We start from the raw sequence: 68,319 nt of genomic DNA, 5'->3' as shown, positions 1-68,319 counted from the left end.
AAAACACAACCCCATCCTTCCACAGCTTGACCCTGCTGGTGCACCAAGAGGGATGGAGGGGACTCTGGAGCCTATTGTCCCCATGTTACCCAAAAGCAGCAGTGGGAGGAGCTGCAGGGGGCCTTGGAAGGCAAATTCCCTCCGTTATCTTTGGGCTGGTGTGCTGCCAAAGGGGTGTGTTGGGACAACAACCCCCAATTGGTGTCGAGGCGAGTCGGATGGATTTGTCACTTTCCTACTGGGAAAGGTGCCTGCTTCACTCCCCTGCTAGCACTCACTTTCCACCCAGAGCCAGCACATCAGCACGGCAGCCCCTGGGCTGGATTCTGGCTGCAGGCAAGCCCTTAGCTAAGCAAACCTCATCAGCCCCACTGCTGCTTTCCCAGAGCGTGCTGCAGCACCCGGCACAGGCCACTGTCACCAGGCAGGTGAGGGACAGCCCCCACATCCCCGCCTTGCAGCCACCCCAAATGTCAATCTGAGGGGCTGAGGGCACAAGTCCCGGGTCATTTTTTCCTGTTTCTTGGGGTTTTTTGCCAGCATATTTCTTGTGGCCTTTTCCCACCAACTTTTTAGTGATCTGCTGGACTCCTGTCAACAGGCAACACTGCACAGAAGTTTTCAGCAGTCACTGGAGGGGGAAAAATCAAAGCTGAGAGACAGGAAAAGCCAGTTAGTACATCTCCCTTGCTAGAAAGGACGATTTCTCTATTTTTTTCCTAAGGCAGCCTGCAGCTCTTGAGCATTTTCACTTTGAAGTTGAGCACCACTGCGGTGCATTGTACTGTAATCACTGCTTTTACCTTGTGGGCCTGAGACACAGTGTTCAGAGACATAACAGTTCAGCAGTGCCAGACACGATGTTATTGGGACAACTACAGAGAGGCAGACCCACGCATCAGAGAACAGACAAACCCGGCGTGTTTGAGTCACCAGGAGCTGTGCTGCAAGAATAATCCAGCTTTGGTTCCCACCGGAGGAGACTGCATCCTCTCTCTCACCATCCCTCCCCTGTTACAGCTAGATATTTTCCCCTTGCAGCAGCAGACCAAGAATCAATAGGGTACTCAAAGACACATGCTTAAAACACTGGGCTGAGGTACAGCAGTTGGGTTATGCCTTCAAGAGAAGGAGGGATCCCCCGGAGATCAGCCCGCAGATCTCAGGCTCATCCTTCTCCTGTGCCAGCCCACATTCAGTTTCCTCAGCGATAAATATTTCACAGGTATAGCTACTTCCAAATCTATTCATCCTTTCCAAAATACAGGTAGAACGTGCTGCCCTGCATACGAGTACTGATGAGCTGTGGAGCTGCTTTTACTGCTCTTAAGTAAGAAGGGGAAAAAAAAAAAAAAAAGGCTATTTTCTTTTCCTATTAAGAAAGAAAGAGACCTAGCGAGGTTAAACAAATTCAGACGGACACACTGCATGAAACAACGAAAATAAAACGCTGAAAAGCTGCAAGGCTGCCGTGCGCTGCAGTTTGGGTGTAGCAGCCTGCCGGCAACACCCGCATTGCCCCGGCGGGCGATGCCCCGTCCCCGCAAGCCCTCGCCCCGCTCCGCTCCCACCTGCCGCTGCCAAGGGCCAGCCCCTCCCGGCACAGCAGCCAGGAGGTCGTTCTGCCGCTGTGAGTCAGCATTTGCTGCAGAATCCCCGCTCCTGCTACCCTAAAGTTGGGCAGAGAAGGACACCCCCGTGCACGACCGACACCACTGCGGGCGGCGGGGGTGGGAATTAAAGAATTGCATCGCCCCCGAGGTGCCTTGCGGGGCCGGTGCGGGTGAAGGGGAACGGGGGAAGCGCTGACTACAGGAGCCACAGGAACGATTCTGGAGGGGAGGGAGATGCCGCCTCTGCCCCGGCCGAGCTGAGGCCACCCTTGCTCCGCGGAGCCCCCGGCTCTGCCCGCTGCCACAGAGGGACACGAGGTCCCGGCCGGAAAGAAGGAGCGAGTACATCCCGCACCCACCCCGCACCCCCCTCCACGTGTCCGCGGGGCTCCGTCCGCCGCCCGTGCAGAGGCCTCGGCGGCCACGCTCCTTCCACCGGATCACCCTTCCCGGGCAGCCAGCGAGCCCGCCCGGCTCCATCCGCAGCCGCGGCCCGGGCTCCAGGCGCAGCCCCGGCGCCGCCAGCCCCGAGCCCCGGCCCGGCCGCGGAGCAGCGCACGTGGCGGGGCGGCCGCTCGGACCCGCCGCGCTGCCATGTGGCCGCCGGCCCGGCCTGGGGGGGCCGCCCCGCGGAGCTCCCCCGCCGACCCCCGCACCTTGCCGCTAGCCGTGCCGCCGCTGACCCCGATGAGGAAGGGCTCCCCGCCGCTGGGCTGCCCCTGCTCCTCCAGCCGCTGCTCGCTGTCCCCCGCCATCCTCCCCGGCTCACCGCCGCGCCTCCTCCGCCTTCGCTCAGCCGTGCGGGGCTGGATTTATCTGATGAGTCAAGGGCCTTTCTCCCCGCCTGGTTCACATCCCCGGCGCTGCGGCTCCTTGCCAGGTGCTGCCGCAGCTGCACATGCTCCGGCCCAGCCCGCCGGCGGGCGGCACTGCGGCCACATGGGCCCGCACCGCGCCGCCGCCCTCCGCCCGCCCGCCCGCCCGCGGACAAAGGCGCCGGGCCCCGCGCTGCCCCCGCACCCCGCGCTGCCCCCGCCGGCTCCCTTCGTCTCTCCGGCAACTCCGCTTCATCCCACACCACGGTGGCCCCCGGCAGAAGCTCCATTGTTTGTCCCCCACGCTGGCCAAGCAGGCCAAGGGCATCCTGGCTTGGATCAGCAATAGTGTGGCCAGCGGGAGCAGGGCAGTGACCGTCCCCGTGTGCTGGGCACTGGTGAGGTCGCACCTCGAAAATTGGATTCAGTTTTGGGCCCCTCACGACTAGAAAGACATTGAGGGGCTGGAGCTTGTGCAGAGAAGGGAACAGAGCTGGGAAAGGGTCTGGAGCACAAGGCGGGGGAGGCGGCCCAGCCTGGAGAAAAGGAGGCCCAGCAGGAGTTTTATTACTCTACACCTGAGAGGAGGTTGTGGCCAGGTGAGGGTCAGCCTTTTTCCCCCCAGACAGGGCAAGAGGAAATACCCTAAACCTTTTCCTAGGCTTGGGTAGGTAGGTTCGATATTAGGAAAAACTTCTTCATCAGAAGGATGGTCAGGCATTGGAACAGAGTACCCAGAGAAATGGTGGAATAATCACCATTCCTGGAAATGTTCAAGAACCACGCAGATGTGGCACTTGGGGACACTGTTTCATGGTGAACAGTGCTGGGTCAGTGGTTGGACTTGGTGATCTTGGAGGTCTTTCCCAACTGTAATGACCCTGTGATTCTCCCAGCCCACCCGGGCCCTGGTCCTGCAAAGCACTCATAAATTATTGTTATTAACGACCCAAATCCAGGAATAAAAGTTATGCTTATGTCTTTGGCAAATGGGACCTGTCTGGGAAGAGCCGTGAGCGCTCTGGAGTCCAGGATTCAAAGTCAAAATGACCTCAACAAAATGGAAAAAGGATTGGCAATACGTAGGGTGCAAGTCCACGCAGACAAATGTGATGTGATCCATGACAATGTGAGATAGGAGCCTGCTGGCTAAGCAGGCCTTTTACAGATAAAGATCTGGTGTAGAGTGGATCAAAGAATCAATTGGTGATGCCTCTGTGAAGAAGGCAAACATCCCGTTGGGGCATATAAACATCCAGAGGTGTGTGCTTTGAGAAAGGTGAGGCTTGGTGGAGAGACTCCAGTGGGGACTCAGGAACAGCCCAGGGTCTGGCTTTGTAGGACTGCAGGACCCATCTGTATTTAGTCTGGGGAAGGTCTCTGCTGGGCTGTAAGTCTGTGTGGACACGATAACCATTTCCAAATACATAAAAGGCTGCCACAAACAGAAAGGGAATACGTTTCTTTTACTCTTAGGGGCTAAAACAAAATGTTGCCAGCTGAACACTGTTACAAGGATAATTCAGGGACATTTTCTAGGGTTGAAAACGGTTAAATCATAGAAAAGGTTGTTTAAGAAGAGTAAGGACTTTTTAATCTGAGGATTAAAAAAGAAAAAAAAATTTAAAACCCAGTAGACATGCTCCTGTATGGAAAGTGTTCAATAGTGCTGATCCTGTTTTGGAGCAGGAGCCAGCCCAAGCAATGCCCCAAGGTTCCTCCCAGCCCTGTTCAGAGAGGATCAGCACTCTCACTTAGGTTTCTAACTTCCAACTTCAACACAGCGAAGCAGGTGTGGAGATGTTTGCCAGACTGGTGCCATGTGCCCATCACACAGGATGTGAGAGGATCTCCTCGGCAGCCCTGACGCCCCTGCCCACTGCTCCCAATTCCTCTCCAGCAGTGCCAGGGGAGAATGGCACTGCATGCAGCCCCTGCCAGGGAAGGAAGTGCTATATATGGATGAGAACTTCCTGCAGGGATGAGTTCCCGTGGATTCCCATGGCCCCGTGCCAGTTTCCAAGCACTGGCCATGGGCAGAGCTCCTGCACACCCCACTGGGGCCCAGGAGCTATTCACAGCTCTTCTTTCTAACTCCAATGCTGCCACAGCTCTATGTGGATGGCAAAACCCCCTCAGGAGAGAGAGAACTCCAGGTTCTTGGGTTCTCCTCCTGCCTGCCATCACTGCTGTCCTCCCTGGGGACAGTCCAGACCCTCTGCTGTGCTGTTCCAGACTGTGCTGCCCATCTCCAGCTTCTCTGGAGGATGCCCATCATGGCATTTCACCTCCAGGGCCCCTTGTGGCTGGACATGTGGCAGGAGCTGACACACCTGCAGGGGAAGGAGAGGGGGTTGAGCTAAGGATACCCAAGGCTTATTTATACAGAACAGAAGGAGAACTTGCAAAGGTCAGGTTTCAAAACCAGGCCAGGGCTGTGACCTAGAAGTGAACCAGATGCAAGTCCCAGTTGGTTACAGATGGCACCTTTCCTCAAAACTGAGAATTTTACACACCCTTTTACTGGCTGCTGGTCACTAGCACACTGTGCAGAGTAACTGAGCCTTTTGTTCAGTTTAAGCTTGGAGACTTCAGTATGTGAAACCTACTGGGATTATGTGTCTCTCTAATCTGGTTTCAAGGTTGCCTCCATAAATATTACCACTTCTATATCTAGAATGTTTGTGGACTACACCAGCCCCTGACTCATGAAACCAGAGCGATGTATTATGCAAATGCCTTCCTTTTTCTCCTATCCCAGGCTGGTAGATCAAACCAGACTGCACCCAACTCTCATCTGTCCTTTACACGTTGATCAAAGCACAAGAATTTTCCTGTTTTGAAAAGGAAATGCCATTGAGGGTAATGTGCTGTGTGTTGTCTGTAAAAAGGATCTGTGATAAGGATCCCCGTGTGATTCAAAGTGACAGGATGAAATTACAAAGAGCCTGTTGTCACCTCTACCTCCAGTTCAAAGCATGGACCCTGCAGAGGAAAGAGGTTCATGGTTCACTGACCATCTCCTCCTGGACTGCATCTGCCATTCAGTATCAATAAGTGATACCATGTGAATAATTTCCCACAGCAGCATCTGAGAAACTATTTCAAAATACTGCTTTGAGAGATGCTGATACATCTCCCAGCCAGGAAAGTCAGGGAGCTCTAAAGAGAGGGACAGAGGGCGTTCAGCACAGGGAACTGCATGAGGTGGCACAAAATAATAGAGAATCACAGAATGCACTGGGTTGGAAGGGGCCTTACAGCTCATCTGTAAGGACAGCTTCCACTAGCCCAGATTGCTCCAAGCCCTGTCCAGCCTGGCCTTGGCATTTCCAGGGATGGGGCAGCCTCAGCTTCTCTGGGCAACCCGTGCCAGGGCCTGCCCACCCTCACAGGGAAGAATTTTTTTCTGTATATGACAAATCTTTCTCCATTACCAGCTGTCAGCATCTTCCTGCTGCTCACCCCAAACGGAAACATCCACCCTCAGTTCCATCCCTGATGGCTCTGAGTCCCGTTTTGCCGACATCCAGGTCTCAGTTTTGCCCTGCTGTCGCGGGAAGTTCCCTGGACACGGTGCTGGGACTTTTCCCACCTCCCAGTGATGTCTGACACAGCCACCTGCACACACGTGGCTCTCTGCTTTCCATGTCTGCCTGTCCCCAGGCTCTGTGAGGTTGTTTGCTGTCTGACCTCGCACCTCACTCGCTGTCTTCTCCGAGCTACAGCTCCTCACCCTCTTTCTGAGTGGTATGTTGAATTTAAGGGCGGTAGGTTTTTTTCCTCTCCCTGTTTTTCACTCAGCTCTGCCCCTCTGATCCCACAGAGCACTTCTGTCACCAGCAGCAAACTCCTCTGTTACGTAAGGACAGGCACAAACCTGCCCTTCCCTGCCTGCCCTGTTTCCTTTTCTGTATTTCTGCTTTCTAGGTCTCCTCACCCCATCACGACCCACAGGTTTGGTCTAGTTCTGCTGCTCCAGCTGTAATTGCCGGAGCCTCAATAAAAGTCAATTTGTCTGCCAAATCCTTGCTGTTATTGCGCTGGCCTCATTAATGCACTTCATAGTCCCGTCCCTTCCATGAATAATTTACACACAGGAGCAATGGGAGATTTGATTCCCTGTGAATCACAGGATGCTGCGCTCCACTGCTGGCTGGACAAGGTGTGTGTGGGACAGCAACAGCCCCTGGTAAAGGGCAGGCAGCAATATTCCTGAATATTTGATCCCAGAAAGCGCCTCCTGGGGAGATGCACTAACAGGCTGGTCACAGAATCACAGAATCCTACAATGGTTTGGGTTGAAAGCGTGAAAAATGCGTATTTTATCACTGGCTTCTCGCAAATATTAAAATGAATATTGTATGTGTTATGTTAGAAAGTTATGCTGGATTCATTTTCTTAAGTAGTGTGTTACAGTTTTAGGTTATAACATCATGTTAAAATAGAAACTATGCTATGCTTTTTTTAAAGAGAGGACTCTCACTGAGATAGCAGCCACAGGACACCTCAGTCTTTCAGAGAAAGAGAATTTATTGCTCCATTATCAGAAGAAATGAACTTCTTCCCACCTCGCTCAGCCCTGACCACACCATTAGGATTCAGAGGAAGAAGCTGACACTGCCCAGACAGAATCCTGTGTGTGAATGGAATTGATGCATCATGGATGAGGTGTATGAATATGCAACAGGCTGTTGCTTTTAAGGGTTAATCCTCTGTTAACGTGGGTCCTTTTTTGGGCTTGTGTTGCCCAGAAAGAGGTACCTGGACCTTTGTTTTTATTGTCTCATATTGTCCTAATCCAAATTGTCCAAATTTTCATTACACAAATTATATTGCTATTTTTATAACCACTTTATTACTATTAAACTTTTAAAATTTTAAAAACCAATTGATTGGCGCTTTCCACAGCGGCGGAGTTCTTTTCCCACCGAACCGATTCTGTGAGCCTGAATGGGGGCCCGGTGTGCGGGTCTGGGCCGGGCCGCGGCAGGAGCCGGCTCCGGAGCCCGCCATGACACCGACCCTCCCTCAGCCCCGCTGGGGGCGGGGCCCCCGCCGCCACCGACAGATTGACAGCCGCCTCGCCCAATCAGAGCAGCGCCCGCCGCGCATTCCCCGCCCCTCGCCCTTTCCCGCGGCTTCTCGCGCAGCCGGCGGCGCCAGCCGGAAGTGCAGGTGGTCGCTTCCGGGCGTTGCTAGGCAACGGGGGTAGGCAGCTTCCGGGTGGCGGGTGCACTTCCGGGTGCCCCGCGGTGTTACCGGGTCGGGGGCGGCGGCAGCACCATGAGCACCATGTTCGCTGACACCCTCCTCATCGTGTTCATCTCCGTCTGCACCGCGCTGCTGGCCGAGGGTGAGCCGGGCGGGGCGCGGCCGGCAGCTCCCGGCTGCGGGGGAAGGGGAGGGAGGCTGTGGAACGGGGCTCGGGGTGGGCTGAGGCTCCTGACGGAGAGGACGGCGGGGAATGGCCCCGGTCAGCGCTGAGCTGCGGTGCGGAGCGCTGGGAGCTGCTCCCTGCAGGAAGGAGGGAGGGAGGGAGGCTGTTGGAGGGTGAAAGGGACGGAGGGGTTTCCCCCATCCATAGCTGTTGTGGGAAGGATGTGAGGGGGTCGCCGCCTGGCCTTGCAGTAATGGTGGTTTCAGCTGCTGGAAAAGGTGTTTTATATGTCCGTGGTTGAAACAGGGGCAGCTTTTTAGGGAAGTGCTGCATAGGTGCCTGTTGGGGTAGCCACGAGTCCCAGGTGCCATTTCTGGTGCTGTGCTGTATCCCTAAATGCCTTTTATAACCCCTGTCCCCAAATCTTCATCCCACACCCGCAAAACAGCTAAAAACCTGCTTCAGTTTGACACCTATAGCTCAATTCATGGTTTATTTTCCAGTTCCATTTTACATGGAAGCTGGAATGGGGGTTTGAGGGGAAGGGATGGTGCAGTTTGCTGGTGCTCTGTGCTCCCTTGGCTGGGTTCTAACAGAACAGGGGTTTTGTAGGCATAAAGTTGAATTGCTGCAGGGGGATTTTCCTTGCCTGGCTCCTGGCTGAGTGTTTGTTTCAGGTATAACCTGGGTGCTGGTCTATCGCACAGACAAATACAAGAGGTTAAAGGCTGAAGTGGAAAAGCAGAGCAAGAAGTGTAAGTACTCACCAGGAGCTTATTTCTGCCCTTAATTCTGGTTTTTCTTTTGCTGGAAAAAGCTCAGCCAAAAATGTTTTGCCTTGTGTAAATTGCCTCTCTTGTCAGTGGAGGACAGGAGGGAGCAAGAGATTGGTCCTGGCATCATTTTTTAATTCACATCAGCAGCCAGTGTCTGAAGTAATTGTCTGAAATACATTCAAAATGTCTGGAGTACATGCTCAAAGATGCAATTTCTGCCTTTCAGGGGCGAAGAGGAGAATTTGAGGTCTGTAGAAAGGAAGAGTTAGGGTTGAATGATGAGTGCCACGAGGAATAACTATTTTATGTAAAGGTTAAAAGTGGTGATTGATGGTGGGGGGTGAGTAAGGACAAAGCCATCATAGAAAGGTCTGAGCAATCAGCTGATGTAAAACCAAATTATCCTAATGTAAACTGGAAGCAAATAGTTGGGAAATGTTAGGAAATAAGTTCATTCCACAGAGAGGAGGTCTGGGAGGGGTTAAACAAAGTATGAGGGGAGAAGGGAAAAGGGAGCTGAGGGTGAGCAGTCAGATCTGCATCAAATATTGAGAGAAATGGTGAACAGGAGCATGGAGTGTTTAAATGGACCTGCCTGTATCAGAAGCAAAGTTTCAGCTCAGAAATTCTGACCTTTTAACCTCAGCTGTGTCCACCCTGCCCAAGTTACAGCAGTGAGAGACAGCACTCGGCAGCTGGAGCCAAAACAGAGCTGGTTTTACCTTACAGACCTCTCATTATGGTGTCAGTGCTCTTCAATGCTGGGAGAACAATATTATCACACATTGCTCTTGGCAGCCCAGCTCATTCCACCTTCCCCCGGGCAGTTTGAAGCACAGTCATGTTTGTGTCACAGCCCCCACATTCTTTTGGGGCTTTTGTCACCCCAGCAGGAGCAGATGTGGGTTACATCCCTGCCTGCCTCGCTTGAATCCCACTGCTCCTGTGTGGGGGATGGAATTGGCCCCAGAAGAGCCACTTAGAGAAGGAGGTGAAACCCAGCTGCAGATTTAGTGTCCTCTTGTGTTTGTGCTGCTCAGTTGCAAAAGCAGTTAGCAGGGCTCAATCCCTAGGGTTTAGTGATTGCTGAAAGAGTTGGATGCTGTTTGCTTTCCTAGCTCTCCTGGTGTCTAGGCTGTCATCTGTGAAGGGAGTGATGAAGGGTTCATGTGTCTCAATTAGTTTCTGAGCTCCTTGTTTGATTCCCCACCCCCAAGAACCACAACATAAAAAGCGAAGCTGAATAAGGAGTCGGTAAAAATTCAGCTTTGCTTTTCCCCTTCCCCTCTTGTGCTGAGGACAGCTGGCTGACCTGAGGGCTTGCAACTTGCCAAGTGGACCACTTGAGCCACACCTTTCAACTGTTATCTAACACATCTGAAACAGGAAAAAACACATTTGAGACCTTTAAGCTCTCCCGTGAGAGCCCTAGCAGATCCTTAGGATTTGCAAAAACAAAGGGGCTGGGGAGTGTGCTTGAGCAGACATTGTTACTCCTTAATTTCATCTCTTCCTGTCCTCTCCTTCCTCGGGAGGGGCTCAGCCGTGCCTGTGGCTGCTGCAGGGATTGCTCTGGGTGAATGTGGGGCTAAGTGGACAAGGCTGAAAGCTGTCCCTGGAATTTCTGATTTGTTCATGTGCATGTTCCCACGGGCAGTCCTGAGGGAATTGGGGCTGGGAGCTCCTGGGGCTTGGCACAGTCTTAACAGCACTGCCTAGAGTTTAGAGCTGGGGCTGTGGGGTGATATGCACCAGGGCAGGAAGGGCTGATGGGGTTTCCCAGCTGGATTTGGCACAGGGAAGGTTATGGAGACAGCATTCTGTGAGCCCTGGGTGCATTGTGGCATCTGGCACCTCTCTCTAGTATCCCCTGGGGACTGAAGCTCCCTGTTTTCCTCCCTGCCCACCAGAGATCCTCTTGTTCCTTGGGAATAGCAATTGTTTCTCGCTCTGTTGCCATGGAGGGATGATGTTGAGGTGACTTGTCTGAGCTGATGTGATTTTCTGAGCAGTTGTGACTGACTCACAGGCATTTCTAAGGCAGCTCTACAGATCCTGGTGTGGCTTGGAAGGTTGGCTGGCTTCATTTCCCCTGGGCTGTGAAACCAGGGCAGTGCTGAGCTGGCACTCCACGAGGGAGGGCAGCCTCAGCGCTCAGGTATCTGTGAGCTGACAGTGAGCCCAGGCTCTTTGTTGGTAAAGTGGATATGGTACATGCACTTTGCATAAATACAGAGAGTTTAAAGTAAAAAAGATTGTTAGACTATGGTCATGCTTCATCATCCTTGCTTTCTGGAGTACTCTTGTTATAGGTCTTGAATGAAGGTGTCTTGTTCTTGGAAAAGCCCTTTTTGCTGTCCCAGAACCTCCTTTGCAGCTGAGCAGCACATTTGCTGTGTTCCCATGTCCCTGTGCTGGCTCTGCTGGCCTGCTTTGCTGCAGTGGTGGTTGGTGGCAGGTGCTCAGTGCGTGTCTGATGTGGGGTTTTAGTACCTTTGACCTTAGGCTTCTGCTTTAAAATATTGGAAATGCTTCAGTGCTAATGAGTTGAAGAATGGAGAGGCTGTGGCTGCCTGCTTGGGCAGCATTTCCCCTGAGAATGCCTGCCTGTGAAGAAGGGATGTAGGAGAACACAGACTTTCCTGTATTCTGCTTCCCACTGCAGATAATCAGGAGCAGAGCTTGCCACAAAGCTCTTTTCATTCCACTTGCTGAATCAAAAGTACTGTCTGATACTAATGACAAATCAGCAAGGGTAGCTTGAGCCAAAATTGTCCCCAGACTGCTCAGTCCACAGCGCCATGGGCTCTTGACAGAGTTCAAAATTAACCCTTTAAATATGTTTGTATCTTATCCAGGGTTTTGATTTTTTTTTTTAATTATAGTTTTAAAGTGTTTGGTGTAGGTAGTTGATAACTTACTGATTCTGAACATGTTCTTAGCCCTACTTAGCTGCTTTTTGTGCCTCTGCTCTGCAGAGGGCTAAAATGTTCTGTTTGGTGTGTGGAAAAGGTGTGGTGATATCACTGTGCAGAAATGATGGAGTATCTTTTCATTTTGCAGTGGAAAAGAAGAAGGAAACCATAACTGAATCAGCAGGCCGACAGCAGAAGAAGAAGATAGGTAAGACTGGCACCTCAGGAATGGTGGAGAATTGAGAAACTGATAGAAGTGATTATCCTTTCTTTCCTTTCAAGGCTATTTCTTCCTTTGCCTTGCTCTTCCAAGGCAGGAGACACCCAGCCTCCTGATGGTTTTGCTCAGATGGGTGGATCACTGGGAGGAGCAGCACCTCTTGCTGAGCTCCCTGACTTTTTCTCCCATTTTAGCCTTGGTATCTATGGCTGTTACTAACTTCAGCTGTCAAAGCTCTTTGCTGCAGTGCATGGCACCTTTCTGTAGCTGTAGGACTCAAATTGTGATTTTTTTTTTCCCCCTTAATTTGAACACTTCAGAGCTGAAGATGTTCACGTTCACTGTAAGCATGCTTAGATTAACTTCAATCTTGATAAATCAGTTTTACTCAATTTTAGGCAGTGATTTATTTTTCTATTCTTTTTCATTGTCAGTAAGCTGAATTCTTTCTGGCTTAGGATAACTCTTTAAGTACTGAACTAAGCAAGAACAGGGTAAAGAGATGTTTAAAGGTTTTAGGAGGATCTGCCATCCGCAGGACTCGCAACGTGCAGCAAAGCTCAGTTAAGTTATTACAGAGATCGTGGCAGGAACACTTTTGAGAGCTCCTGGGAGTTGGTTTCCTCATTCCTCTGTAACACCAGGTAGCTGGATTAGTCATTTGATCTGTACAAAGCTTGGGAATTATAAACACATCTTCAAACAGCTCTTCCTAGGTAGAAAACCTGTTGTCGTTAGATTCCTGAAGGGACAGGAGCCAAAATGCTTCCTCTTGTGCATTTCAGTTCTTAATCTTGACTAATCCCTGCGTGGGATGAACACTGCTTGGTGGATAAGGCAACTTTGAAAGTGACCATATGCAGCAACTGCAGATAACATTAAATAAAGAAAGTGTGACAATGACTTTTTTGCAGGGCACCATCCAAGCCTAGTGTTCCTAGCAGACAATATTTGACTTGTGCTTTGACTAAACCAATAAACAGTAGACTCTGAGGACTTCAGATGCTCCACCAGTTTTATACACTGAAATAATCTTGTTTTGCAGATGGAAAACAAAGCACAAAGGGACAAAGATCAGAACTTAGGAAACGACCACTGATTTTGTTTGCTGTGATGCTTGCTGGCCAAGCCTAAGATTCTGACACTGATTTCTTTTTTCTTTTTTTTTTAACAAGTGCTTCATAACTTCAGTATTTCATTTGTGTTCAGGCAAAGATGAATCCTTTGTGTTCCTGAAAAATCAGACCCTAAATGTCACACTGGACTTCCAGAAAATGACTCACAGCTGTTAAGCTGAAATCTCTGATCTCAGTAGCTAACTGGATGTCAAATCATTCTGCAAGATGGGGCATTGTTGTCACAGCAAATCTACTTGTGCTGGAGTTCTTCCAATTTCTACCATTTTAGTTAACAAAAAGTAAATATTGAGCTGAGGCTTTATGGATAAGTAGCAGCTGTGGTACAGACCTGCCTCAGTTGCCATCTGTTCTGCACACAGAATAAGACAGGAGGTGTGTGGATGATACTACTTGGTTTCATAAGGGATGAATCATGCCTGTGCACAAGGAGACAGGGGGAAAGTAGCTTGGGAAGGCTTAATTTGGTGTTTCCTGCTTAAAAACCTTTATTTTTTACTGTAAAATGAACAGATTGTCACATTGTGTCTAAATCACCTTGGGCACTGCTGGAACAGGACCCCTTTAGCGCTGGTGTAGCCTTCTGTCATTTCAGTTTAAAGGGATGATTTGTTAGCTTAAACCTTGCTACTGTTTTCTGTGTCCATGTGCTTCTGGAAGAAAAGACAGTGACATTCCCAGGAGTGCACACGAGTGCTGGATGGACAGCAAAACTAAAACAAAATGAAAACCCCCAGTCCTGGCAAATCTCTATCCCTGTAACCTCATGGTTTGTGTTCCAATGAGCAGAGTAAGATGATTTTGGACTCCAGGGAGCTGCTTGTTAACCCAGTCCTCTTTCTCTGTGCCTTTACCCAACTGTAAACTACCCAGCAAAGTGCTTAACAGGCTGTTGATGTGTGATTTGGGGAGGAATAGACCATTGATATAAGTTGGTAGATCACCCACAACGTGTTCATTTTGAATCTGTAGAAATAGGTGAGAGACAGGTCAGGTATGTGGGGCAGTCAGAGCTGTGTTCTTTCCTCCCTGTAACCTTTAGCCCACCTAAATAGATGGTTAATTATGCAGCAGAAGGGAAAAAACAAGTATTTGTGCCAAATGTGATTCCTGAAGAGCTGGACTGTGGTTGCTGAAATGTCCCAGGACACAACTTTCTACCTTGCTCAGGAAACAGGTGTCTGAAAGGTTCCTGCCAGAGGGGATGGTTTGTAGTTAGGAGCAAGTGGAAATAGCAAAGAGGCTTCTAAGGAGTTGGGTAGGGGTGTTGCTGTTGCTTTTCATAACACTGGCTGTGAGTCCCTGTGCTTGGCAGGGGCTTGGGAGAGAATTTTGGAGTTTCTCAGCTGTGGGCCTCTAGTACTGAAACTTCAGTGGGGATCCTTCAAAATTCCCATGCTGGATAGGCCTTGGCAGTCCTTCTGCATCCTCCCCTTTTCATTCATGCTGTTCTTTGGATATTCCTTCATTGTCCACATCCTTACTTCAGCTGGCTGTTGCTTCCCAGCCCTGGCTGCCCCTCTGGATCTATCCAAGGCATGATGGGGACGTGGGACAGGAAAGGTGACAGATACTGGATAATGCTGAAGGCCAGAGCAGCCCTCCAGTGAGGGACATGGAAAATGCCCTCTTGAAAATCTGAGTGTTTTTGAAGTCTGTGGTGATTTAAGGACAGACTAAATTTTCATAATATTTCCTGCAAAGCACAGTAATACACTCATTACTGAATTTCATGTAGGAAACCTCTTTCCTCTTTGGACAATCTCCTAGGTGTGAGAAGAGGAGAAGAGTTCAAAATTCATGACTAAGACCAGCAGGATTTTGGCATTGCTGAGGTGCAGCTCTCAGCTCTGTGCATGGTTTTCCCTTTGGAGACCTCCAGAAGGAAATCCTTACTTATTCAACATATTTATGATGGCGTGCAGCAAATTGATCACTGCTCCCTTTGGGAACTGTGCTAGAGGGGCACTACTTTTGTTTCCTGGCAGCAGTGCTCACGCTCCTGTGTGAGTTGGTTGAGTTAGCAAATCTGACATTGGGTGCATTTCTTTCAAAAGTGCTGAATGTGTGATTCCAGCCGCCTCCTCTCTTTGTGCCTGACTTGCTGCATGTTGCTGTGGTGGAGAAGCTGTTGGCCATGTGCAGTTTTTCACTTTCTACTGTCTGGCAAAGAGAGTTGGAGTTGATTTTGGAAGTGTTTTTTGTTTGGAGAGCCAAAGAGGTTAAGTTTTCCTGGAAATGAAAACACTCTGGTTTCTAGGTTGACATAACTGATTATAACTGTTGGTTTTGTCTTTCCAGAGAGACAAGAAGAGAAACTGAAGAACAACAACAGGGACTTGTCAATGGTATGAAAATTTAAAGCCAGTTCCCAACTGCTGAAGATTTCAGTCAGTTTCCCAACAGAAAGACTTTGTTCAATTGGCAGACAAAGCTGCTTTTCCTCTGGAAAGGTCCTTCTGGATTTTCTCTAATAACTAGAGATATTAGTTTGAGCCACAGAGTTTCTGCCTCATCTCATGCCAAACCTTTGCTATTTTCATCTTTATCAGTTTCCATGATGTTTTTCAATGTAGAATTAATTTTTGTGGCTTCCTATAACATTGGTCACTGTAATGATCCCCTGCTGGGAGTCCCCTGGGAATCCCCCTGGTGGGTTTTACAGGCTTAAGGAAAAAATAAAACCAGCCTGTGCAAGGTGACAGGAAAATTCTTGAGCACATTTTGGTTTTGTCTCCCTGCAGCAGCACTTCCCATCAGCGGCTGCCTTTGTACCCAGTCTCCTGGGGACTTTTCCAGTCATTTTCACAACCCCTCTGTGTCCTGGGCCATCCTTTTTCCCTGTTGATTTCAGTGATCTGTACAAAGCCTGCTTTTAAGGGTGTGAGATCATAATAACCTCAGTGTGGGCCTGTTGTTTTAAATCTCTCTGACCTATCTGCTTGCAGGTTCGGATGAAATCCATGTTTGCCATCGGCTTCTGCTTCACTGCCTTGATGGGAATGTTCAACTCCATGTAAGTATCAGCTTCCTGCATTGTTTTCTGAAATTTTTATGGTGAACATATTTTCCACCTTCCCTTCATCATTCAAAGTGTTAAGAATGACATTATCCAGCTAAGAACCACAAATAAATAAATAAATGAATGGATCCATATTTCATCTGAAGATGTGGTGGTTTGGTCCTCACATACACATTCTGCTCAAGAGGGAACACTGAGTACTGAGCACAACTAAACTGAACAAATTGCATTCAGTCTAGACACAGCTTTAATATCTTTTCTGCATGGGAACATCCTGATTAGGGCAAGTTTGGTGCATGTCAGGAAAACATCTTCAGTCTTCAGCTGCTTTGGCTTTGCTGTAATGGTGTGTCCAAAGAGTGCTCTTGCAAACAAAACTGGGTCAGCTCCCTTGCCCTCAGAAATGAGCTGTAATTGCAGAGTTTGTTGTTGCCCTACTTGAGAAAATCAGAGTCCAGATATAAACAGGTCCAGGCATGGGCTCCAAGCATCACTTGTTTTAAAAGGGACCTGGGATGGGTGTAGTTTAAAAAAACAAACAGACAAGAAACCCCAAACTGGTTTGTATGGTTCTAGACAGCTTTGTTTCAAATATGCAAATCTGAAAGGCTGTGCTTGGCTTTTAAAACTCGATTTACTTGTAATATGAACTGTTGGCTGTTAAATCTGAAGGTGACATGAATATTGTTAGGATAACCTTTAGGAGGCTGCTTGATATCTGGGCAGTATCCTTGCCCTGCAAACAGGAATTTACATTCCTGGGCACCAAAGCCTTTGGCTTCTGTGTTGGCAGTCCCCAGGATACAGTCAATTGTTATTTTACTGGACATCTGTGGGTGGATAAATTGCAAACATGGGGTAACATAATAACAGAAGTGCCACTGTGTGGATCCTTTATTTATTCAGCTTAGTCAGATTTCAGCATTCTGAGCAGAGCAAAGCAGCCCAGCACTGGAGGATTTTAAAATTTGGGTACAGTCTTGAGTCAGTGATGTCTCATTTCACTGCAGGGCTGGAGGTGCATCATGAGCAATGAGGAGTCTGAGGGGGCATTTGAAGGGTTGCACTTGAGACCTCCAAGTGCTTGCCTTGCTCTTTGGGTACAATACAAACACCAATACCTGCCCCTAAAGCAGACTGAAAAACAAACTAAAAGTGCTTTACCCCACTGTGCCCACTTTCCTAGAGGGGGAAGAGGCAGTTGCTCTGAGTATTCTGTGACTAACAAGTACTACAGAACTGTAAGTTTGATAAGAACTTTAGGAAGGGGTTGCTTTGGGTTAAATTATGTATGGTTCTTCCTTCCATAGATATTAAATTAAAAAAAAAAGAATGAAGAAACCAATAAACTTCTACCAAGTTTTCTTTCTTGTTCCTCTTTTGAGGATTCCTGCCCACAGGGACCGTGCTGCTGAGCAGAGAATTGATGTCAGCCTTGGGGCATGTCTTTTATTTAGCTGCCTCTTTCTTTAGAGGCAATCTGAGCAGCAGGAGTATCCATGGAGGCACTTGTGGGTGTGGGAGGAAAAGGAGGAAAAGGGTGGCTGACACCTGCAATGGCTGTGGCCACGTTTGCTGCTTTTCCTGTTCTTGAATGAGTTCATGGCTGTTGGGGAAAAAGGAGCAGGAATTGTGTGGAAGCAGCACCCTTTGGACAGGTACTTTGCAGATGCTGTTACTCTGTCTGAGCACCTCACCATTTCCAAGTGCCCCCTTGGCCAAACTGGAAATCACTGGGATGGTTTCCCTGTCATTCCTGGAGTGTCAGCAGTGCTGGGGCAGCAGGTTGGACCGTGCTGGGAGGATGTGGAAGTGTCAGCAAGGCTGGTTTAAACCCAAAGAGCAGAATGCTGTGCCCAGGACAAACAGCTGAGGGACTGTTGTGGCTTAAAAGGTTCATTCTGGCAGTGAGATCTGCAGCAGCAGTAGCCTCCAAGCCACCAGGGATTTCACCTGGGGCAGAAATTACCTTCTGTGTGTCTCAATTTTCTCTTGCCAGGAACTTTTTAATGCAATCACTCCCCTGCCTTACTCTAAGAGTTATGCATTCTGGTACCTCTTAATAACTGTGAAAACCTGCTGGAATTAAAAGCAGGTACCTGAGGGTGCTACTGCTGAAGTACTTGTCATTCTCACAGCAGGAATAACGCAGAATTTTAAGCCACTGGGGGATGTTCCAGGGAGATAAACATCCGTTCTGAGCTCTTTTGCCAAACTGCCTGTGAGATGTAAACAAAGTTGGCGTGTGTTTGAGCCGTGGCTGTGTGAATGCATCTCCACAGGAAAGAAAGCTCATTTAGGATCTCTTGAAACAAGAAACACCTGTTCGAAAATCAGCACATGCAGAGAAAATAACATCCAAATATGCACATGCTGATGAGGCATCATACACATCTACATCAAAAGATTGGGTTGACTGGTCTGGCTTGGGAGAAATCTTTGCTAACTGGCCAAAATTCACACTCTGCCTGATGCCCTGGAATGTGGGCCTGGAGGGATTCCAGGAGCAGGACATGCTCTGGGAATATGCAGTATCATCCTGCCCCTGCACTGCCTTCATCTCCACAGCTAATGCAGACAAACTGGGGCTATCAAGTGTTCCTTGATGGCTCTCCTGTGCATCCTGAGGAGCCCAGCTGCTCCAGGGAAGGAAAAGGTGTCTTTGATTTATGCTCTGGTTTAAAAACATGCTGTTTTGCTTGAAGCAAAGGGTCTGTCTTGTTGCAGTAACTGCAGTACAGCAGGGTGACAGTCATTCATCTTTTATTGAAGTGCTGACTGTGTTCTGGGAAGTGATCTGCTAAATCTGACTTGGAAATAAAACCACAAAACTGCAAAACACCAAGATTTCATGAAGCAGCAGCTTGTCCAGTTGATCACTTAAATCACTAGGAAACACTTAGATTATGGTAAAATTGTTCCAGAGGGAATCCTACCCTGTGGAGGGCTTGGAGAGAGAGATGTCTTTATCCTCCTTGGTGCAGTGTGTGAAGGGGGGCTGGGAGAAGGCCTTTTAGCCTTCCATGTTGCCTTGCCTGCTCTGGTGGCCTGTTGAAGATGCTCACTTGTTCTTTCCATATCCAAAGGCTCTTCTGCTGTCTCCAGTGGTGATCCAGTGCTCTCTTTTCCAGATTTGATGGCCGAGTGGTGGCAAAGCTTCCATTTATCCCCCTCTCGTACATCCAAGGTCTCTCCCACCGCAACCTCCTGGGTGAGGATTACACTGACTGCTCCTTCATCTTCCTCTACATTCTCTGCACCATGTCAATCAGACAGGTGAGTACACTTTCCTTGGATCTGTTTGTGGGTTCTGTGTTTGTCTTCATTCCTGTGCCTCATATTCAAAGCAATTCTAGGTTGGGATCATTAAAATCGCTGTCCTGGATGGGCCTGGAAGACCTGGCTGAAGACTTGCACCAGGGCTCTGGGACAGAGTTGGCAGAAATGGATTCCTGACCTGTGTGATAGCTTTGTGGATTGTCATACCAAGAGATTGTCTCCATGAGAAGCTGATCTAAATCCTGCTCCTTAGTAATTACAACTTTTACAGCAATATGTGCATCTTTACAAACAGCAGCACCTTTAGGGGGAGCTTTCTAGGTGGCTTGCAGCTCTATAAAAGTTTCATCGGTCCATAAAGTTGCTAGAAAAGTGAGGAAAGAGTTAAAGCTGTTCTTTTGGGTTTGTCCTTCCTATTTTTGCTGGCTGCCTGATTTTTTTCAAAGTCTTAAGAACTGTACCTTTGGTGTCAAGTCTCTGCCAGCATTAGGGACGTGGCACAGGGAGGGGGTCTGCTGTGGTAAGCCAGGAGTAGGCTCCACAGAGCTCTCCAGCAAAGCTCCATAGTCCCACCTTTTGGAAGAGGATGAGGATAAGGGACCTGTTCAGGAAGATTCACTGGCAGCTCAAGTGGCAGAATGGCTGGTGAGGACAAGAGGGCCTTCTCAGTGCAACAGGAAGTCTATTTTGTGTTTTCCACTTTCCCCACAGGGTGCTGGGGATAGGTTAATATACTCTAGATGAATGCTGGTGCAACTAGCTGCAAAGTACCTTCCCTTCTGTATTCATATTTCCTTTTTCTTTGATTCACTTCCTGAATTCTTGCTGCTTTTCTCCTTAAACCTCTTGTTGCTTTTCCTCGGGGGTGCCAAGGAAACTTAGACTTAAATCAGATCAGCAAAGGGAGGTGGTGTGTAATGCCAGGAGCTGGGCTGAGCTTGATGGAGCAGCTCCATAGCAGAGTTCCTTTAGTCACAGTGCTTGCTGGTGGATGGAATTCCCCATAGCCCTTTGTACTGGGTGTTTGTGCTGAAATGGATCCCAGTCTGGTCTTGTGCAAAAGCAGATAATGAATTGTAGAATCATTTATGCTGCAAGGAACATCTGGGTGTTCATCTGGGCACCCCTCACTCCAAGCAGGCCCAGCTTCACCAAGGGCCAGGCAGGGCCTTCCTCACTGTCTTTGCTGCAAGACAAACTTTCACTTCCCAGTGGCTAGAGAAGGGTTTGCTGCTTTGAGAGCACTGAGACATACTGAGCTCTTAAGATCACCTTCCAGAATTCTGGAATGCTGTGGTCTGATGCGGTTCCTTCAGGCAATCTTGGCTGGTGCTGCTCTGTGTTTTCCTGTTACATGGAAAGTCCTTTCTTTTCAGTGTTGCAGATTATGATAGGAAACTAAATAGCACCACCAGCAAGACTTTCCTGTACCTTGGGTTGACTGGGGAACTCTCTTGCTAAAAAATCTCTCATTTGTTTAGTTCAAAAATATAATTCCTGTGGTTAATTCTAATGCTGGGTATTTCCTGATGTTTTATATGGTGGAATTGGTGGGCACCATGAACTGAGGGGCAGAAATGCCAGGCAGAAATGCCAGGCTCTTTGCAGTGGGTTGAGCTCTCCATAAAACTTCTGGGAAAAAATTGCCCTTGTGCTTGAGAGTTCCTTATGATGTCCCTGTGGAGGAGGAGAGTGAGTTTATTGCTCTGGAGAAAGGTGTGAGACTGCAATCTTCACAGTGCTGCATTATCTACATGATCCTGGTTAACAATTCCTGCACTTCTCCAGCTGTCAGGCAGCTCAGCTTCTTCCTCCTTGCTGCTCCAGGGAAGGGCAGGGACACCTTAGTTTGCACAAGAGGTCAGAACTGAAGCTGTGATTGCTGCTGGCATCCTCTCTTGGCTTTATTGCCATTTGAAAGAACCTAGGTGATAACAGCATTGGGAAGAGGAGTTCGGAGCTGTGACAGGCTGGGGGAGAGGGCAAGAAAGTAATTAAGGGCTTAAAATGGTGCCAGAGACTTGCACTTCATGCTTTCAGTGACCTTGGAGGTGAGGGCTTTGTGAGTATTTCACTGTGTGCAGAAGGGGAAATCTTGCCAGGTTGGCTTCAAAACAGGTGCTGGCCCAGGGGAGGACAGGTGGTGTGGGAGTTGGTGTCTGGCTTGATGCTGCTGACACAAGAGGAGGAGTGCAGATGTACCAAAAATCAGGGGAAAGGTTGTGAACAAAGCAAGGGGACCACAGTCCCTCAGTTTTTCCTTAAATTCCCTTAAAGCCTGTGAAACCATCAAAGACAGGGAAGAGAGATGTTCCTGTGGAGCTCAGAGGTAGAGCAGGAACTCGGGTGTGTGTGAAAAAACAGCAACCTGGTGGGAAATGCAGGGGAGGCTGCCTGGGCGGTGATTAAAGTGACATTAGTGGGACAGGCAGGAGCAGCATCAGGGACTCTCTTCATGTGGGGGTGAGAAACTCTTCAAACACTGACTGGGAAGCTTTGCTGCCTGTGACCTGGCCAGCATCTCCCAAAATAGTCACCTCGCCGTGAGTAACTTCCTTTGCGCTGTTCCCAGCTCTCCCTGGCACGTAAATCCTGTCCCCCAGTTCCTCCTGCCTTCCTGTTTGGAGAGAGGAGGGCTGCTGGGAGAGGCCTTCCAAGGGTCCTTGAGCTGTTGGGATTTCAGCTGGGAAAGTCTGCTGCTGGGCTGGGTGGGAGCTGCAGTGTCAGGGTTACATCCTCTGTCGCTGCTCCTGGTTCTGAGCTCCCAGCCTTCACCTGTGCTGGTTGGGAAGAGGGATGTGCTGCTGTTCCTGGGCTGTTTGCTGCTCCTCACTTCCTTTTCACACACATCTGAACTGTAGATTAGGCTGCTTCTCACCAAAATGTGTTCCCAGTGGGAAGGGGAGCCAGCAATTACTCCTGCTTCCAGGACTGTATTTTCCCACAGAGCCTGTCTTAGGGCAGGGAGCCACTTGCTGCCTTGTCTGAGGTCCCTTCTGGGTTTGAAGACCACAGCAGGAGCAGCTCCTGTGTTTCCTGCAGTCATTTGAGGGAAGATTAGAAGAGCTCAGATGAGGGATTTGGATCCCTAAATATTACTCTTCCCTCCCTGCTCCTGAGGATGATGATCATGCTTGTGTTGGAAGCAGACTCTGCAGATTTCCTTGTCCAGTGTGGTTCACAGCAGATGGGATAAGGTTTCTGCTGGACCTTGCCCCATCTTTGGTGTTTGCAGGTGTAGATTTCAGGATTGCTGTCCAGCAAAACGTGCTTTGGAGCTGGTGTGTGATGCTTTCTGCCTTCCAGAGGAGGGGGAGACTGCGTGGAAGGGTAATGCTGGACAGTGTCTGTAGTCTGGAATACAGACAGACAGATAGACTGTCATCTCCCTTCCTCTTGAAGCAGTTGGAATAAACTTTAGCACCTCTTTCTCCCTGCTAGAAGGAACGGGGAGGAGGCAGTGCACGCTTCCTTGGTGCCCTGGATCCCTGCTAGATCTCTGCTCCGTGGGTGAGCCGCTGGAAGCTGACAGGACACGGGTCCTGCTGGCTCTGCAGCACCCTCTGGTGTGCTTGCTCTGCCCCTTGGCTGCTCCTTTCTGTCCGTGCCTTGATCCAGGAAACACCGGGAGGAACCAGAGCAAGGAGTTAAGCTCTCATACCTATTCGGTTGCTGAACATCAGCCAGTGGCTGGTTTATGTATGCCATGGAGTAAATGTGATGTAATTCCTCTTCTTGTGTTCCTTGTGTGTGGGTTGAAGCCTTCCTTTTCATAATCTCCAGCTGAAATGAATCCTGATTTTATCTTACTTTAGCTACTGTGGAATTGCAAAACTATCTGCCTTTTCCCCCCATTTTTCCCATTCTTCCCTTTTTCCCATTTTCCCCTCCGTCTTTTTCCTGCCCTTTTTTTTTCCCTCCCCCTTTCCCCCCCCTTTTTTTTCCTTAGTTTATTCTCCTTCCATGATAAAAAAAGTTCAAGAGCTCTGTGCCCTTGCTGTCTGACCTATCCTGACAGTTATTTTGGAGAGCACACTCAGATTTGAAAAGAATCCTTCCTCCTTTTGTTGTCTTGACAGCCAGCACTCAGGTGGTGACACGAGGAGGACACAGTTGTTTTCTTCTGTCCCCTGTGTCTCACTGCAGGAGCAGCATCTTGAGCTGGACTCCTTACAGTGAAGGATGAAACTGAAAGAACTGAGGGCTCTTTGTAGTTGCAGCGTTGTGAAATTTAAAAGAAATTTCACAAAAATCAAGAAAAACATTCACATTTAAATATTTTGCTGTGATTTTTTGCCTTATGCCTGGCTCTGCTAATTAGCTCTTCCCCTGTTTGTTGTTTTCCACTGAAGCACCCTGCTCAGATGAGGTCATCCCAACAGTCAGGTTTTGGGGTTTGCTCCATATGTCCTGTTATCCTGCATGTCTCCAGTGCCCCATTGTTCTGTGTGCAGAACAATTAACAGGCATTCATGTTAATTCTGGGCCTAAGCTCCTGACTTGCACTTGGCACACGCTCTGGTTGCCATGCTGCTGTCCCGAATTCCAGCTGCATTAGGAGACTCCAGCTCCCATGGCCACCACCAGCAGTGCTTTCTGGAATTTGGGAAAACCGAGGGCTGCAGAGTCTGCCCATGAGCACTGCTGGGAGCCTGCACTGCAGTTAAATTGCAGTGGTATTTTATGGAAATAGGGTGTGGAAAGACAGCTGACTGTAGGGTGTGTAGCTGAAAATGGGAAAGAATCCTCATCCAAAATATGGATTTGGTGTTCAGAGGTTTTTGTTGAGTTAGGGAAGAATGGCCCAGCCATTCTTGTCTGGCTCCATGCTGAGCTGTTTGAGCACATAGGAAGAGAGGTTCAATATTGGGTAGCCAGATGGATTATCACTATGTGGGTGAGAACCTGAATCTGTTGAAACAAGTGAGGAGGTTTTACTTGTGCTGCTGGAGAGTGTCCAGGAGAGCCACAGGGATAATTTGGAACATCTCTAAAGAGGAAAGGACTACAGGAGCTGGGCCTGTTTAGTCCACAGAGAAGACTGAGAGGGAATCTTATCATGTGAATATCTCAAAGGTGGGTTTCAAGAGGATGGGGCCAAAACTCTTCAGTGGTGCCCAGCAAGAGGGTGAGGAGTGGTGGCCATGAACTAAACAACAAGAAGTTCCACCTCAGCGTGAGGGAGAAATTCTTTAAAATGAGAGTGGCAGAGCACTGGAAAAGGCTGCCCAGGGAGGTGTAGAGTCTCCTTCTCCAGAGACATTCCAAACCCACCTGGATGTGTTCCTCTGTCACCTGCTCCAGGTGACCCTGCCTTGGCTGGGGGGGGTTGGACTGGATGATCTCCAGAGGTTCCTTTCCAACCCCAGCTATTCTGTGAGCAGAGTTGGGATTTCTTGCTCTTTGTTTTCCTTGCTGTGAAAATTGCCTATTTTATCATTGGCTTTTCACAAATATTAAAATGAATATTTTATATTCATGTGTTATGTTAGAAAGTTATGCTGGATTCATTTTCTTAAGTAATGTGTTAAATACAGTTTTAGGGTATAACATAAGGTAAAAATAGAAACTGTGCTATGTAGGATACTTTTTTTTTTAAAGAAAGGACTCGCAGCAAGATAGCAGCCACAGGACACCTCAGTCTTTCAGAGAAAGAGAATTTATTGCTCCATTATCAGAAGAAATGAATTTCTTCCCACCTTGCTCACCCCTGACCACACCATTGGGATTCAGAAGAAGAAGCTGACACTGCCCAGACAGAATGCTGTGTCTGAATGGCATTTATGCATCATGTTTGAGGTGTATGAATATGCAACAGGCTGTTGCTTTTAAGGGTTAATGCTTTGTTAATGTGGGTCCTTTTTTGGGCTTGTGCTGCCCAGAAAAAGGTACCCGGACTGTCCCTAACTCTTTGTTTTTATTGTCTCATATTGTCCTAATTCAAGTTGTCCAAAATTTTCATTACTCTAATTATATTGCTATTTTCATAACCATTTTATTACTATTAAACTTTTAAAATTTTAAGCCCAAGCGATTGGCGCTTATCACACTCGCCACACTCTGACCTGCCGTGCTCTGTGTTGCCGTTCTTGCAGAACATCCAGAAGATGCTCGGCCTTGCTCCTTCCCGGGCTGCCACCAAGCAGGCAGGAGGCTTCCTTGGCCCCCCACCTCAGGCAGGGAAGTTCTCCTGAAGCTCAGCCCTCCCGGGAAGCCCGGCCAGCGCAGCAGGACTGCCTTGGGGAGGTACCGACAGGGATTCTGCACCAGGCATCACCTGTCCGACCCCGGCTGTGCAGCATTGACACATCGTCCATTCCGAGTATTCCACCAGCAGTTGTTCGTTCATCCAACCAAGAAACTTCTCTCGGAAGATAGCGCGACCTTTGTTTCTGAGTAATAAACGGCACGGGCATGTTAATTTCTGCTAACAACGTCTCTTAATTGGGTGCCGGGGAGCGGGCCCGGCCGCGGGCGGGGCGGGCCCTGCCGCTGAAAAGGCGCTGCGGGGAGGCGGCGCCTCCGGCCGCGGCGCCTGACGGGACCCGCCGATGTTGGCACGGCCCCGCATGCCGAGCCTCCTCCTCCTGCTGCCCCGGCTGCGCTCGCTCGCTCCCGGCCTCGCCACCATGAGCTCCGCCACCGGCACCCTCACCGTGCAGCAGCCCCTCAACTACCGCGCGGGCGCCCGCGTCCAGCCCGCCGACGGCGGGCAGCTGGAGGAGGTGTTCGAGCCGGCCACAGGTACCGAGCGGGGAGGCTCCGGGGGCTGGGAGAGCTCTGCCTGCGGGGCCCGGTGTCCTCGGCTTTCCCCAGCTCGCCCGGCTGTCACATATGCGGGTCGTGCTGCTCCGCAGCCCGGGATGCTGAGCTCTGCCTCCACTGTTCGGCCATCGTCGTTCTTCGTGCAGAAAGCAGCGCTCGCTCTGTCACTGCCTGATTTTGGCAACCCCCCGCCCCTTAAAATATCTCTATAATTATGTAGTTGTAGTTATCGGTGTGTAGCGTTCAGCAGAATCGTTTCTAAGTGTTTAACTCTCCTGGGGAATGTGTAACGAGAGTCCTGAACAGGGTGGTAGAAGTATAACAAAGGCAACTGGAAAACCCAGGAATTTTGTAGCCGCTGGAGGTAATTAGTAACCAGAACACGACTGTGGGCAGTGTCAGCTCTTTAAATTGGAACCAGCTGAATTGTAGCACCTCTTCTCTGGCTGATTACAAATCAGTGGGTTCCCGTGGGAAATTCTGTGCCTGGTAAACGTGGCTTGACTGAAGTATGTGGGGTCTGGTGCGAGTAAACCACGTTCTGGGCCCCTTTTCTGAGATTTCCATCTCATTTATTCCCTGTTCAAAACGTGCCCAGGTCGTGTGCTGTGCAAGCTGCCCTGCTCTGGGGAGAAGGAAGTTGATCTGGCTGTGCAGAGTGCAAAAGCTGCCTTTAAAATATGGAGTCAGATGTCAGGCATGGAGCGGTGCCGAGTGATGCTGGAGGCTGCCAGAATTATTCGGGTATGTTGGGGGGCAGAGGGGTGGTTCTGTCTCTGAGCTTCCTTGTGGGTTATTGTGGCTCTTGGAGGCTTCAGCAGGACTTGCAGAGCTCCAGGAGTTGCTCAGGAGTTAAAACCCACCTTTGGCCAGGAGAGACAGGCGGCTGCCTCAGGCAGAGCTTTGCTCTTATCACTGGAGTCAGCATCCTGCCTGCAGCTTTGGCCTTATCACTGGATTCAAGGCCAGTGTGTGCTTTCTCAGCTGAATTCTGTTAGAAGACATAAAGCTGAAGTGACCCGTTTGGCATCTTGCAGGGTTTGTGGTTCTTTTAACAACTCCAAAGATTTAATTTCACTGCACACAGTTTCAAAGCTGAAATTGCATAACTGGCATGGCTGAACTTTTGGCTTGTCAGAGGCTGTTGTTACATGACTGGAGCGTGTCCTGGCAATAAGAGAAAGTAGGAGTACTGGTTTTTATCTATCAGATAATACACATGGGGAGGATGCACATAAGTGATGTTTAACACAGACTCCTTTCTAAGATAACAGGTCCTTGGGCATCAGAGTTAATCTCCATCAAGTTAATCTCCATCAAGTTAATCTCCATCAAGTTCTTACACATCTGTAAGAACCCAGACTTTCCCCAGTGTGTATGAGTCATGAGAAAACTTTCCTTTATGCCAAACTTTTGCTTTTGCCAGACTTCCAGAGCAGGGTGATATTTCTGCCTGGGAGGTGGACTGTTAAAGGATGCTTCCCAGCTGCATTGCTTTGTCCCTCTTCACTGGTCTCTGGTTCCATCCTGATCTTGCTGTTTGCTCTTCCCAGTTCAGTTCTGCGAATTCTAATCATTATTTGCCAGCCGACTTCTAAGTTCATGTTTGTTCATCTTTTAGATAAACAGGGATGTTAAACAAGACTGGACCAGCAGTGAACCCCAGCAGCTTTCCCTTTGACATTGCCCTGCACTCAGTCACCATGGGGACAATGATAAACAGCAGTTGGGAATGTCTCTTTTGGGCATTTCTCATGGCAGGATCTTGTTTGGGATTTGTGTGCTTGTGGAGCAGCTGTCTCCCTGTGGGGTTCTGCTCCAGGCTTCTCTAATGTGTTGTCTCTGTCCTGTGCCACTCACAGGAGCAGAGGGAGGAAATTGCCACCATGGAGACCATCAACAATGGGAAATCCATCTTTGAGGCCAGAGTGGACATCGACATATCCTGGCAGTGCCTGGAGTATTACGCAGGGCTGGCGGGATCTCTGGCGGGTGAGGAGTTACTGGAGTTTGCTCTTTGCTCTCTGTCCCACCTTCCCTGGTAACTCCAGTGGCACAAAGCCATCCTTGCTGCTGATTCCTTTGAGAGATGGACCATTCCTGAAGACCTTGGAATGGTCCTGAGAGGTCTCTGCCCATTGCGGCCATGCTCTGTGGGCACTCACACACCTTCTGTGAGCTGGGGTAAAACTGTGTCTCTGCTCCCAGGCAAAGCCAGACCTGACCTCTGGGGGCTCTGATCAAACAAGAAGGGACTTTGCTCTTTTCTACCTTCTGGCTGTTTTCTTTGCAGGTGAACACATCCAGCTTCCCGGGGGATCCTTTGGGTACACTCGGAGAGAACCACTGGGGGTGTGTGTTGGCATTGGAGCCTGGAATTACCCTTTCCAGATTGCCTGCTGGAAGTCTGGCCCGGCCTTGGCTTGTGGTAATGGAGCCTTTCTCCCACTCCAGTGTCTTTTCAAAGCCAAGTGATCCTGTGGGGCAGAGTGGGATGAAGTCTATGATTACCTTGAAGTGTTGAAGGATTAGCAGAATGTTCAGGCTGTTACTCTGGCAGAAAGGGAAGGGAAATGGAAGGAGGAACATGTCAGATGTTGAGAGGTTAGGAGTGCATCCAGAAAAACAGAGATAGCTTGGCTTTGTACCAGATGGAGAAGGTCTCTGGAAATGTCTGCAGGGCAAAACCAGCAGCCCCATCTCCCCCAGCCTCTCGCCAGCTGGAGGGGCACCCTTAGTTGCAGGGATCATCTGAAAGTGTTTGCTCCTCTCTTGGGGGGAAACTTCTGGGCTCTGTTGAGACAAACTCATAGTGGGGTGGGGATTGTTTTTGTTTCTTCCCTGAAGCAGTTTGGGTGTTAACCCCACCTTGCCTGTGTCTGGGTTCCCTTAGGCAATGCCATGGTCTACAAGCCTTCACCCTTCACCCCTATTTCTGTGGTGAGGTTGGCAGAGATCTTCACAGAGGCTGGAGTGCCCAAGGGGCTCTTCAACGTGGTGCAGGGTGGGGCTGCCACGGGCCAGCTCCTCTGCCAGCACCCAGATGTGGCCAAAATCTCTTTCACTGGCAGTGTGCCAACTGGCATGAAGGTAAAGACACCTTGAGACAAGGGTTGTATCGACTACAATCAGTCTGTAGCTGATACCTCCTTGAGCTTTTCTGCACGGGGCTTGTAGAGGCAGGGTGTGGGTCAGCATTTTTGGGGCTGGGCAAGGAGCTTGCAGCACATGTAGGGTCATGCTGGGGATCCAATTAACCTGCTGGGCATGAGCTTGGGAAAGAAACCCCTGGTCAGCTTCACTTGCTTAGCCCCTGGTTGCAGTGAAGTCTCTGAACTGCTCAGGTGGGTGTTGATGTTGGGAGGAGAGTACATGAAACAGCAGCACTGGAAAAATGTGGTTCTGGCTGCTACAAAGCACTAAAGCTGCCTGCAACCTACTGTTTTTAAGCAAGGGAATTGTTTCTGTGAGTTTCTCACCCTCAGTTTATTATTCCAAAATTAAAGAAAAGACTTTTGGGAATAAATTTTGAGTTGAAGAAGGGGAAATGTCCCATGAATGCTCCCCTACACGCGTGTAGCTGTGGGTTGCAGTGACAGATGGCAGCTACAGCTGCCTGCCACTTACACTGAGCACGAGACTTCCTGCAAATGCCTCTCCAGGTTTTGTTGGCTTTATCTATGGAAAAACAACCCCCAAACCCTCCGTGGCTGTCCTTAGTCTGAACTCACCACATCTAGGGAGCTCAGCTTTCCCTTTGTGCTGCTTCTCTTGTTGGTGAATGGTCCTTTTGCCTCTCCCTGCAAGCCTCCCCTTGGCCAGTGGATCACTTATCTCTTGTGTCCTTGTTCCCCTCAGATCATGGAGATGGCAGCTAAAGGGATAAAGCCAGTCACCCTGGAGCTGGGAGGCAAATCCCCCCTTATCATCTTCTCAGATGCTGACCTGGAGAATGCTGTGAAGGGAGCCCTCATGGCCAACTTCCTGACTCAGGGCGAGGTGTGTGTCTGCGGGCTCGGGCAGTGGGGCCAGCCTGTGACCTCCTGTAAGTGAGGGCTGCCCTGGGGCTCCCTTCCTGCCACACCTTTCCCTCTGCAGTGTCAGAAGGGATGCCCCTGCAGGAGCCTCAGCAGTGTCCCAGCAGAGTGTGCCTTAGCCACAAGACATGTGTCTTGTCAAATTCAGGATATCCACCTGTGCTGCAGGTTTTGTGTAATCCTGTGGGCAAATTTGCTCAGCAGGGTCATTTCTGGGAATTTAGGAGTCAGCTCAAGGTCTCTGCTGCTGGTGACCTGATGTGTTTTTGCCACCTGGTGGCATCAGAACCACGGTGTCCAGCAAGAACTGTTGAGTGCAGTCAGAGCCCCAGGGTAATCTCCTTGGGTTCCTTGTCTCCAGGGTCAAGTTAGCTGTTGCAGCAGCTGTGGAGGGGCTTTTCCAAGTGCCTCTGGAGCAGGACCTAAGCAGGGAAGGACTGTGGAGTGCTGTGTTTCCTATTCTGAGTTGCCTGTCCTGTGTCCCAGGTGTGCTGCAACGGCACCAGGGTGTTTGTGGAGAGGAAGATCCTGGATACCTTCACAAAGGAGGTGGTGAAACGCACCCAGAAAATCAAAATTGGAGACCCTCTTCTGGAGGACACACGGATGGGAGCCCTCATCAACCGGCCCCACCTGAATCGTGTGCAGGGCTTTATCAAGCAGGCAAAGGAGCAGGTGAGATTGTGAAGCTGCCTTGTGCCTGCCCTGAAATGTCTTACATGCTGCCAGCTGCCCTCCTGCCCTGTGCCTTCCCAGTCCTCAGAGAACTGGCTGATGTAGTTGCTGAGCCATTTCCCATGACACCTGAAAAGTCATGGCAGTCAGGTGAAGTCCCAAGTGACTGGAAAAGGAAAAACACCCATTTTCTAAAAGGGTGGTGGACAAGAGCCTGGGAATTACAGACCCATCAGCTTCATTGCTGTGACTGTGCAAAGATCCTCCTGGTAGTTGTGTTAAGGCAGGTGGAGGACAGGGAGGTGATGTGAGCCCAGTACAGAGTGTTGCACCTGGGTCAGAGCAGCCCCTGCTATCAATCCAGGCTGGGGGATGAGCAGATGGAGCAGCCCTGCGAGGAAGGACTTGGGAGTGCTGGTGGATGAGAGGCTGGACACACAGGCATGTGTGCTGGCACCCAGAAACCCCCAGTGCCCTGGGTTGCATCCAAAGCAGTGTGGGCAGCAGGTGAGGGGGAGTTCTGCCCCTCTGACCTGCTCTGGAGAGACACCACTTTAAGGTCTGGAATCCTCAGCACAGGAAAAACACATGAGGAAAGGCTGAGAGTTGGGGTGGTTTAGTCTGGAGGGGAGAAAGCTCTGGGGCACCTGATCGCAGGATTTCTGTACATAAGAGGGGCTTAAAGAAAGATGGGGACAAATGTTTGAGCACAGCCTGCTAGGGTAGCCCAAGGGCCAGCCAGAGCTGGGCAGGATGCTCCTGGATGTGCCTGCATCCCTTCCTCTCTTGGCTCTTTTCCAGGGGGCAGAGGTGCTGTGTGGTGGGGACCTGTATGTGCCAGATGACCCGAAGCTGAAGAATGGCTACTACATGCGGCCCTGTGTGTTAGGTAGGAGCTATCTCAGCCATGGTACCGTGGATGTTGTGGGATTTCTCCTGAGAAATTAGTTCAGCTTTGTAACCTGGCTCTGTGATGTCCCCAGCATGGATGGACACTTGGATGGGGGTCCTAGAGAGAGCTGAGGCTTCCAAGAACTGCATTCAGGGAAATCTGGGCTGTTGGAGAGCCTGACAGCAATGGTGCTGTTGGTGCTTTTGAGGTGCAGGGTGTGCCTGGCTGCTCTGCCATGCTGGGTGCTGTCTCTCCAAGGCTGTGTGGGTTGCTGAGTGCACAGGCTGTGCTGCTGCTCTTCCTCCTGAAGCACTTGTGCTCTGCCACGCTTCCAGGGAACTGCAAGGATGACATGACGTGTGTGAAGGAAGAGATCTTTGGGCCTGTCATGGCCATCCTGCCCTTTGACACGGAGGAGGAGGTTCTGGAGAGAGCCAATGCCACTAAATTTGGCCTGGCAGGTGGTGTCTTCACCAGGTATGACTGGGCAGTGTTGTGGAATCATTCTGGGGAGAGGAAATACTGCAGTGATTTGCTGCTCCTCTTGCAGTGCCTGGGCATGAGGGCATCCTCTTCCAGAAAAGCTGAAGCAAGGGAAATCTGTAAATGACTGCACATCTCCCATTTTTTCCCAAAGTGCTGGGTGGGCCCAGCTGTCCCTTGGGTTCCTCCCCGCCTGGCTTGGCCTGCTGCCTGCCTTCCTGCCCCTCCAGGATGCATCAGGAGCCTGCTGTGCTGCTACTGGCTATTTGCCCCACTCTGCATTGCTGCTGTCCTTGTCCTGCCCTCTGGAATCAAATGCAAGTTGGAGCATCCTTGGGAATTGGTGCTGCCCCCTTTGAGCAGGCAAAGGCAGAGTAGGGCAGGTTGGACTCCAAAAAGCAGCGTGGCCTGCTGGCCTTTCTCCAGTGGGTGTTGCCTGGCAGGGAAGGAGGGGGTCCAGCTGAATTGCCCTTTTCCTGCAGGGATATCCAGAAGGCTCACAGGGTAGTGGCTGCTCTCAAGGCTGGGATGTGCTTCATCAACAACTACAACGTCAGCCCAGTGGAGCTGCCTTTTGGGGGATACAAGTCCTCAGGTGAGCTCTGTGCGACCTCCCCTGGTACATGCTAGCTCCAGGGGCTGTGAGTGGCCACTGGCACTGCCTGGAGCTGTGTCCTCACTGCAGCTCTTCCCTGCAGGATTTGGCAGGGAGAACGGCCGGGCAGCCATCGAGTACTACTCGCAGCTGAAGACAGTCTGTGTGGAGATGGGGGACTTGGAGTCTGTGTTTTAGTGCCTCTGGGGCCTGCTCAGGGGAGCCTCAGGCAGCTCTTTGCTGCCAGCCAGAGATGTGGATCACATACACACCAATACAGTACCCTACAGTTGTCAGTGCCCCGGGGGAAGCAGGGCTGCAGCACCGTGTAGCCACCCTGCTCCTGCAGGGGGGGTTGGACACGCAGGGCTCAGCTCTGACCTGCCTGCTGGGCAGTGGGAAGCTCAGAGCAGGAGGCACCAATCTGGCATTTGGGAGCAGCTCCTGCAGCCACAGAGGTGCTACCAGAGCCTTGTCAGTGACCAAGGCCAGGGCCAGGCTTCCCAGGCTGTGTGCCTTGATTCCCATTGCCTTCCACCCTCCATCAGCCTCAGTTCTGGCCTTGATTCCCATTGCCTTCCACCCTCCATCAGCTTCAGTTCTGGCTTCTTAAGAGGTAGGACCCTACTCAATGCAGGTGTAAGCTCTTGTACACAATTATATCCTGTAGCTATCCTCACCCTGCCTATTCTGTAACCACATAAACGCCTTAAGTGCATCATTGCTTATTCCCTCTAGACCCTTGGTAATCTCAAGTTTTGGTTTTTTCTATCTGTACCTTACTTACAAGTGGGACAAAACATTGTGGGGAGGGTTGGCTGATGCTGCCTGGGCCAGGCATGACCCTGAGAATGACCTCCACACAAGAGTGGTGGTGAGCTCCAGCACAGAATAGTGAAAGCTATCTCCCTTCCTTCCTGTAAACTTACTGTTCTTTATACACATGATGAAGCAACAACTTCAATTGTTTTCTTATGTCTTTTTTTAGCAATCAAATAAATACTTACTCTGGAACAGATTCTCAGTGTGACATTAATTGAGGGGTTCGGAAATGGGGCTGTTGCTGTATGGGTTAAATGAGCTGCAAGGTGGCTTTTTCATCACTAAAATCATAAAAGCTAGAAGGAACAGCTCTGCCTGACAGACAGATTCTGTAGTTCTACAAAACCAGAGTACTTCTAGCATTCTGCAGAGCTTAAGAAACCTCTCTGTAACTTTGGAATGAAAATACAGAATGGACAACTTCCTTTTATTGAGAAAGAAAAGGGAAAAATACAGGAAGCCAAGTGTTCTAAAAGAAAACAGATGAAAAGTCCCTTTAGGTTTTGCAGATGAGCTGGCAGCCCAGCTGCTGGTAGGCTGAATAGACGCCTGTGCCCACCAGCCCAAGGAGAGCCAAGGAAGCAAAGGCCCCTCTCCGTCGGTTTTTGGGTTCTGGAAAAGAAAAATCAGAATTTGTCAGTTCACTGAAAGACTAGCCCAGCCTGGAGATTGAAGAGGGAGCAGGGGGAAATCCCCAGGGCAAAACAGCTCAGGCCTCTTAGGATAGGCATCCCTGCTGGATGAGAGCTCTTCCCAAGAGCAGGAGGAGCGTGCTGCAGTGTTAGCAGCCTGCAGATCTGCACCCTTTCCTCCACACCTGGCTGGGAGCAAAGTCCTGAGGTCACTGTAGGAGACCTGAGTCTCAACAGTGTGTGCTGCAGGGCACAGTCCTACCTCCTGTGTAGTAGCCATAGGCATAGATGAGCCTCCCAAGGATCCAGGTCATGCCAAGCCCTGTGGCCACTCGCTGCAGAGAAAGGAGAAGCATTAAAGCCTTGAGCAAAGTTGTGCAGGCAACCAGGTGTCAATCTCATTTCACCCCTGGCCAGTTAGTGAGCCAGAGCAAGGACCAGGATGGTGGAGGCAGCTGTGCTCCAAGCCCTGATCCAGTGCCTCCAGCAGGTGTTCCAAACTTTCACCTTGACTCTTCATTTAGAGCTCCCTCCAATGTGGCTCCCATTTGCCAGATGTGCCTATGCTGTTTCCTTCCCTCTTGAAAAGGAGTCTGTCTTCAGGAAAGATGTAATTTGTCTTTTGATGGCAAAGACAGAGCTACTGGATTTGGCCTCTCCCATCTACCTGTCTCCTCCCAAGTTGTCTGCATCTTTCAGTTAAAAATAACCCAGACTTCTGTTGACTTCCTTTGGCAAGGCTTGGAAAAACTGGGCTGAAGAGATTCTTCCCACTCAGTGACTTGAGCCTGCAAATACTTTGCTTTGTCTAACAAGGCACCTTTAGGGGAAGGGCTCTAATAGCTGAAACAGCAGTAATGAGTTTAATACTTGTGATTCTCCTGCAGAAGACCTCCTACAACTAAATTTTAAGAAGGGGCACTGTAGTTAAATGCGATGTGGCTACTGAAGGGCCTGTCTTGGCCTCCTGCCCCCCACCTTGCCCAGGTCAGGGAGCCAGAGCAGAGTTCTGCATCACTTACCGGGTGGTAGACTCCACTAGTGCCTAAAAAGAACAGGAAGGCAGGGTAGTCTTCCAATCTGAAAATAAAAGTGAGGAGGTGGTGTTTATGCTTAGGTTGCTTACAAATACAAAACTCCAGAAGGGCAGAAACTGCAAACATTCCCTGCCAAGGGCATTTTGGGCTCATCATGAGTCTCTGTGCTCGGTGCTGTGGCTGAGGAAAGAAGGGATCTGAGCACACACACTTCTAGGGCCTGTGCCTCTCTCCCAGGACACCCACCCACTCTTTCCATTTTGTTCCCTAAGCCACTCTAAGCATTCCTCAGGAGTTGTGCTTCCCAGCACCCCTCTGATGTGCTGTTGCAACCTGTCCACGGGAGCTGGGTGGACTTGGGCCTCTCCCCAGTGAGAGCTGGGCAGCACAACAAATCAGAACCTTCTGGAAACAAGATTCCTCACATCTGAAGATCCACCCATGACAGCAAACTGGTGGGAACTGGGGAAGAGAAGATGGCTTCACAGCACCATCCCATGGTTTAAAGCATGGGAAGGAGCCAACACAGCCTTCCTGCTAAGCTCTGCAGGGCTGAGCCTGGATCAAAGCAGTGGCAGCAGCACCTCTGGGGCTGTGGGCCCTGCCCCCAGCCCTGTGTGTTCCAAGGCCCCTGCTCAAAGGGGTCACTCACGTGTTCTGGTGCGCACGCTGGATGCAGTTGAACATGTTCCCGGTTTCAGGGTCTGTGCTGTACATGGTTGGGTACTGCCAAAAATAAACCAGCAGCAAAGCATCAGCAAGTGAGGCCTGCAGCTCCTCTCCCCAGGAGCCCAGGGCTGCCCGGGGGCTTGCAAGACCAACCTGCAATGGCAGCTTAGAGCCTGTGCCTGCCCTGGGGCCCACAAAAAGCTCTGTTCAATGTCACTGCCTTCCTGGAGCTGCTGCCTGGCTGCAGGGGCTTCCCCAGGCCTCAAATCCAGCCCTCTGTGCACCACACACACTGGCTACACTTGTTCCAATCCTGACTTGATGCAGCAAGAATGGGATCACTCCAACAGGCAGCTGGAGCTGCCCTCGTGCCCACCCCTGCTCGGTACTTCTGTGAATGAAGTGGTGAAAGGGCAAAGGAGCCAAGTGGCACAGCAGCCACTGCATGCCATGGCCCTGACTCACAGCTGTCCCCACCCAGCCCACAGCTCTGCCTGCCATAATGGCTCCCCAATAGATGCTGAGGGAAGGTCACTTGTGACAGGGCTCACATGCTCCCCCTGAGTTTGAGAAACCCTCCTGTCACTTTTGTGCCACTACGACCCCTTTCCCCCCAGTGCTGCATCAAGTCTTATTTGCAGGGAAAAAGGGCTGAGCAGTTTCTTGCCCATCAGTGCTGCCAAGCTCAAACCTGCATGCTTTCAGCTTGCTGCCAGGCACCTTATGCCCCAAATCCCAAGCTGTGTTATGCTTTCTGGAGAGCCACGGCAGCTCCATCCCTTCTACATCTGTGTGGTGGGACAGGAAATGTCAGCAAGTCACCCCAAACTGATCAAGGGGTGTCAGCAGCCCGGCTCCAAGCTTGCTATGCCCTCACACTCACCTCCACATGGTACTTATTGCGGGCCTTGCTCACATTGATGGCGAGGTGCATGACCAGGACATAGCTGGCAGCCCCAGTCAGAATGACGTAGCCATACTCCTTGGAGAGAACAGCCATCGTGGTGCTGCCAGAGAAAGGGAGCCTGTGAATGTCTGGGGAAGTGGCAGCACATGATATACGTGCATGGAAGAGTTGCTGAGCTTGGACCCCAAGAGCTACCAGCACAGGGACTGGCTGAAGGAATTTGTTCCATTTTGTACCTTTCTGTACCTGCACAAACTCTGCATAGTTCCTGTCAAGCAAGGCTTAAAATCACCTAAGCATTGGTGGGAAGTGGTGGCTGGAGAACCTTAGTGCAGCCTGGCCAGAAACTCATGGGCCTTTCCAGCCCCAGGGCTAGGGGCCACCACATGAACTCAGTTTATTTCCAGCCTGTTCCCTAAGAGAGATGTTTCTTCATGCACTGGGAACCACACCTGTGGAACTCCTTGCCAAGAGACATTGTGAATGTCTTCTCATAAATTCACCAGGAAACTGGGCGAGGTCTGGGAGCAAAAGGTAAACTGGGAGTAAGAACAGAACCTAGCTCAGAAATCCCTTGACTTGGAAGGAGCTGGGCTACATAAATGATTAATTTGTACTGCTAAGGTCATCCTTATATAAAATACTAATAAAACCCAGCACCTCAGCAATGATAACAACTTTTGGGTAAAGAGCCACTGGCCAGATGATTGATGTTCAGCCCTGCAGCTCCCAGGAAGCCTCTCAGAGTCACAAACTGACGAACAGCTCCAACAACATGCAGCTACTGGCATTTACAGACCTCTGCACCAGCAGCCAGGGGACACCAGGGCCTGTGTGGCTTTTTTTTAATGGTTCTGTGCTCCCTCATGCAGGCCTGAGACAAAAGCATGGGGCAGAAGGTGCCTCCTGCAGCCTCTGCCATGCTGCCCTACATTCCACATTCTCACTCTTTCCTGTTCAGCAGCCCCCACATGCCTGCCCTGCTCCACACAGAGCACTCCAGCTCTCTCCCTGCTGCCACAGAGCACAAGGACTTCCCCACAACCATCCTGCACAACCCCAAACCTCAGACTGGGTGACCCTGGAAGGTGCTGCATGACACAGCCCAGCAAAAGACAGCAGAAACCTCCCTCGAGCACTGAGATAATTCTTCCAATCAAACCCTAGTGGGTGCCTGTCTCCAGATGGTGCCTCCATGATGTATGTAGCGAGGTTTTGGTGCCTCCCTGCACTGACCCACCAGCACAATCTGTCAGTGTGAGGAAAACCAGGCCACCTCAGGGAACTGCTGCAAAGTCTTCCTCTCGCACCCCTCACAAGGGATCTTTGAGGACCAGAGGGTTTTATTTCTCATTTGAAAAGGATTATCATCGATGGAGCAAGGTGAAGACAACAGCTGGCTCTTTCCATAGGAAGTGAGGTAAACAGTTATCAGTAAGAATATTAAAACCCTGAAGTAATGAATAAAAGCCAGCTGCATGCACCTGTAATAGAGGTTAGCACCTGACAGGTGACACACTGAAAATAGAACATGTAGAGCAGGTTGGTGGTCACATTTGCCCATTTAAATTACAAGGTTCTTGGAGAACCAGGCATTTTATCTTCCAGCACAAAGTTATAATCTGGGAGTTTATCTTGGGAGCAAAGAGCACTGCAAAGCATTAAACCGGGTGTGTCTTAAAGCTCCTGTTCTTACACTACTGATATCAAAGCGTACCTCAAGCCTTTGCTCTCGTAATTTAGTGCCATATAAAGCACTCCAAAGTCACCAGGACTCCCACGGTCGTTTCCGGACTGTGGTGCCCGGAGCATTTCAGCAACCTTTGCCCACAGCCGCAGGGGCTTTGCTGTCACGGTGCACAAGACTCAATTTCTACCTTTTTACCCTGCGATGTTTCCGGCCGGAGCCACAGAAACGAGATTTTGGAGCATGACACGGCACAGAGCGGCGGGAGAAAAAGGGTCCTTCCCAACTCTGCCACAACACTGCAGCTGCTGTGAGTCAGCAAAGCGCATTTAGGCTCCTCGAACAGCCCCACGCGTGGATTCGGACCGGATTAAGCTCAACCCTTCGAGCCAGCAGAGCGACAAAAGCGGGCCGAGCCCTGCCCAGCCCGCTCGCCCCGCTACCCCCTTCCCCCGCAGCCTCCCCAGGCTGGGGGGTGTCCACGGTGTTTTCCATGAGGACAAGCTGTCCCTGGCGCACCCCCGTGCCCCCCGGCCCGCACTCACCCTCAGCGCGGCGCGGAGCAGCCCGTGCGCGGCGGGACGAGCGGGGATGAGGGGGGAGCGGGGCGGGGGCGGGGCCGTCCCCTCACAGCACCGCCCGCGGGCGGGCCCGGCGCGGCAGGGCGCGATCTGTGCCCGCTCTGAGGGGAGAGGGGGATGGGGCGTGCTGAGGGCCTGCCCCGCCGCTCTGCCCCTCAGCCGTTCCCCCACAGCCTTTCTGCCATTTTATTCGTTATGGCTAAGAGCTCTCGGCTTTGATTCGCGGGTTAATGGCTCCGGGTTTGGTAATTCACACCGTGCTTGCTGAAATCTCCTGGTTTCCCCTGTTAACCCACCAGGCCCTGCAGTGTGTTTCACACGTGGAGTTGCTGTGCTGGGTGATTGTGAAAAATGTGTATTTTATCACTGGCTTTTCTCAAATATTCAAATGAATATTATATGTGTTATGTTAGAAAGTTATGCTGGATTCATTTTCTTAAGTAGTGTGTTAAATATAGTTTTAGGGTATAACAAAATGTTAAAATAGAAACTATGCTATGTAGGATACTTTTTTTTTTTAAAGAAAGGACTCGCAGCGAGATAGCAACCACAGGACACCTCAATCTTTCAGAGAAAGAGAATTTATTGCTCGCTTATCAGGAGAAATGAACTTCTTCCCACCTTGCTCAGCTCTGAAGACGCCGTCAGGATTCAGAGGAAGAAGCTGACACTGCCCAGACAGAATCCTGTGTTTGAATGGCATTTATGCATCATGTTTGAGGTGTATGAATATGCAACAGGTTATTGTTTTTAAGGGTTAATCCTCTGTTCACGTGGATCCTTTTTTGGGCTTAGTTTGCCCAGAAAAAGGTACCCAGACTGTCCATAACTCTTTGTTTCTGTTGTCTCATGTTGTCCTAATCCAAATTGTCCAGATTATTATTACTCTAATTATATTGCTATTTTTATAACCATTTTATTACTATTAAACTTTTAAAATTTTAAAACCAAGTGACTGACGTTTTTCGCAGTCATGTAAGCAGATACTTCCCTTGGCAATTCCCAGTGCTGGTGGTAACAAGGCTCTTACATCTCCCTGTAGATGTGACTCTGACACTTTGGTATGGACACACAAACCATTTCCAAGAATATTTGGAGAGCATGCAAGCAATATTTTTACTTTCTAAAACATTCCAGTTTTAGGGTTGTGTGACACAAAAGCAGAGCTGGACTTTCCAGTTCTGTAAATGTTAATACAACAGTGGAGGCACAGGCAGTCTGGATGCACTGCAGGAGCACAGAGGGTTCTTTTGCTGTCACCAGTGTAATGGGAAAGAAAGGAAGAACCAGTGGGATCCTGGGCTCCTAAAAGTCCTGGTTTTAATCTCTTTGCCTTTCCAAAGCAGGAAGTTCTTACATTCTCTGGGGCTCTAGCAATCCAATAATTCCCTGGGGCTCCAACTGTGTAGGCTGATCCCTGTAAGCCCTGCTGGGTTTTTTTGGTCAGGAAGGGCCTGGTGATCTCCTTGGCTACAGCACAGTGCCAGGACCTTTCCTGTATTTCACTACCTTTTCAAGCCAGTCCTTATGTCCCTACTGTTCTGTGGTCCCAGGGTAGGGTGGAAGTGGAAATGCCTGGCACTGTGCACACCTCTCACACCTGCCCAAAATGAATATTTTGCCAATATCCTGAGTCCCAGTGGCAGAAGACTGGGTAAAGAACAGCAAGTGAAACTGGAGCACAGCAAGTGAAACTGGAACACAGATACTTCCTTCTCTTGCAGTTTTATTTCACTTACCAAAAAAAAAAAAAAAAAAAAAAACCAACACAAAAAACAACAACAACAAAAAAATCTAGGGTGGGACAACATGGGAAATCAGGCAGGAAGGTCCTGCCTTTGGTTCCCACAATGGGAGTTCAGAAGGGCTGATTCTAAGTGGCTGTGTCTTCCTCCTCCTCCTCCTCTTCCTCTCCCTTTGAGGCATGGGCCTCGTAGATGACAGCACAGACACCGGCCAGCCAGGCTGCCATGGTGCCAGCAAGGAATATGCAGAAGCCAACGAGGCCCAGAAAGATATAATCCTGCTTGTGCAGCTGGGTCAGGCAGCTGAAGTGGAGCTGTGCCTCTGCTGCTGGCATCCTCAGGGCACGCAGCCCTGCTGGGGTGTAGCAGGTGATGTTGTCAGCATCTGCAGAGAGATGAGCAGAAGCAGGACTCTCTAGCCTGTATCATAATTCAATGAATAGAAGTCCTGGTAGAAAAATTAGAAAAATTATGGGAGTGCTTGCTAAAAGCCTGAAAAATAGCTGCAGACTTCATGCCCTCCCCACCTCTCCTCCATGGCTTGGGTAAAATCTGACAGCCAAACTCATGCCAAACCTGTGCTAAACCCTTGCCAAACCACAATTCCCAGGTTGCCAGAATATTTTTGAAGTGTTGGCTCCATGGGATAATATTGCCCACTGGATTATGCCACTGTGGCAAACTGCTGTCCCTGCCCTCCTCATCTCTGCTGATTGAGCACTTTCATCTTCACATAAGAGCACCTGTGTTTGTTGTTTCTTTTTAAATCTCAAACACCTTCTGAAGTGATACAGCCCAGATTATGCTGGAATAACGAGGCTGCTGTGGGTTTGATAAGGAGGGTGGGTTTGCAGTCAGGCACAGTCGTACCTGCTCTGTGAGGCGAGCAAAGACAACTCATCAATGATTCAATTCCACTGAAAAAACAACCACACCCTGTCATATTGCAATATCTGCAGTGATAAAACAGATGCTGCCTGCTCCTTTTCAAGTTAGTGAAGGATCAATGTGGTGCAGGGTGTGCCCCCAGCCATCCTCTGCAGGTTTTGAGCCCCACAGACACGGTCACTGTGGTGGGCACAGGCTGGGCACTGCTGGATGGACAGGATGAAAGAGCCTGAGGGAAAGCGAGCACTGCTCCATGCATGGGGTGGAATGGGAGTGGTGGAGGGGAATTTTTATTGCATTACACTGTATTGTATATGGCTGAGTGAAGTTGTTCATGCTGATGTTGCTACTGGCCCTGAGTAAAACTGAAGAGCTTTAATATCTTTGTCACCCAAATCCATCCAAACTTGGGCAGCTTTATGTCAGCCCCCAGGCTGAGCTCAAAACTCTGATGCACAAACATTTCTGAAGGTCAGGAGCCTTGCTAAAGGCCAGGCTGGGGTCTGCTTGCAGCAGATTCCAGGGCTCTGTCCCAGTATCCCTTTGGCCTGGAACAACCCTCAGTTTAAGGCTGCATTTCCCACTCCTCCCCTCCCCAACAGGCTGCAGTGAGCTTTATTCTCCTGTTGCAGGGTTCAGTGGGTTATCTCCAATCTCACTGCTGAGAGCTGTACTTTATTCCACTGTCCCATAATTGCCCGTATGTGAAAAAAGAAACCCTTTATTGTCTATAAGGAGCTTACTACATCTAATAAAGACACTGAGATGTCTTTAATTCAGTTCTGTCCTAACACCAGCTTCCAGCTGCCCTTCCCTTTTTTCCCCTTGGGCTCTTCTGTAGCCCTTTCTTATTCAGTAGACAGACTTTCTCAACCAATTTTTCTCTTGCAGCTCTCTCTCACCATTTGTGCCCTGCATTACTGAAACCAAAGCTTTTCTTGTTCATGTGAGCTGTGCTCTGTCTCTTTCCAGTCTGGAAAAGCTAAGTCCATGTGCTGCAGCTGCAAAGCAAAACATCACCCTTGGGATCAGTGTTTTTATGGGAAAGGGAAGTGGTGATTGCCCTGCCTCGGCCTCCCCAAGGCCCAGTTTTAGAATCTCTCAATATGAAGGACAACAGCTGACTTTGGGGTGGAGACAAGGCAGGACATTCAGAGCAATGATTTTCCCAGCGCACATCTCCCTGGAGCTGTGTGGGGCTCCTCGTTCTTGGTGCTGCTGCCATGGGGTGCTGTGCCCCCAGGGACACCTGAGGCTGGATCCAGGTGTTTTCGGGAAGCAGCAGTGTCCCAGCTGCACACTACACCTCCCTGGCTGCCCTGGGGATGTGAACAAGAGGCATTTTTCATGTGTGTAACCCAGCTGCCCCATCCCTGGTTTGTGTGGCAGCAGAAAATGGCATGCAGTGGCACAGCCCCGTGAACTGAACTTTTGGGAAGGAGAGCAGAGGTCTCTCTCTGTTCCACACACATCTGTGCTCACACAGCCCTCACCTGGAAAATGCACATCGCTCTCCATCATCCAGGTGATGAAGTCCAAAAAGGAACAGTTGCAGTGCCACAGGTTGTCACTGAGCCCCAGAAGCCTCAGGTTGGGCAGGTCCCGGACAGTGCTGGTGTCCAGGAAGGTTAAGCCCGTCCGGCTCACGTCCAGGTGCCTCAGCCAGGTATTGTTGGCAAAAGCATCCTTCTCGATGGCCACAAGGTTGGGATTGTCCGAGATCTTCAGTACCACCAGGCTGAGGAGGTGGGAGAAGGTGCTGAAGGTGACCTGTGTGAGGCTGTTGAAGCTGAGGTCCAGATAGACAAGCCTGGCCACGCCAATGAAAGTGAAATCCAGGTCATCCCCCAGGAGGTTCTTCCTGCAGTCCAGATAGACCAAATCAGCCAGGAAGCTCAGTTCCACTGCTGGCAGGTACGAGACGTTGTTTGCTGCCAGAATCAGCTGCCTGGTGTCCAGAGGGATGTCCACAGGGAACTCCTGCAACTGCTGCCCGGTGCAGTTCACCTCCAGGTACTGACAGCTACACCTGCTTGGGCAGCTGGTCCCCCGTGATGCCATCCCCAGGAGAAACACGAGGCTCAGGCACCATGGGCTACCTGAAGGAGACATGGTTTGAGACCTTCCAGGCTGCTTAGCCCTTCATGGACTGCAGGCAGCCCTATGGCAGCTGCACTGCCCTCCCAGCCGTGCTGAGGAGGTGTCCAGCTGCAAGGCTGTCGGGAAGCACTTTGTGGCTCACCTGAGCCCTTGGCAGGGTGCCCAGCTGGAAACCGAGCCTGGTTTTACACGGGCAAGTGTGGAATGGTGGCTGGAGCGTGTCTGTCTCGCACTCGGTGCCAGGTGACACCTCCGTGATGTCAGTGGCTTGCAGATGCTGCCTGTTTTCAGGGACACTGCTGTGACCTTGCTGACCTGCTCCCAGCTGGGTGGAGGAGCGGGAAGCTGTGCATGGTGTGAGAGCATCGGAACTTTGTGGGGAGAGTGTGAACAGCCCCAGTTTTATCAGGAATGGCGTTGTGAAAAATGCGTATTTTATGATTGGCTTTTTCTCAAATATTCAGATGAATATTATATGTTATGTTAGAAAGTTATGCTGTATTTGTTTTCTTAAGTAGTGTGTTAAATATAGTTTTAGGGTATAACATAAGGTTAAAAATAAACTATGCTATGTAGGATACTTTTTTCCTAAATAAAGGACTGGCATAGAGATATCAGCCACAGGACACCTCAATCTTTCAGAAAAAGAGAATTTATTGCTCCATTATCAGAAGAAATTAATTTCTTCCCACCTCGCTCAGCCATGAAGATGCCGTCAGGATTCAGAGGGAGAAATTGACGATGACCAGACAGAATCTTGTGTGTGAATGGAATTGATGCATCATGGATGAGGTGTATGGATAGGCAACAGGCTGTTGTTTTTAAGGGTTAATCCTCTGTTAATGTGGGTCCTTTTTTGGGGTTTATGTTGCTCAGAAAAAGGTACCTGAACTGTCTGTAACACTTTGTTTCTATTGTCTCATATTGTCCTAATCCAAATTATTATTACTCTAATTATATTACTATTTTCATAACCATTTTATTACTATTAAACTTTTAAAATTTTAAAACCAAGTGATTGGCGTTTTTCACAGTGTCACACTGCAAGTGGTGGTACTAGTTAGGCAAAAGTCCTGTGCAATGCTGGGCTGGCATTGTCTCCTTCCAGGAGCCAGGAGGTTCTATCCCATGTGGAGTAGCACGTCCAGGTCCGGGGATCTCGGCACAAGATGTGGAGATGTTGGAGCGGGTCCAGAGAGACCATGAAGAAGCTCAGAGGGCTGCAGCAACTCTGGTGTGGGGACAGGCTGAGTTGGAGCTGTGCAGCCTGGAGAGGATTATAGTACCTCATCTAAAGGGTTTTTGGAAAGGAGGAAGAGCGACTCATTACACGGGCAGGTAATGAAAGAACAAGGGGGAATGGCTGCCAACTGAAAGAGGGCAGGTTTGGAGTGGATGTTAGGGAGAAATTCTCATCACCTGTGAAGGTGATGAGGCACAGGATGCCCAGTGAGCATGTGGCTACCCCACCCCTGGAAGTGTTCAAGGCCAGGCTGGACAGGGCATGGAGCAACCTGGGATAATGGAAGGTATCACTGCTCATGTTAGGCGGGAAACTAGGTGAACTTTAATGCTCCTTCCAGGGATTTTATGACTCTTCCAGAGGCCGTGCCAGCCCCGCCTGCCAGCACCGGAGGGACGCGGCGGCCTCACTCCGCCCTTCCCCTCACGGCCAACGGCCACAGCGGGCGGGGTCTACTAAACCACGCCCACTCACGACAGCGCGGCCGCTGATAGGCTAGGACAGGGCGGGAAAGCGCTGAGCCCTGCCCCTCGATGACGATGCGATCTCTGATAGGTCAGCGAAAGTGCGGGGGCGGGGCGCGGAGGTTTCAAGCAGCGAGCGCGCACCGGTCTTGCCGTTGGGTCCCCGCCGCGTCCCCGCCGCGTCCCCGCCGCCGCCGCCATGGAGACCATGACCTTCCCCCGCTACAGCCCCGACGACATCATCAGCTACCTCCGCTCGCACGTCCTGGAGGGCGCCGAGGCCCGCAACCTGGTCAAGGGCGACGTGTTCGGCAACCCCAGGGTGCGTGAGGGGGGCGCGGGGCGGCTCCGTGCCCCGCTGGCTCCCGTGTGGGACGGGAGCGCTGGCCCGGCCCGAGTGACCGCGGGGCTGGGTGGAACGGGCTCGGGGTGGGCTCGGGGCTCTCTTCGGGCTTCGCCGCGGTGTCAGCAGCAGCACACGGCCCGTCTTCCCCAGTCCTGTGTCAGCTCGGTAAAAATAGCCACGGTGTCTAGTTCCAACATCTTGCTTTTAAACATTTAGTGCTTTTAAACCCCTTACTGTTTCACCCCCGTTCATCACTCTGAGCATTTCGTGTTAGTGAGTGGAGGAAAGTGGCTTTAAAGCAGAGTTGATGCCTCTGAGTGATTCCTGGTGCTGTTGTTGCTTGTTTTTGAGCCTGCGGTAAGGGGGGGTCTGGCCCTGCTTGTTTGGATGGTTTTTAAGAAGCAAAATTGATCATGGATTAGTGCTATAAATGAAAAATTGCTTGGCTTGTAAGTGATTTTTTTTTTTTCATCTTCGTGTTAATAATCTAATGAAGGGCTCTCGTTGCTACAGGATTATCATTTCTGTGAACTTTTTAAAGTTTTTGGCGTTGCTTGGTTTTGGATACTGCTCAGCAAGCAGCAGTGTAATGAAAACCAATGCCAAGGCATACACAGTCAGGGCTGCAATTGCCCGAGCTGACTGCTGCCCCATGAAACTGAATTATCAACAAATAAAGCTTGAACTGAAAAATGTTGAAAGTGAAACTTGGTTGTCTCTGTTGGTCAGTGGATTCAGCCTTCATGTGTTAAAAGCTGAATGCTTTCATGGCCTGGCCTGAGAGCCCCCAGTCATCTAACATATGGAATCCTGATTCATGTAATCTCTTTCTGCAGCTTGAAGTTTTACACCTGATTTACCTGAGAATCCTGCAGAAAGTGTGTGGGATCCGACTGGAGCACGCCTACATGGTAGGGCTGCCTGTGGCAGGGGTGGTGGGATGCGAAAGGAAAAAAATATTGGATTTACCTGTTCTTTGGGATGCTAAGGGTGCCAGAAATGTCTGTGAGGTCCAGGAGGGAGTGGACAAGCTTTTGGAGGGACACCATGCCTTGGAAACCCATACTGGGCTCCTGCTAGAGGAGGTTGGACTGATCTGGAAGGAATGTAAATGTTGCTTTTTATATTTGATCATCTCTACTCCTCCATTAACTGAGAGGAAAGTGAGGAGAGGCTGATACCTAAATTGACTAACAGTTAATTTACTTACTGTCCCTGGTAGGCAAGAACTGATCCTTGAAACTGAGAGTAAATGATTTTGTCTCATGGCTTTTCAGGATAAACTGAAAGGGAAGAATATAATGTGCACAAGGTAACTCTGTTCTTCCCGGGCAGTGCCAGCAGCTGCCATGCTGTGCTGTGAGGTTTAAAATGTCAGAGAAAGGGGACAGTGTACCACTACATTCTCCTCCTGGCTTCTCCATGAAGCAGCTGAGTGTGTCAGTTTTGGGGTGTTTAAAGAAGGAGCTTCTTGCTGGTAGCTGTTATAATGTTGTGCTGCACAAGTCATGAACAAAATGAAACAGAGTTTAGATTCAGTTCCAGAGTTTGTAATGTTGCTGCTTTAGTTATTATTTTTTTTTTTTTGTCTTTTCTAGCCAAAGTTGACCCTTAAAATAGTGTGCTATTTACTTTGTTGACATTTTCAGCCTTTAATATCCTTTCCCTGTGGATGGGAAGATCATCCTCAGTGTTCCTAATCTATTGGAATTATTTAATGCTGTGGAAAATACTGCATAATTTTTGTTGTAAGTATTCTCTACTTATGCACTGACTCTCTTTTTACTCTTACTACTCTTTAGATGCCCTTCAACGTTGACATCATGTACCCACAGATCCATGAAGGCTTTCTACCTGTCTGTAACTTGTATATCCACATGTAAGTAGAAGATGCTTTCCTTGTGCTTGCCGGGCAGATGTTCTGGGATGAGAGGACAAGATCTATTTTGTAGCAGATGTGTACAGGACAGGAACAGAGCCATGGTGACAGAACCTGAGTGACAGTCACTCAGCCGAGGTTGTGTTTTGTTCTCCTTGCAGGGAGCGCTTGCTGCCCATGTGCCGGATCAGTGACTTCCAAATTGCTGATGTTTTAAACCCAAGTAAGCAAGTGCTTTGTAATCCTTGTGTTTCCTGGGTGCTGCTTGGTGTTCCAGGTGCTTTTCTCCTTGGGCATAGCCAGATTGGTATCTAGTGTGGAGAAATGTCCTTCTGGCTGCTCTTCTTAAGCTGGTTCTAGTGGACAGCTCTTATTCCTTATGTGGGCTGGTGCAGTCAGTAACTGAGGGCAGCTTTGAATGCTGTGAATCTGTTGAACTGCTGGTCTGGAGGTAGGCTGTGACATACTTATAACAGTGTAATAATAGATGGGGATGAAAATTACCCTGACAGCTCTGGAATGCTTTAGGATTTCTTATGCCTGTGCTCCACTCCTTTCAATACCCAATTGTGATTCTGCCACAACACAGACTTGGAAAATGCTGCTCCGAAGAAATCTTTCACTTCTGGATCTGTCTTGTCTGACATTGAAAGCTTTTGTAATCATCTTTCAGAAAGTTTGCTTGGAATAAAGACAGAAAGTCCCTGCAGTTCAAATTGCTGCCTTCAGTTTGGCTGATAGCTACAGAGAAGTTCTCTCTTCAGAGCTGTAGTTCAAGATTGACACCCTTTCTCCCTGGCTTCTGTTTGAATGGGAGGCTGTGTGTTAACAGCCTTTTCTCCCAGGTGCCACTATTCATTTATAAATTACACAGAATTACTAAGTGTTGGTAACCAGCTGGCTGCTGGTTTTTGTGTAGTCTGAAATCTTTGTGAGCTGAGTGGGGGAAGAACTAATTTGGACTGTGTTTTGTAATTTCTGTCTCCTTGAATTATGCTTGGCCCAACTTTTTGGAAGCAATTGCAATGCTTTTGGAAACCAGCTCAGTGAGCTCTTGCAATTCCTGTTTCAGAGACCAAGAGGACAGTTCGCTTCTTGAGCGGCATCCTCAACTTTGTGAACTTCAGGGAATTCCGGCGTGAGGTCTACTTGGAGCTACAACAGAGCTATGTAAGATTAGGTGCTGATTTATTCCAGATGCCTGTAAAAGTATAGCTGATATTGACTTAGAACTAAGAGCATGAGGTTTGCAGTTTAACTTCAGGTTTGTGTAGCATGTTGGGATGTTAAATGTAGCCAAGTAATTCAGGAAGGTACTGATTTTTACTTAGGATATTACTAAAAGGGTTTTTCCCCCCCCAATATATAGGGGGGAAAATACTGTATAGATATATATTTATATATTATATATACACATATTTATATTTATATATTTCCTCTTACAATATATTGGATACTTCAGCCTGGTAAGTGAAGGATTGACGCCTTGTACCATTTTGAGAAAAGCTGGGTTGTAGGTGGCTTCTGTTCTGAATGTCTTAGTTCAGAGATGGTGCATTTCATGTGAAATAACAATGAGCAAGGCTCTAATAAAAGCCCAGAGAGAAACCACACTTCTCTAAAATTAAATATTTAACTTGCAGAAATTAGCTATGGAGAAAAACCAACACCTGGAGGCTGTGAATCGGGAGGCAGCACTGAAGCTGGAGAAACTGAAGTGAGTGTGAGGAGTAAGCACTGTGAGATGCACTGCTTGCCTTTCCTGCTCAGGCTGGATCAGTGGGCCACTTGTGTGAAGCTCAATAAGTCTGAGTGCAGAGCCCCATTCCTGGGTCATAATAACTTGGTTCAGTGCTACAGTTTTGGGGAAGAGGGGCTGGAATCTGGCCCAACATTCCCAGCACCTGGGGGTGCTGGTTGACAGCAGCTGAACAAGATCCAGGTAGCCAGGGAGGCCAATGGCACCTGGCCTGTATCAGCAAGTGTGGCCAGCAGGACCAGGGCAGTGACCATCCCACTGTGACACTTCCTGAGTGCTACATCCAGTTCTGGGCCCCTCACTGCAAGAGGGACATTGAGTGTGTCCACAAAAGGGCAATGAAGCTGGGAAGGGTCTGGAGCACAAGTCAGGTGAGTGGGAGCTGAGGGGGTTTTTTCCCTGCTGGCAGAGGAAAAAAAAAACCAAAAACTTTTAGAGTGTATGGTTGCACTGAGGGAATCCTGTGTTTGTATGTGGAGAATTAGGTTGAAACTTTTTGCTCTTACTTAGCTTTTAGTGATGTGTCTTTGTCCCTTCAACAGCTGGAGGAAGCTCATCTTTAACTTAATAGATGAGTAAAGTTGTCTGCCTTAGTTATTTGACATGTTTTCCACAATCTCTGTTTCTCAGGCCATTTAGCCCTGCTGCCTGTGTCTTTGCACCATTAAGTTTTGTTTTTGCTTGTGGATAATAGGATGAAGAAATGGCTAGTTTCCAAGAGAGCTTTCAATACAAAGTGGTTTTTTTCTGACAGCTGCTCTTGGTGTGTGCTACACAGGGGGTTCCCTAGCTGGGATAGGTCTGCACTAATATAAGCTATTTGTATGACAGGTAACATGCAAATTTCATAAATGAAAGTCACCACCAAAATTGTACTTTCATGCTTTGCTTAACATGATCTTTAAATTTAGTCCTCTGTGTTTGTGCCACTTCTTGCCAAAATAGCTCTTTAGATTATGCTTCAACTGCAAAATCTTACAAGCAAAGGAAAATAAGATATATTCATTTGAGACTGTCTTGCTCTGATCACTGAAGTTACTGGCTGTAAACTCTGTGGAGGCAGTGATTGTTTTATCTACTGTACTCTGACTGGTTTATAATGATGCTGGAACTGCCCAATATCTTTATTTTTTCCCTCAGCACAGTCCCAGTTGAACATGAGGCAGAGATCAAGCAGCTCACAGAGAGCATTCGGGAGCTGGAGCAGCTGCTGAGGCAGGACTATCGTCGGAAACAAGTAGGATCTTGTTCTGTGTTCCTCTGAAAACCTGCTGTGGGTCCTCACTTCTCTTGATTTTACTCCCTTCCCTCTAACTCAGTGGATAAAAGGGATTTTTCTGATTTAAAACAATGGCCATTTTAGCAAGATGCTGTTAGACCTCTCTTTGTTTCACTGTAAGAAATGTGAAATGTGCTTTAAATCAGACTTGGGGAGTACAAAGGTATAGTTGAGTCTTTTTTTTTTTTTTGAAATGAATTTCTACAATGACTTGGGAGATGCACATCACACTTCCACACAGGAAAATAGGGGTGTTCCTCTTTGTTTTCCATTTGAATTCAAAGAATTGGAACTGGAGGTGAGCCATGGCAAGAAATGAGGCCTAAGAAGGGTCACCCAAGGGAATGCCTGGCAGAAAGAATAGTGTTAACTGCAGGGGTGGCTTTTCAGCAGTGGAAACTTGCCTCTCAGGTCTCATAGATAACTTTTTTAGCTCCTTTGGGAGAAAGCAAATAATATTCTATGGTCAGGATTTTTTTTGTTTTGTCAAGTCCTGTCTCTAGTATTAGCATTATTAACCTCGTGTTTAACTATTATTTGGGACTTTATGTTAAATTATATTTTTCCCTGAAGAACAGAGCCCCTGGCAAAGAAAGTTGTGGGGGTATAATAACTGCCAGGGTCAATGTAGCCAATTTCTTATCCCTATTCCTAGTTACCCACTGCTGGCTGCCTCCCTAGTGCTTCCAGTGGTTTTGGTGACAATATTCTCCTTTCCTGTCCTTGAAATCTTACAGACTGCAGTTTTTTCTGCTGGTTATGGCATTCCAAAGGACCCATAAATGGGATTTCTCCTGTGGACAGATCTATGATAGAAGGATGAGGCAGGTAGCAGCTGTAGAGATGCTTGTTGAAAGCTTGGTGCCTTTTTTTTTTTCAGACAGCTTTGCAAGAAGTGACTTCTCAAAAGAAGACAGATATTGCTGAGAGAACCCAAAAACTGGTGAGTATACCTCTGTGTGGGTGCTGGCTGCAGATCAACTGAGAGATCATCTCTCTTTCTAGGATCAGATTATTCTTGGAATTAAGTCAGTAGAAATCTGGACCTCTGAGGTGCTGTGGGTTTACCTTGCATGCATAAAGTGGGGCTAATGAGGCAGAACAGGAGGTTTTGAACTTGCTGCTCTTCTCCCAGGGTGGCAGAGCATGGCTCTGGAATGCTGCAGTCACTGCCTCAGTAGCCCTAGGTCAGGAGTTCTGAGGGAGAGAGCTGCTGGTCATATGCAAGGCTGGATGGGGCTTGGAGCAACCTGGTCTGGTGGGAGGTGTCCCTGCCCATGGCAGGGGGCTGGAATGAGATGATCTTTGAGGTCCTTTCCAACCCAAACCATTCTAGGATTAGCTGGCAGGCTCTTGGTGGAAAATACCAGTTAACTGCTGTTCTTCTGCACCCCTGCAAGCAAATGTGGGAAGCAAAATAGGCTGTTGATTGCTTTGATTTGGAATGTTAATGCTGGTTAGAGGAATTTATTTTGAAAACTTCCTAATAAGGAATGACTACACACCAAAGAACCTGTCTAGTCATAAGAGCATGGCAAACCTTGCTACACAATTCCTCTTTGTTCACCTAATTACTAATAGTGAAAGTGTTTGTGTCATTAACTAGAATGAGTATAAAGTGTCTCTGGCTACTTTGAAAGAAGAACAAGAGCAGCTGAAATCCAAAATTGTGGAGAGTCCAGAAGAACGGAAAAGTTACAATGAGATGATGAAAGAGACTATCAAGAAATTGAAGAGATCTAAGGTGAGGTTTTCCTCTGTCCACACAAGGAGGTATTCTGTTAGAAAAAGCATGTTTTACTGGACTATCATCATCTAGAGCTGCTTCTTGAGTGATGGTAAAACACCAGCAGGACAGTGGTTGGTCTGAAATGAAATCACAGCCTCAGAAAATTGAAGGTTTGTGGTAGAAGTGGTGGTGTATTTTTGATGGGCTGTTTTTTCCTTTTTGAAAGGCAAGATTGCAGTCACTTGTAAAATCAGGTGTTGAACTTTTGAATCTATACCTGTTTGGCTGTTTGCTCTCCAGAGGAGACAATATTTTGTCAGCTCCCAAATATCTTTGTATTTAGAACATATGTTTCCTAGTGCTTCTGTTGTCATTCACTGTTCCTGGAATCAATGGCTGTCTTCACTAATGTGCTGAACACGGAGTTCCCTCCTAGATTTATTTATTCTTTTTAAAATTATAATATCCACTCATTTTTGTGATTTGAGATTGCTCACACTTCAGTGGTTTGCACTTTGCCTCTGAAGTTTTTTTTGTTCCAAAGGAATAAACTCAATTGCTGTAATTTCAGGTATGAAGCTTTACATAACTCTTGTTTAACCAGTGTAGAATTTCTTCACTGCACAGCTTTTTATTCTGAAAGTTCTTAGAAAAAGCTGATTACTGATTAATTCAGTGTAAAACACTTGTATGTCACCTTTATTTCTGTGCTTCCAAATAAATGCCTTTCTTTTATTACTTTTATTTATGAAGAGCTCATTTCACCACCTCTTAAATATTACTTCTAGTGTCTTTAAACAATGAGGGGAGGGTTCAAAGTTCAATTGCTTTAATTCTATATGAAAGAACTCTAAAGCTGTTTATTGATAGTCTTTTTCTCTCTTTAAAGCAAGAAGTTACTGAGAAATATGAAGGTTATAGAGATGTAGTTGAGGTTCTGCCATCATGCCAAGTGGAATTGCAGTTATACCAAAAGAAGATGGAAATACAGGGAGAAAACGTGGAGAGACTGGCCAGTGTATCATCAGAGGTCTGTATTATCCAAATTATATCCTGTTAGGGAGAATTTGATGTCTAAGCAATGTTCCCCTCTTTCCTTTTCACTGTAAAGAATGACATTTTGAAGTTTCCAAATTCTTTCTTAAAAATGTCAGTAAAACATTGCTGCTGCTTTGCTGGGTGGCACTAGCTAATGTACTATGCACTAGCTATTGACCACTTTGAATAGTCAAAGCCTTTGTTGCCATAGAAACCTGACCTAAAATAGTTGGAGCTGTCTTGGGGTTGTTGGTAGGAAATGATGGGAAAAGTGAAATCGAGTTTCTTCTGCCTTGAGAGTGGAAACTAAGAATAAAAAATTGTTACTTCAGGAAGAGTCATGTCTTAAGTGCCTTTAAATTTATTAATATTGCTAAGCCAGACATTCTCTGATGAAATGTTTGTCACAATGCAGTCCCTTGCTATTTGCCACTAGGTTTTGGGAGAATGCAGTTGTTAGGAGCAATTGAAAAATGGTATGGAGTCTTTTTGGGTATTTGTATAGCATGTGTTGAAATGAGTCTTGGCAAAAAGCTGTAGCAGAAGTCACAGTCACTTCTGAAAGCCATCCTAAGGGAGGAGGCCTTATCCATTTATATGTATTTATAATCAAAGACCAGGGAACTGGGATAAGGAGCTGGCAATCAGATCTTCAAAAAGCAGCCTTGTAATCTTAGCACATTTACAGGGTATGCTGTCTTGATAATTTCCTGCCCCCATTTAATTTATTTCTATTTCATGTATTTCTATACTTCTGTACTCTAGGCCAGAAATCTGGAGGACCAACTTGAGAGTTCTCAGGTAGAGCTGAAAAAGGCCAAGACAGATGAAATGTCCCTGAAGAGAGTGGTGACTGCCAAACACGAGAAGCTTGCTACAGCTGAGATCCAGCTTAAAAAGATGCGTGAAGATATTGAGCAGCACAAGTGCACCGTGCTCGAGTATGGAGGAGTTGATGTTTCTGCCTGATGCTGCTTTATGTCTTTGTTATGTGCTGCCAAAGTCCATGTCTGCTACAAACACACAGCTTGGCACTGAGGGGAAAATGAGCAGTGTGGGACAGCTCTGTATGAAGACCAGTAATGCTGCAGGCAGGGATTTGGGGTCTCAAATCAATAATTGCAATGTGACTTGACAGCAATTCTTTTATTGGAGCACTAATTTAATTTATAATGCTTATTCTTGATTCTTTTATCTTCTTAAAGAGAATGTCACATTGGGATAATTTTCCAACTTATCAGACTTCAACAAAGCCCCATTTGCCTTTCATGAATTTTTCATAATTTCCCTTGCCACTTTTGCTCATTATCAAAGATGTTCAAGACCCATGGGGAAATGGGGCTCGCATCTCAGAGGAGCATTATCCTGACATGATGCTTCTAAAACAAAAGGAAAAGTGTCATTTGATCAAAGCCTCTCAGCCCCTCTTCCTTCCTCCCATATGCTGAAGGCAGCACCAAACTGCAGCCCTGGAAGGTCCTGGCTTCACTGTGAGCTTAGTGCTGAGCTGTTAGGGAGAAAATTGATTTTTAAACAATTTTTATCTACACAGATAGAGAGGAAAGGGAATATGGAACGTTATTGGCTGTGGTGGAAGGGAGCTTCTTGCACATGGCTGCGAGAGTCACGTAAGATTTAGTCAGGCTTGAGGTTTGTGTGGTGTGCAGAATGGCACTTAGTGTATTGTACCAGCTAAAGGAGATTATTTGGGAGGAAAATAGGTTGGACATTGGGAGGGAATTCTGGACAGAAAGGTGATTAAACCTTGCAATGGGCTGCCCAGGGTGGTGTGGGGTCACTGCCTCTGGAGGTGTTCAAGGAAAGAAAGTGCCATGGTCAAAGTGACAAGGGGGTGTTCACAGGCTGGACTTGATCTCAGAGGTCTTTTCCGACTTAAATGCTTCTGTGAGAAGTAGCTTTTAATTTAGCAATGAAAACAACATAGTCTTACGCTCCTTTTCATCAAAAGTTGCTGCCTATTTCTGTTTTTAATGTATCAGGGTGATACATTGAAAACAGAAATAGGCAGCAGCTTTTCCCTTGAGGGATAAAATTAAATGCTTTGATAAGCAAGAGGGGAAGGGAGGTAACCTTGGTTGAAGAAAAGAGTTTTTGCTGGTGAATGAAAGAATATGTCCTGACTGTTCCCTTGAGGTGGGAAGGTGCATATGGGCTCCTGCTAAGGATGAGTTTCACTTCTTGCACCTAAGGTATTCTTGTTTAAAAATCACATTAATTTCTGAGAAAGTAAATTCTATATATCATTGCTTCTGGAAGCTGCTGGTTTTATGATCATAAAATACGAGGTTTGCTTCTGGTGGGCTTCAGTTTCATCTGGAATGAGTCAAAAGGCTCAGTACTAACTTTTTTTTTCTGTCACCTTTAGACATTTTAACAAAGTCCAGGAGAAGAGGGGTGCTGTGTATGACAAAGTTATGGCCATTCGCAAGGAAATCAAACAGAAGAAGGGCAAAATTGAGCAGCTGAAAGATGATGCTGAAGAAAAAGCAACAAAAGCCAAGGTGAGGGGGGTTTTTTAACCCCCAGAATCTGCTTACATTCCTGTTGTAGTGTGGACAGTGCAGTGATCCTCTAAGCAGCCTCCCCTCTGTGTTGTGAATGCTGCTTCTTAAGCCATGGGAGAGACACCCTTTAAATAATTTGAGTCCACCAGACCACTCACTTGACATTTTGCTTGATAAAGATTTAACTTTGCTGATGGATTTTTTTTTTTTTGCCTTCTTTATTTTCTCTTTCCAGGAAATACACCTAATTTTGAAAGCTGTATTGGACAAGTGTCATGAATCTCTCCTTAAGGCAGTAAAGACTTCTGCAGCCTCAAGAGCAGAAAAAATTGATGAAATAAGAGAAGGGCTGTTCAGCATTCAATCTTCTGTAAATGCTTCTTAAGCCTGTCTGAACTTGTGTTCTACTTTCATTGTGTTTGTGCTCATACCTGAACTCAAGAGCTCCTGCTTTGTATGGGAGGGATAATAATCCCAGGCAAATCCAGCTTTCTCCAAAACTATGTCAGAACACGTTTAGCTTTCCAGGCTGATCCTGATGTCATGAGCTTGCTGATGTGGATAAAAAAACACTCAGTTTCTGGTGTTTCACTCTGCACCTGCTTTTAGTGGTAATAATGCAAGTCCTGCTGTCACCAAAGTGCTCAACCTTTTAGACAGAACCCTGCATTTGTGGAAACTGTTCTGCAAACTTTGATCTGGGAACACCTGGTGCCTTGGTCTGGCTTGAATGTTCAGGATAAGTCAGTAAGAGGTGATGCTCCCCCACCATTATTCAATTAAGATGAAATCCTGACAGAGCAGTAGCATCCATCTAAATGCCAAATTACTCTCATCATAAATATTTGGAACTGTAAATGCTCAGAAGTGTCATTTTAATATCAGTTTAGTTAACAGAACACTCCCTCTCAATGCTTGAACTCATTGTGTCTGTTTGTGGGGTATTGAACCCTCATCAGTCTGTGTTAGGATGCTCTTAAATATAGATTGTTGTTTTGTACCTTAACTTGTGAGTGGTTTTCATTATTTGGAAAAAATAAAATGTTAATTTTTACACTAGTTGACATAAAGGTATTTAACCCTTTTTCACTTGGGTCTTTCCACACCCCTAACTAATTTGGCATAAGGTTTCAGCTGAAAAATGTTGCTTTGTACATTTGTAGGAATGTGTGCTATGAGCAGTCTTTTATGATAAAAGGAGGAGGAGCATTCAAACAATCTTTAAAATTTTAATTCTTCATCTCTAGAGGTGCTAGCAAGTCAGTTAGGAAGGGCCAGGGGCTTGTTCCTTCTGGAGCTCTTATGAAGGCATCAGATCCTTCTAAAGTTTTGCTTTAAGCTTTTTTTTTTTTTTTTCCACTGTAACAGAATTGTTTAGGTTGGAGAAACCCTCTAAGATGAAGTGCAGCCATTAACCCAGCACTGCCCCCTCTGCCACTAAACCCTGTTCCTGAGTGCCACCAGTGCACTTTGAAATATTGCAGTAGCATTTCCTTCCTTATAAAGACTGCTTGGGGAAAGAGATTCCCAAAAACTTCCAACAGGTACTGCAGGGCATTATTGCAATCAGCAAATCAAGATTCTTAGGCTAGAGACATCATGCTTGTGTGTCCCAGTGAGGAGGAATTTGCAGGACAAAGAAAAAGCTGGAGTCTGGTTCCTGCTCTCAGAGATTTTGGGTAAAATAAAAGGCTGCAATTCATGAAGAAACAAAAACCTGGAAATCAAGAGTTTTTCTATTTCCAATAGGTTCTTGTGCTTTCACTGTTGCTTGTTTGTACCTAGAATACTTACAAATAAAACATAACTAAGATATGATTTATCTAGAGATAATTGATTCCTAGGTGTGAATGGATTCCTACTGCTGCTTGTCAAAAACTTCTCCCCACCTTGACCATATGGCAAGGCAGTGGGGGGACTTTAGTGTGGCCTGGAGGGCAGGGAAGGGAGAAGGGTTTTGCTGAGGCAATACAGCTCCCTTTCCCTCAAGAGGGCAGTGTTAGTCAAAATTTTCTTTATTTTTTTTTGTTTGGTTTGGTTTTTTTCTAATCTTTCTGCCTTAGCTGCTGTTTAAAAGTGTAGCTTAATTTTTTTTTTTTGTGTGTGTGTGTGTTTAGTATTTCATATACAACAAAAAGCTTGTAGCAAGTTTGCATCATACTGCTTGAGCTGGCCACACTTGTTTGAAACTTGTGGAGTTATTAACCATAATCTGTACACAAGTTTTTAAAGCAGAAAAAATAATAGCGGCTAAGGTGAGAAATGGGTTAATAGGACACCTTAATCTCTTTATCACTCCTCTCTTGCCTTTACTCCAGAACGTGGCTGGAAAGCTCTTCAGAGCTGTCTCACAAGTCATATTTTGTAGGTTTTGGGTGACAGCAGGTGAGGCAGGTTTGTATTTTCCCATTTTCAGCTGCTGGGGCAGAAGGGATGAGCTGCAAGAGGAGCTGGTGTGCCGGCCGCTTGGTGGGGATGTTGGCACAGAGAGTGGCCCTGGATTCCTGTTCCATTCCTGCCACAGCTCTGCTGAGGAAGCCAAAGGAAAACCTGCTGAATCTTCAGCTTCAGGATAACAGCTTTTCAGCACTCATAAATTCTAGGAGCAGCCAGGACCAGGTGAGCTACAAGTTCAAACTTACTGACATATATTTCCATCTAAGGATACGACCCTTGATGCTGCCGAAGTGGGAGCTACTCTGAAAGAAGGAGCCTGCATTTGGGAGTCTGTTCCCTGTTATTTGTGCAGGGGGATTAGGAGGGAGTGTGAAAGGCTCAAGTGTGTGTAAATCACGAGGTTGTGAGGTGCAGAGTAAAGAAATCTGGCAGATAAATGCACCTGTGTGCTGAGGTCTCTTGTATCTAGGGCACTTTTTGGAAAGATTCTCTTGATGTTTCCATCAGGCTGGTTAAAGGCAATCCTTATTATGATACAGTAAAATAAATGGCTGGAGATACCTGGGAATAAGACCAAAGAGAAAACTTGGAGCTGAACATCCAAATTCTTGTTGCCTGCAAAACTCCTTTTTCCAAAGGAAATGCTGTTTTTCTTGAGATGCTGGAAATGGAGAAACTGTGACAAAATAAAGTCACGGTTGCAGGAGTTTCTGTGTGGTTTTTCACTGAAAAGTTTTATTACCATGAGGCTTTTGTCCCTTTTTCCCCCCAGAAAGAAAAGACAGCAAGGTGTTGAGGAGCTGCGTTTCTACTGGGCAGCACATTGAACAGTCCTTACTGCAAAGAGACAGTCTGGAGGCTGGGACAGTGATACTGAGAAAGGTAATCACTGAAAAATGTACTTGCAAAGATAAATGGGCATCAGAAGGGAAAAAAACCCAAGGGAAAAAAAAGCTGCAAGTCCACCTGGGGAGGACTGGGAGAGGCCAGTGTTTGTAGAAAATGAACAAACAAAAGGAGGGAAAACCCAGGTTATGTTGGGGTTTCCATAGCAACACAATGCTTTTCCTGGAAAACTCAGATGATGAGATCTAATCTATCTGCTGTTTAACTCTTGCATGCAGAGCCCATTTCTTGCCTTACCTGTCTCCTCCACAGCACAGTCCCTGCTGATGGGTGTGCTGTCACTCCACCACGGTGGTCCCCATGGGGGATGATGTTCCTGAGCCAAGGCTGCTGCTGTTCTGTTCCAAAGCACACAGAAAAGGAAGAGTTTGTGAGGCAGAGGCACCTTTTGTGTGTAGGGAGGACTTGCCAGGTGTGCTGATCCTGCTTGAGATCTTTGGAAGACTTTGTGTGGCTGTTGGGAGAGTTTAGCAAAGCAACCTGACTCCAATTTGTACCTGATTTAAATTTGTACCTGGTGTTCTGCCCTTTGAAAACTCCCAGCTGTGGGGAGTGGGAATCCTTGGTGGCAGGGAAGTTTCTTGTGGAGGAAGGTGGAAGGGTGGTAGCTTTTACCTGACAAAAACGACAATTGAGAGAGTGGGCAGCACCACAAATGTTCATGAGATGGCTACTGGTCTCAAAAATGTAGCAAGGAGGGTCTGTTTTGGGGGAGAGGGTGGATGTGAGACCCCATCCTGGTACAGAAAGGAAATGGATTCTGTTCCCTGCTTTCTGAGCGGGCTTTGCAAGAGGGGCTGCCCTTGGAGGGGGAAGATGGGATGGAAGAGGCAGAGTTTTCTCATTTTCTGGGGTCCCCTGCACGGTAAGTAGTTACAAAGAAAGGGTGGTAAGAGAAGGCAGGGATCCCAAAGCATGCTGAGTATATTGTCATGGAATCAGGGAATGGTTTGGGTTGGAAGGCACATAAAAGCTCATTTTGTTCCAACACCCCTGCCATGGGCAGGGACACCTTCCACTGTCCCAGGCTGCTCCAAGCCCTGCCCAACCTGGCCTTGGGCACTTCCAGGGATGGAGCAGCCACAGCTTTGTGGGCAACCTGTGCCAGGGCCTGCCCACCCTCACAGGGAAGAATTTCTTCTGTCTGATGAGTTTGTTATAGCCCTGTTAGGGGCCTGGCAGTGGCCAACCCTTGCAATATTCAGCAAAAGCAATATTCTGTTTAATTGGTGGGCTTTATGTTTGGTTTTTTTTTTCTCCTCTCTGACTGTTGTTCTGTTATTAACCTGTTACTGCTTATTGAGCCCTGAAGATTTGTGAATAGAAAACAACCATCATTACAATATTTAAAAGAAAACCAATTCAGAGGGGTTCAAAGACCAGTAATCCAGGTATGTGCCAATAACTAGGAAGCAGTGCTTTATTATCTCTTCACAAACCATCCCCTATCTTTAAACATTTATTATATTCCCTCTTATTTCTCCTGACAGCCACCTGTTCAACTTGTGACCTGTTTGTAAAAATCTGCACACCATCTATCAGAGGGATGCACTCACTTGCAAACTTCTGTTCTGTGGGCATTGAGTAAATTATTTCTTTAAGATCATATGGCAGATCTATAATTAATTAAACCCTCCATGATATTAGTGCAAAATAATTTCTCCTTTCTAAAAAGGTAAATGTAATTTGCCGATCTGGTATTTGGAAGAATGCTTTCCCCAAAATCAATTCCTTTAGTTTCCAGAGAATAGAAATGAGAAGCAATCTCATTTTAATTATATCTCTTTATTGCTAACAAAGGAATGATTTATGCAATTAAATTAACTGGCTAGAAAATTATTCTCAGCTGGGCTGTCCTAATTCTTTGCTTTCTGAATTGCAGGCTCTTACACTTCTCTATGTAGATTAATTTTTCTGATATGCAAACAATGCTCCTTGTGTTCATTTTTAACATTTTTTATTCACAGCTCCCCTTTTCTTAGTGTCAATGACATGAGTAATATTTGTGCACTGCTGGGCTCTGATTCAGGCCTTTTTTTATGTAGAAAGATTGGGGAAAAAAAAATCTTTTCTTTTGAATCTCATTATTGCAGAGCAAGGTTTTGAAGTTTTCTTATCTATTGCTGAGAAACAGCAGCAGGAACATGGAGGGACTGCAAAGATGTCAAAGGATGCAAACTTTTGAAGGAAAATGTATCAGCACTGAGGAGACAGGTGAATTTGCAGCCCGTGTTAAGAAAGCATTTTTTAATGTATTCCTCTTATACCTCTGTCTCCTTGCAGCCAGGCAAAAAGCTGAAATACAAGGGGGAAAAAAATGAGACAGATTTATGTTGTACACAGACTCAATAGGGAACGATTTTGGGATTTTTTTTTTTCCTCTTTCTGCCTGGGATTACCTTGCAGCGGCTGGCCAGAATGTGAGCTAGAGATATTTGGGCTGAGGGGAAAATTACCATGTAACAACACATTGTGACCATGTGCCAACACAGCCTGACATCTTCTGAATGGGGCATTGGTGTAATGTGCTGCTCTAAAGCAGCAGTGAACATATTGCAGAGCACGTGTTGGCTCTGTCTGAGCTGTCCTGCCCTGTATCAGTGGAGATGTGTCAGCTGGTCAGGCTTTGCTGTGCTGGCACTCTGTGCTGCTGTCAGATGGCTTTGAACTGAGAGAAAGGAGCTTTAGATTGGATGGTAGGAAGAAATTCTTCCCTGTGAGGGTGGGGAGGCTCTGGCACAGGGTGCCCAGGGAAGCTGTGGATGCTCCATCCCTGGCCAGGCTGGACGTGGCTTGGAGCAGCCTGGGATGGTGGAAGGTGTCCTTGCCATGGATGATCTTTCAGGTCTCTTCCAACCCAAAGCAGGCTGTGATTCTGTGAAATCAAGTTAAAAACCAGAGTTTTTGTCTGGGTTGGAATGTGGTGGTTGGGGTGTGGAAAGGTCTGCACCATTGTGCCACCATCATATTTTCTGAAAAATCCTCTTTGCTCAGGATTCTTCTCCTGGGAAGCTGAGAAGCCTCAGAGTAAAAGGAAAGCAATAATTGTCTGATTTGCTTCTCCTGTGTTTTGCTGCTTTGGAATGTGGTTGGAGATTGTTTATCAACATGTGAATTGTTTTGACTTAATGACCAATCACGGTCAGGCTGTGTCAGACTCTGGAAGGAGTCACGAGTTCTCACTATCATTCTTGGTAGCCTTCTGTCTGTATCCTTTCTGCATTCTTTAGTATAGTTTTAGTATAGTATTCTTTAAGATAATACAGATCATAAAATAATAAATTAGCTTTCTAAGAACATGGAGTCAGATTCTCAATTCCTCCTCTGTCTGGGGAACTCAGAAAATACCACACCATTGGGATTCTGAAGGTTTGTGAAATTCCAGAGAGGAAGAATCAAGTTATTATCATTTGGGTGGGACAAGGAAGCATTTTGGGCCCCTCTCCTTGGACTGGGGATCATCCAAAAGGAATCTTTCCTCTGGGCTGCATGGCTGCTGGGTGGGTGAGGGAAGGGGCAGTTGCTGCAATGCCTCTATTGACTGCAGTTGTTCTTCTTGAGGACATCACTGTAAAATCAGCATAAACTGAATTTGCTTAGCAAGTGGGATCACACTTATTTATTGGAAGAACATTTCTCAAAGAACAGTTGCCCTTGGCTTAGTGTCAAGAAGTGATTTTAAATTTTTTTTTTTTTAATTAAAAAAAAATTCCCCTAGTTCTGCAAATTCCCTGCACTGAGTTCAGTTCTCCTGCATGAATATCTTGGCTCATACAGGAAATAATCCTTTGCAATGCCTCAGGAAGATGCTGTGAGGTGTGAGTTTACCAGCAGTCTGCAGAGAAGGCTTTGAGTTCAATATTATCTATACAGCAGGAATGGTTAGAAATCAATAAGATGAAATTCATGACAAATGCTACCTTTAGGGAGGAAACATCTGATTAAAAAAATGAGAAACAGCTGCCTAGGCAAGCAGTACTGCAGGGAAGGGCTTGGCTTCAGAGTGAATCACAGACAAGTGAGTCAGTGATGTGCCTTTAAAGAGAAATCTTGTTCCTGGAAGCATTAATAGGAGTGTCAGGAGCAAGTTGTGGGGTCGGGGGAGAGATATGACTGCTCTGTGCTGCTTGGTGAAGGCTGGCAGAGTGTATCCAGCCTTGCAGCCTGCATTTCAAAAGCCAAGAATGGGGAAAGAACTGGGAAATCATGATCTGGGGGATAAGTAATGACAAGCCTTACAGAGGGAGAAAATTAAACTTCACTTGCAGCAGGAGAGAATTAAGCTGATACCAGGAAAACCTCCACCAGAACCTTCAATTCTCACCCATCAGCCCACCTGGAACCCTCTGGATGTGCTCTTTGGCCCCCCAGCCCCACCTGCTTTTACTCTTCACTCCTGCTACCTTTTTCATTCTGGTTGAGCAGGAAATTCCTGTGGGGGCTGGCACTGAGAGCTGATCCTGGTGATGGCCAGGGGAAAGGTTTGGTTTCTCAGTGCCAGAAATCCTCCAATTCTTTTGGAACAAACAGTGTGTGTGAGGAGCAGTGTAAGCAAAGAGATGTACTCGTAGTGGAAGGGAGTGACAGGTGAGGAAGGAAAAGAAACTAAAATAAGAAAAAACTCCAACAACAAACGACCACAACAGGGGGGAAAATAAACCCCACCCAAACCCCAACAAAACCAGAAAATGTCTCCCTTCATGGAGCAAGGCTTCCTTGCCATCAGGGACCTCAGAACAGTTTAAATGGTGGGCAGTGTAGGTTGGCAGTGACAATTTCAAGGATCTGCCCTGTTGCAGTCTGAATTCTGGACTCCTGTTCTGTTCCTTAACAAAGGAAATAAGAATGAGTTCCCTCCACATCCTCTAATAGAATTAATCACCTCTCCATGGACCATTTCCCAAATGTGCCAGGATTTAATTTCACAGCGAGTGCTATCCAGATGAAAAGCTGCCTTTGCTAACGTGGGGGATCTCTCCTCTGCAAAGTCCATCACTATCACAGGTGGCTGTTCTCCCTCCTTGTGCCTTGCTTGCTGATTTATCCTGCCAAGGCAGCTGCCTGGGAATGCCCTTCCTCTCTGGGAAAAGGTTTAGTGCCTTTTGAAGCTCCTGTAGATGTGTTCTCTGCAGGTGTTTTTCTTCCAGATGAGGTGCTGCTGAGACAGCAGGAAAACTAAACTGGGTGGAATTTGAGAGCCTTGTGCATTTGCCCAGTTTCATTAAAACAGGAGAAAATCACCAGAAAGCCCCATTTTGCTGTTGATTCATTCATTTCTCTTTGCTGTTTTGTTTTGTCCACGGTGTTGATCTTAAAAATCTGATATTCCTGCTGAGGTTCTCACAAAGCAGGACACAGCAAAATGGAGTTTGGGCTTGCGATATTTCAACAAAGCCAATTTTAATTTTTTTCCCTTTTGTTTCATTGTGTAACATAAAAAATTTAATGAACATTTTACTCCAAGTTCAGCAAATATTTCATTTTGAATACCATACTTTTGTTTATATTGGATTCTGGATATCAGAGTGCTGAAATCAGAGGTTAATCTGGTTCACTGCACTGAAAGAGATGCAAGTGCTGGAAAGCTTTCTGTTGACCTTGTATCTTCATTTCTCCTGACTTTTCATTTCTAGTCTTTCCCATTTCCCAGTAAATTACTCAGAGATAGCTCCTAGCTGTGTCTTACAAGCAGCAGAAGAAATGAAGCAGTGTAAAGTACAGATAATATAGGCTGCAATTAGGCAGTATAGCCTGTGCTTTCTGTCTCCTTGCATTTCAGAGGGAAATTCTGGGCAACAACCCTGTTTCCCTGGCCTTTTAGAACCTATTTTGTTATTCTTGTGGAGGGCTGGTTTGGAGCTGGGTGAGCTTCTGAGAAGTCCCACCTGAACTGTGCTGCTTCTGTGAAGATGGGTGTGGCCACTGCCCCCAAATTGCCAACAGCTGCTCTGTGTGAAGATTTGCACTCAGAGACAAAAGCCAAACATCCCAGTGAAGGTGTTTGAATGTCCCCAGGCTCTCAGCAGCATCCCCCAGCACACAGCTTGTCCCTCTGTCCTTCTGCTCCCTCCCTGCTGGGATGCTCTGTGCCACACACTGGTCCCAGTGTCCATCCCTTCAGGATGGACCATCACCACTTGGACTCTGTTCTGCTCATCACCAGAGCCAAACTGTTTTCTGCCCGCCTGATTTCCCATCTCTGCCCGCCCTGAATCTTCTTCTTCCTCCTTTTCACCCAAATGAACTCTCCCTACAGGAATCTCAGTGCCTAGAGCTGTCTTGGCAAAAGACTTGGCCACTCTAAAGGGCTTCAGCAAAATGTTAAATATGCAAATAATAATAATAATTATTGCTGGTAATAACAGGAGCAGCCTGGGATTTCTTTCTTTTTTTTTTTTTTTTTTTTTTTTTGATTCTTCTGTCCTTTGCAGATGCCACTTTAATGCAAATCAAACTTTGCGGATTGTGTTACCTATTGAAAAATAGTTTCAATTAGAAATTCAATTACACTGTCTTGGGGGGGATGGAACTGACAGTTTCTTTGAATTTTGCACGTTATAGAGGGCTCCAAAGTGCCATAAATCTGCTAATTGATTTCTGTACCTGTAATGTTTGATTAGGTGTATTTTATTGTCTTCTTGGTTTTAATTAACCCCAGGCTTGTCAAAATGCTTCCACTGACAAAGGATATATGATGAACTGAGATAAACTCTATTAACAGAGGCTGACTTTTGTCAGTAATTGCTATCATGCCTGAGAGTTATTAGAAATGATCACACACAAAGAAGCTGTACTTTTGGTAACAACTTTTATGGGCTGTTATAAATCTGTTGATTGCCCCCTACACGCAGGAGATAAGCAACTGTGAATGACAAGGGGTCCGGAGGAAAATCAATCATTTCCTGCATGTCTTATAAATATTAAGAGTGACAAAATGGGAAGAGTTATGAAGTTAAGAGTTATGAAGCACTTTTTCTAAGTGCTGAAAATGGAATTGATGCTGATGCACCCATACCTGTCCCCACCAGAGAGCAGGAGGGCTCTGGGGACAAGGGCACGGCCACCTCTGCTTGTGGTGGAGCAGAACCTTCTCACCTTGGCTGGGGAGCTCTGAAAGGCTGAAGTGAGGCTGAGATTTTTGTTTTTTGGCCTTTGGTTGGAGTTCAAGGCTGCCTTGGAGGGCAGGCACCCAGCAGGGCCATGTCACTTGTGTTTGGGGGCTTGCCCAAGAAGAAATTTGTGTATTTACTGATGCTGGGTGCTCTTTGTGTTAGAAATGTTTGACCTGGGAACGGCTGGCAAACCATTTCCTGGACATAACCTGAGAGAAGGGTTAATATCCCTGTTATTACTGATATATCCCCCTGTAAGGACTTTGTTTATGTGGGATCTATCCATAGAAATGTAGCTAAAACCACACAGAAGTTTGTGCATAAATGTTTTTTGGGTAAACTGCAGCTTGATCTGTTGGAGCTCTCTGCCTTGGAGTTCTGGAGCTCTGTGTGAATGGGGATGCAGGTACAGCCCTGAGAACACAGCTGGGATTGTACTGAGCAGGAGTAAAGCCACACAAAGCTGTGAAAAAGGGACAGACTTTGTTAATGTGAATACTTCCTACAAACACCAGTACATTTGTTTATAGTTAAGGTAATGTTTATAAATGTTTTGGGATTTTTTAGTGTATATATATCCGTATGTAGGGTGAGCACACAAAGTCCTCAGGAGCTACAGTGATCTATTCTCTATTTTCTGCCAACTTCTGTCCAAGCTTTGGACACTCTTGGCTGGGTAATTCAAAGTTGCTTAATAGCTCTTCTGTCTTTCCTGTCTTGCTCAAAACAGTTATTTTTAGCTTGATTTTTTTTTTTTTTAAATCTACAGCTGAGAGGGTATTTTAAACTGACCTTCATTTTCTTTGCTGCTTTTTCTAAGAATTATCCCAGTGACTTGCAGTTGTGTGAGTGGGCATGGAGAAAGGGGGAGCAGAGTGGAGCTTTCCCCCACAGAGGACACTGCAGTCCTAAAAGCTGCTTTACCTAAGGGCATTAGGATATTCAGCTTGTTATCAATATTTTGGGGAGCTCATAAAATACCTCTGCAGCTTGCAAGGTGTGAGATTCTCACTTTGCTGTCTTAGTTTAGCCCAAAATAGATTTTTTCCAGTGCTTGGGGCTTTTTGGAGGAGGGTAGAAGGGGCTGCTGGTATAATTGGGGTGGGGAGGCACAGCTGGAAGTGCTGCCACGGGCATAAGCATCCTTCAGTTCCCAGGGAGAGGGATCCATTTATTCTTGTGATCCTCAGAGGGTCTGGAAACCACATTCTGCTTGAATCCCAGCTCCTGTGGATCACTACACATAGGGCAAGCAGTCTTGGATTAAATTGCTGAGTGAGAACTGATTCCTGCAGCCTGACAGGATCTGTAGTGCTGCACCCCTGGCACAGCACAGGTGGGATTTTCTAAGGGATCCTCTGCTGCTGTGGGTGGGGAACTCTCCCAGCTGTGGGTTGGGATCTGGCTTGATGTTTTGTGAAGAATTAGAAGTGTCCTGGAGATCCCAGATCTTGAGATGTGGGAGTGTGAGGAAGGAGAGCAGACAGCTAAGGATGGATGCTCTGTTTTGAGGAGCTGGGGCAGATATTTTACTCTTGGTATATTTGGAACGGTTCTGCAGGCTGGAGAGCTCAAACTGACCGGTGGTGTCCCAGTGGATATCATGGAATTTCAGCTGTCCCACCACCCCCCTAAATGCCCCCAGCCCCCACGGGGTTTTGGGGTAGGTTTAGGAGCTGAACCTTCCTGTTGGTTTGCCTGGGCTGCACGGCTCAGTCCCAGAGATTCCATGCAAGTCTCGTGTGTGTGAGAGAGTGCACATATATCTATATTCCCTCTTGGGGCACGCTGAAAACAATCCATTCACAAACCAGGTGTCCTTGTCTCTCCTGGCATCTGGTTAAATATCAGCCAAGTAGGAAAAGGTAAATCCTAGTAGGATGCTTTAACAACTGCCGGGGCCGTGGAGCCCTGGGCTCAATCTGATGGGATTTGAAGGTCACGGTGGCTGCCCACGTGTGAAAGATGTGT

General features: G+C 47.8%; 6 protein-coding genes across 6 annotated transcripts in view; 3 read left to right on the top strand and 3 right to left on the bottom strand.

Annotated features, from left to right (window-relative positions):
• UCK2 (uridine-cytidine kinase 2) overlaps window positions 1-2,515 on the bottom strand; it is a 16,999-nt gene extending 14,484 nt beyond the window's left edge. Inside the window, exon 1 of the mRNA XM_084211499.1 lies at window positions 2,270-2,515. Coding sequence (XP_084067625.1) covers window positions 2,270-2,368 — 99 coding nt within the window. The 5' untranslated portion in view covers window positions 2,369-2,515. The remainder of the gene's footprint in view (window positions 1-2,269) is intronic.
• A 5,141-nt stretch (window positions 2,516-7,656) lies between these two features.
• On the top strand, window positions 7,657-25,563 carry TMCO1 (transmembrane and coiled-coil domains 1). The gene is made up of 7 exons (XM_084211835.1): window positions 7,657-7,784; window positions 8,486-8,563; window positions 11,648-11,707; window positions 15,157-15,203; window positions 15,804-15,871; window positions 19,009-19,153; window positions 25,252-25,563. Exons 1-7 carry the CDS (start codon window positions 7,715-7,717, stop codon window positions 25,348-25,350), a joined length of 567 nt encoding a protein of 188 aa, XP_084067961.1. The 5' UTR covers window positions 7,657-7,714; the 3' UTR covers window positions 25,351-25,563.
• A 144-nt stretch (window positions 25,564-25,707) lies between these two features.
• ALDH9A1 (aldehyde dehydrogenase 9 family member A1) lies at window positions 25,708-33,611 on the top strand (the record flags this gene model as incomplete). The annotated part of the gene is made up of 11 exons (XM_084210988.1): window positions 25,708-25,900; window positions 26,520-26,665; window positions 27,784-27,913; window positions 28,215-28,349; window positions 28,815-29,011; window positions 29,780-29,920; window positions 30,445-30,633; window positions 31,435-31,522; window positions 31,861-32,002; window positions 32,491-32,603; window positions 32,707-33,611. The coding sequence occupies 11 exons, from the start codon at window positions 25,708-25,710 to the stop codon at window positions 32,799-32,801; spliced, it is 1,569 nt and encodes a 522-aa protein (XP_084067114.1). The 3' UTR covers window positions 32,802-33,611.
• A 214-nt stretch (window positions 33,612-33,825) lies between these two features.
• On the bottom strand, window positions 33,826-38,968 carry MGST3 (microsomal glutathione S-transferase 3). Its single transcript, XM_084211229.1, has 6 exons — window positions 38,903-38,968; window positions 36,647-36,770; window positions 35,747-35,820; window positions 35,080-35,137; window positions 34,320-34,392; window positions 33,826-34,037 (listed from the first exon to the last, which is right to left on the bottom strand). Exons 2-6 carry the CDS (start codon window positions 36,761-36,763, stop codon window positions 33,922-33,924), a joined length of 438 nt encoding a protein of 145 aa, XP_084067355.1. The 5' UTR covers window positions 36,764-36,770; window positions 38,903-38,968; the 3' UTR covers window positions 33,826-33,921.
• Window positions 38,969-40,427: 1,459 nt separating this feature from the next.
• On the bottom strand, window positions 40,428-43,683 carry LRRC52 (leucine rich repeat containing 52; the record flags this gene model as incomplete). Its single annotated transcript, XM_084211841.1, has 2 exons — window positions 40,428-41,068; window positions 43,065-43,683. The coding sequence occupies 2 exons, from the start codon at window positions 43,681-43,683 to the stop codon at window positions 40,812-40,814; spliced, it is 876 nt and encodes a 291-aa protein (XP_084067967.1). The 3' UTR covers window positions 40,428-40,811.
• A 1,894-nt stretch (window positions 43,684-45,577) lies between these two features.
• Window positions 45,578-56,318, top strand: NUF2 (NUF2 component of NDC80 kinetochore complex; the record flags this gene model as incomplete). Its single annotated transcript, XM_084211098.1, has 13 exons — window positions 45,578-45,700; window positions 46,561-46,635; window positions 47,527-47,603; window positions 47,765-47,826; window positions 48,676-48,773; window positions 49,247-49,320; window positions 50,503-50,599; window positions 51,522-51,584; window positions 52,248-52,385; window positions 53,260-53,400; window positions 54,174-54,349; window positions 55,795-55,930; window positions 56,169-56,318. The coding sequence occupies 13 exons, from the start codon at window positions 45,578-45,580 to the stop codon at window positions 56,316-56,318; spliced, it is 1,410 nt and encodes a 469-aa protein (XP_084067224.1).
• Window positions 56,319-68,319: the final 12,001 nt, after the last annotated feature.

The sequence above is a fragment of the Fringilla coelebs genome (genome assembly GCF_963513975.1).
Source record: "Fringilla coelebs genome assembly, chromosome: 9".
Classification (NCBI taxonomy): domain Eukaryota; kingdom Metazoa; phylum Chordata; class Aves; order Passeriformes; family Fringillidae; genus Fringilla; species Fringilla coelebs.
The sequence above is the reverse complement of the archived record's forward strand: the minus strand, read 5'-3'. Positions and strand labels throughout refer to the sequence as shown.

What these genes read in the sequence shown, in the direction of transcription:
- TMCO1 (XM_084211835.1), top strand. Translation starts at nt 7,715, where the DNA reads ATGAGCACCATGTTCGCTGACACCCTCCTCATCGTGTTCATCTCCGTC. An exon ending in CACCGCGCTGCTGGCCGAGG is followed by an intron (nt 7,785 to 8,485) that starts GTGAGCCGGGCG and finishes TGTTTGTTTCAG; the next exon opens with GTATAACCTGGGTGCTGGTC. An exon ending in GCACCATGTCAATCAGACAG is followed by an intron (nt 19,154 to 25,251) that starts GTGAGTACACTT and finishes CCGTTCTTGCAG; the next exon opens with AACATCCAGAAGATGCTCGG.
- MGST3 (XM_084211229.1), bottom strand. Translation starts at nt 36,763, where the DNA reads ATGGCTGTTCTCTCCAAGGAGTATGGCTACGTCATTCTGACTGGGGCT. An exon ending in CAGCGTGCGCACCAGAACAC is followed by an intron (nt 35,138 to 35,746) that starts GTGAGTGACCCC and finishes TTTTATTTTCAG; the next exon opens with ATTGGAAGACTACCCTGCCT. An exon ending in CTAGTGGAGTCTACCACCCG is followed by an intron (nt 34,393 to 35,079) that starts GTAAGTGATGCA and finishes CTTTCTCTGCAG; the next exon opens with CGAGTGGCCACAGGGCTTGG.